This window comes from Chelonoidis abingdonii, chromosome 1 (assembly GCF_003597395.2).
Source record: "Chelonoidis abingdonii isolate Lonesome George chromosome 1, CheloAbing_2.0, whole genome shotgun sequence".
NCBI classification, from domain to species: domain Eukaryota; kingdom Metazoa; phylum Chordata; order Testudines; family Testudinidae; genus Chelonoidis; species Chelonoidis abingdonii.
Genome location: NC_133769.1, coordinates 81,774,345 through 81,842,110, shown reverse-complemented (window position 1 = coordinate 81,842,110; position 67,766 = coordinate 81,774,345). Strand labels below are relative to the sequence as shown.

At 41.5% G+C, this 67,766-nt stretch overlaps 1 protein-coding gene across 2 annotated transcripts; it reads left to right on the top strand.

The window, feature by feature from the left end:
- The first annotated feature begins 10,719 nt into the window (after positions 1 to 10,719).
- Positions 10,720 to 41,551, top strand: RASSF9 (Ras association domain family member 9). Of its 2 annotated transcripts, XM_032804647.2 has the most exons (3): positions 10,829 to 10,908; positions 11,421 to 11,613; positions 38,037 to 41,551. In XM_032804647.2, exon 3 carries the CDS (start codon positions 38,053 to 38,055, stop codon positions 39,310 to 39,312), a length of 1,260 nt encoding a protein of 419 aa, XP_032660538.1. In that variant the 5' UTR covers positions 10,829 to 10,908; positions 11,421 to 11,613; positions 38,037 to 38,052; the 3' UTR covers positions 39,313 to 41,551. The 2 variants fall into 2 exon arrangements, with proteins under 2 accessions (XP_032660536.1, XP_032660538.1); XM_032804645.2 differs by lacking the exon at positions 11,421 to 11,613 and having other exon boundaries at positions 10,720 to 10,908.
- Positions 41,552 to 67,766: the final 26,215 nt, after the last annotated feature.

Here is a 67,766-nt window from a genome sequence, read left to right as displayed (position 1 = left end):
CGCGCGCGCGCATTAAAAAGGAGTGATCACCTGGCAATGAGATGCACTGTACAAGATGCAAGAAAGATGCTCTGGGGAAGGGAGCTCTATTAAAAGGGCGAACATCTTACCCCAGTATCCCTTGAGATTACTCCATAATCATTTTACATACTTCCCCTCTGTAAATGTGTTGCTGAATTTTACTAATTGCTCGACAAACAATGCAAGGGGGTAAAATGTATATTGATTTATATGGAACCGATGTTTTGTGCCATCAGAGGTTATTTGGGTTTTGTTTAAGCATATTTTCCATAGACTTTGTTTTAAAATTTAGGACACACTGATAGCTAGACTTTAGGCTATTTCGTGTGTCCTAACTTATATAGTAAACATATATAATGCCTGAAAGTTTAAGTGTGCTATAGGGTAATGAAACATATTCCCATGATATAGGAATTATATTTGCACCAGTGTTGCACAAGATTGATAGGGATTTCCCCACAGTCCCACTCTCCAGGACATAATGAGAACAAATTCTAGGTGAGTAAAAACTGGGGTAAATACATTTAAAAAACCCCGACATACAGAAGGTACAAATGTGTGCAGTTCAAGTGATATGATATTGTGTGTAGCTCCTTTCTTTAAACTGGGGCTGAAGTGTTTCGTTTTGGCTGGTGTCTTTGCTTCCATTAGGGGGCGCAATGGAAGTATGAGAAAAATCACTCTCCCGCTATTGGTATTCAAGCTTTAAGATCCTTGCAGAAAACTCAGAGCTATATTGACTTAAGTTAATAGAGCCTCCTACTGTATGCAAACTGGATTGGTGAAGTATTTCTCATTTGTGTTTACATTCTTTCCCTATAATTTTTATCCTCAGCACCATCACTAGAAAAGTAAAGAATATTTGAAGCAGTGGAAGGGTGGATTGACGTGAAATGCTACAGAATCACATTAGCCTAGTTAGTTACAATGTGACTTTTCTCAAAGACAAATGTTCCATCTGTTGAAGGCAGAGAATGCATATATTACAGTGCAGCATATTTTGATCTGTGGGAATTTGTTTAAGGACTGGTACACGTAGTCTACATGCCAGCAACACACTCATTGAATGATTGCTGTTCAAAGGATGATTGCACAGCACTGAAGAGGAAATTGTTTCCTCTAAAAGCAAAGGCAATGACAGTGATCAATTATATCCTTCTCCCCACGTGCTACACACTTTTACATACTATTGAAATATATTCCATGTAGTTAAAAAATACACCGTATTTAAAACAACCTGCCACCCAAGGCAGCCTTAGGTCAGACTTCTTCTGTATGGATTCCCATTTTGCACCACTATAAAGTTTTTGTACTGTTGTCACACCTGGATAAATATGAAGAAACACACCTGGAGTTAGTTCTTGGATTATTTTTGGCTCTTTAACCCAAACTGTTGCATATTATTGAAAGCTTTTTCTTTCCTATAATTCTGGCTTACTAAGCAAGGATGGTTTTTTGAAATAAAGCTTTCCTATTTTCCTATTTTCTTCATTCATATTATGGTTACAGAGGATCACAACTACACACCGTATAAAGATCAATCCTTAAACTAATTTGACTCCCTGGGTGTGCTGTTTCTTTGCAGAAAGTTCTGTGAGTATGAATCATATCTAGTGTCTACTCTCTGACATGGGTTTCTCCAACAGTATAATTCCCATATTCTAACATAACTGAAATGTGCAGTGATGGTGTGGGAGGAGGGGCCCCGGGTGAGTCAGTGAGTGTCAGTTTTACTGGCACTGAAAGATGTGATCAAGTTTTTATCCTGGTTCTCTCTGGACTGTAAATCCCCAGGGAATAAGTTAGGGTTCTGTTATGCTACAACCTTTCTGAGTCCTACCTCTGTTTTTATCCCACTACTAGCAAATAATCAGGCATGAACACTAAAGTAGTTCAAAATTTCTTTTGCTTCCACATTCCCACTTCAGTACTCATCTGTACCTTCCAGACATATCATTTTCAAATGTAGTGGGGTCAGGAACCACAGATCCAGCATGCTGGAGTAGTTTTCTTTTGTTCTAAATGAGATTGAACAGTCTGTTCTTTTCCCATTGCTTCTTTGTTCCTTTCCTCCAGCTTCTTGCTATGTCTGCAGCTTTCCCCTACTGTTACATTAAAATGTGGTATAGTGAGCAGCATAGTAAGCACTTTAATAGCTGAATCTCAAAATCCGATATTTTCATTCCTAGGTCTTTCCTGTTTGGAAGTGTTTCTTTCATTTGCAGAAGAAACTGCCCTGGGAAGGCTTTCTAGGAGGTAACTGTTTCTTTTTCTGTAAGGTTCACTTCATTTGTGGAGGTCCCTTTAAAAAAAAAATCTCTGACCCACATGACCTAGGGAGAATACGTACAGCCTCTCAAACATGTCAGCCAGGGTGGGGATGTTGTCGTATCAGACAACATTCAGACTGTGGCCTGCACAGCACTCTCAGGCCCACACACCACCTTCTCTCACAGTAGCAAAAAGCAGCTGCAGGTAATCAAAGAGTGGTGTTTCCTATTAGATGTAGTCCAATAAAAGAACAAACAAACTAACCTCTATGCACCCTGTGTATCTGCTTTGTCTTTTGTATCCGTAAATACAGCTGCAATCAATTCTGTGGATGACACCAAAGATGATGGAGTTAGTAGCTACAGAGAAGAGAGCCAAACTGCTAAATGTCCTGGAGTGAGAGGAGCAGAAGCTACAGGTAAATGAGAGAAGAATAAGTATCAAATAATTGGTAAAGTCTTCCACTCAGGGAGCAGAAATAATTAGACAGGTGCAAAACAGGGGGAGAAATGCACCCAGCTGCATTCATCTCATTAAAGCAGGTTTATTTTCATATTATCTGTTTGACAGCAGCCTATGACCTTGTTTGGAACCAAGCTCTGCAGGTGCTACAAGGAAAGTGTGGAATCCTGAATTTCATCGAGGAGTTACCCCTGCCCCCGCAGAAGGGGGAGCAAGGCCTCCCCTCAAACTTGGGGGCATTGTAACTTCAATGGAATCACATCTGTGTAACCTTCTCTGGTTATGGTCCATGGGTCTGAACAGAAGATGATGGCTGTTCCCTTCCAAGCAGTCCCTTCCATGCCACAGCTCTGCTCAGTGTCCTGCCCGTCCCCCATTGTGGACCATGGCCTGCACTGAGAAAGCTCCACTGGGTCTGAAGGAAGAGAGAATGGTCCCACTGAGACAGCAGAGCCCCTTTCTGGATAGAAGGGGTGAGAGCTTCCTGTGGAGGTGTCCTGCACTCAGAGATCAAATGAACATTGTAAAATGTGAGTTCAGAGTGTCAGTAAAGGACAATTAAATGTTTTCAGGGTTATTTGGGGGATTAGGTTTTTTGGGGGGGGTAGTGAGGGAGGGGAAGGTTGGCATCTTTGATTCACTGCTTGGAAAAATTTACCTCTTTTCTTTAGCTTCCATCTCAGAGTTTCCTAGAGAAGTGCCCATTCAGGACTGCATTTCTTCCACCCTCATAATTATATATTTTCCAAAATAACATCAGTGAATTTACCTTTCAATTGCCTCCAGTATCCATGATATAGCCACTAAAAAAAACACTGTTTTTTTTAATTAAATGTAATTAGATGATATCAGTACAGAATATATGTATATATGTGTGTGTGGGTGAGGAGGAGTGGATAATATCTTTGCCGTATACCATCATATATACATACATTCCCCTCTCCTCCCCAACCCTGACAGGTCGTGCTTCGATACTGTTTGGTAAACTGAAACAGTTTCAGAGTGAAAAACTGTTACTTTAACAGAACTCTTAAATCCCTGTTGGATTGAACAGATGAGAATGATCATCTACACTTCTTGAGAAGGAGAAATTAAATCTGCCTGACTTCAGTCGCGTGAATTCCACTCTTTCCCATGGTGTTCAGATATGCATGTAGATATGCCTCAGTTTCCCCTCACATATGATTATCATAGTAACATGCGCTATCTCATATGGCATTGGTTAAATAATCACTTCAGGAGGAACTGGAGGGCAGATTGTGAAAGTTTTCAATACACTATACTTTGTCTCTTCTGCTACCTTCTTAAGTCTCTCAGATAATTGTGCTGTTATTTTCTTTGTATCTGAGAGACAATTTCACTTCAGCTAGTTATTTAAACATCAGAGAGCTGTGGAAAGATTTTTGAGCTAAAAATACTAAGGAATATTTCATATGTGCACAATAGAAATGCAGCATGTCTATTGCTGGAAAGAAATGTTCTCAGATCAGTAAGATTATGCTGAGACCTTCAGTTTGGACAGACCAATATGTTCTCAACCAGGGATGGCCATCATGTTTCAGGGGCCTCAACCATGCCCCTTTCTTTATGGCTATCTGTATGGAAAGTCCCAAAACTTATTGTAACTTATTGTTACTTTTTGTAACTAGGGGTCACAGTATAGATAAACTTGGGAATCACTGATTTGATTTAGTTAAACTTTTTCATTTACTTAATGTAATAGCTCTTCTTTCATGCCCATTCTTCTTTCTACTCCTTTGCCATAGCAGGCAGAAGTACTAGCACCCATGGATTCAGCACCTATGCATGAATGAATGTACAGCATTCAAGAAAATCCTTAGGGATTAAAAAGCAAACATTACAGTATAGACAATTTGGTAATAAGAAGACATCACAACAGTAAATATGAGAAAACAATCATTTGCAACATAGATAACTTAAGTAGAAACCCAGTGGATACAGAAATGAAAGCATCACTCTTGAAAATAGAATATTGCTTTGCATAATAATAATCATATTTTGTATTTACATAGAACTTTTCAATGAAAGAATTCAATGCTTTACATACATCAATTAATCAAGGCCATGTCTATTTGAGGAGCACTTTACCAGCATAGGAATACCAGTATACTATACTGACAATGCACTCCTCCTATGGACAGAGCTTATACCAGCAAACCTTTCACCTGGATAGTTTATTCCACCCCCATCCGCCTGAGTGAAACAAGTTACACTGGTAAAAGAAATTGATTGACCATGGTGGGTGCAGGATCAGACTGCAAGTGAATTGCCCAAAGTAATGTGGCAAGTCAGTGGCAGAGTACGGAATAGAGTGAAGGAGTGCTCCTGACTCCCACATTCCCATGTTGTAATCACTGCACAATATATCCTCAGTCCTGAAAACATTTGCACACAGTCTTCATTCTAAACAGAGGTGTAGTCCTGTGCATTTCAGTAGCAGTACTCAAGTGCTTAAAATGAAGAGTAGATATATGGGTTTGCAGAACTAGAGTAAACTTTAAAATAGGAAATGACAATATTCAAATAAATGACATTTATGAGTGTGATGATGTTGATGATGTTGTCCACATAAGCATTGGCTGAATTATTTATTATGAACACTTTATATGAAGAATTCTGGCCTTTCTTCCATTTGTGAACCATTTGCAAATTGATCTGGATTTCTCTGATTGTGTTATCCATATATGCAGTGTTGTAGCCATGTTGGTCCCAGGATAGGAGAACAACAAGGTGGGTGAGGAAATAGTTTTTATTGGACCAACTTCTGTTGGTGAGCGAGAAGAAGAAGAGCTCTGTGTAAGCGCGAAAGCTTGTCTTTCTCACCAACAGAAACTGGTCCAATAAAAGATTACATCACTCACGTTGTCTCTTTGTTATTTATAAGTATTCACTAAATAGCTTCTATGAACAAGTGTTCACACACTATTAACTTTCAGTATTTATGATAGGTGATTAGTCATCTAATTTATACAGCATTTTCTACTCCTGACTAAGATAAAAGTTTTCTTTGTTGTTGTTATATTTTAAATTCACCTCTGGTATGAATTTTCAGACAATATATTATTCTTGCCAAATCTGTGAAGGTGATGTGATTTGCAAACATTTTCCTAAATAAACTGGTGGCTGTCCACATGCTTTCTAATGATCTGATCAATAATTTCTGCTGCCACTATATTTTTTTTAGCTGAAAGAGAAAATAACGTTTTCAAATCTTTTCAACCAGTTCTATTCGAATGAATAATATGACCCAATGAATAACAGCAAACTGGTTTATATCCAGTCCCATATAGGTTCTCTTACCACACTAATCACTGTAATATTCTAGCTCCTTCCAATCCTGCACTAAGCAGCATGATTGACATTTGTCTTACTTACCTGTGAAAATATTTACATGGTTTTGTCCTATTAGATCAGCTATAGACCAGACGAAAGTTGCATAAGATTTTCGATGCATCTTGAGGAAATGGACAATTATGTCCACAAATTAGAAAAGCTTTATAAAGTGAACTGCTGAATTAAACAATTAGGGCTGAGTTGTAGCTGCTGATTGCATCAAGACACTTCTGTAGTAAGATGAGGCCTGAACTGAGAATGCATTAAAATTCAGTGTACTGAAGTGCACCTAAAAGTATCTCAGGCAAGAGATACTTCTGTTGTGTTATAATTGTAACTGTTCAATTTAAATTCCATATTACTCTACTGATTTCAGGGTTGTGCGTAGCCTTGATCAGTACAGACAGGATTTTTTTATAAACAGGAAACTAATGCATCATAAAATACATTAAATCCTTAGCCTCTTTATAGGCACAAAGCAAGACAATCCTACACTGAAACAGTTACCGTATCCTTCTCTCATTTCACTTTACATAAAATTAAAAGAGATTCTGCAACAGGAGTCTCCATATAATACCTGGACAGAAATAAATTCACATGCAGAGTGTATTCGTGCATCCTTTTCATGAAGCTAATAGGGGTGTTGCCTGAGCAAGGAGTGAAGGATCAGGGCCTTAATATACAAGTGAATGACTCTAAATAAGTTAGAAAATCTGACCTCTAATGCAGTGAAACAGATATTAGTGTTTTGACTCTACTGTTCTAAAAGTTTCGAGGTCAGTGGATAACAGCACAGCCAAGGGCATTTCTGTCTCACAATACCTGGCAAGTGGATTTCTTATATGGAACAGCTGGCCCTAAGAAGAGGATAAAGCAAATGATGTAGCACCACATACAAGTCAGACACAGAAATTAGAGATTGACAAGACTGAATAGGTCATATCTAGTTCATCTTCTTGTCAGTGAAGGATGGATCCCTGCAGCATATTTTCTAGTGATTTGTCTAATCTAGTTAGGCTCTGGTGACTTAGACACTTTTGAAAATATACCCTAAAACTAAGGGCAGATCTACATTTAAAACACTGCAGTGGTGCAGCTGTGCTGCAATAGTGCTTCAATGAAGACATCACTAAACCAACAGGGGAGCTTCTTCCATAGGTGTAATTTAATTCACCTCTGCTAGAGTTGGTAGCTATGTCAAAGGGAGAATCTCTTCAATTGGCATTGCGCTGTCTGCACTGGGAGTTAGGCTGATATAACTATGTTGCTCACGGGTGTGGATTTTTCACACTCTGAGCAACATAGTTATACTCATGTATGTTTGTAGACCAGGCCTAAGTCCATGAGAGGCTCCTAAGTGATTTGGGTGCTTTTGAATTTTTTTTTCTTTAATGTCCTAAGCCAGTGGCGGGCAACCTGGGGGCCGCATGTGGCCTGTCAGGGTAATCCACTGGTGGGCTGTGAGACAGTTTGTTTACATTGACCATCTGTAGACATGGCCACCTGCAGCTCCCAGTGGCCACAGTTCACCACTCCCAGCCAATGGAAGCTCTGGGAATCACTGGCCAGCACGTCCCCGGCCCACTGGGAGCAGGGCTACAGACTCCAGCCCCAGAATCACCCCTCCCCATGTTGCCCCGGCCCCTGCTGCCTCCTCCAGCCCCCAGCTGTACAGCGAGACTCCAGGCTCCAGCCCCTCACTCCCACCTTCTCCCATCACCTGACCACCACTGTCTCCTCCAGTCCCCTATGACCCTGGCTCTCCTGCCTCCTAACCCACCTCACCAACCAGGGTTTTATTTGTCCCCCAGCGTTCTGGGGATGAGTAACTCTGCTGTGAAAAGAAATATGTACAAATATCAGTTTTCACAGCAGTTAGCAGGTCTAAAAAAAAAATTAACAACAAAAGCAAAACATACAAAATACCTTATTTGTGTTTCTATTCTGTTTAGGTCCAGTAAAGAATAGAGACACCTGTACATTATTTTTATTACTGAGTCTGCAAAAAACCCTACATAAATAAATTACAATGATTTGGACATGTATATGTGCATATTGATTTGTTTTTTCTTAAAGTTAATTAATTTATTTTAAGAAAAACTGTCAGTATGGCCACCAGCAAGAGTTGGTGGCTGTAGTCTGAGGCCACCAAAAAATTCCTTGTGAGAACCCCAATAGGTATTATTTTTGTTGATATAAAGGTCTATTTAAAATATAGTGTGTGAAAAAACTATTTCTTTTTATCACTTTGAAATTTGTTTCCTTTCAGTTTCATTGTATGTTTCCTCTTGCATTTTAGAAACAGTCAGTTGAAACTCCCATCTCATTTGGTGCTTTGTTTACCTATCATGACCCCTCTTACTTGCTTCCTCTCTAAAGTAAACTATACAGATATTTTCAAACTCATTTCAGAAAGTGTGCAAAGGGTATGTTATTTCAAACTTGGATAGAAATGTACGGTTGTTATTGCAGGGGTCTTTCCTAAAATTCATGCCATTAAAATGAAAATGGAAACTTTAGAGGTTTGCACAATGAAGTGTGTGTATATAAAATTTACCCTGAAGATTTATTTTTAAATCTGCTTTGTGATTTATTTGCATAACAGCATTAAGTTTCCTGAGGCCCATCCATACGATTAAGTTTATCTGGCAATGCAGGTAAATAAAGGAACAAGTAGGCTGCTGCATCATACTGTACTTTAATAGTTACAATCAATTAATACTATGAGGTGACAACTGATTAATTTGGAAGCGTAAGAACAGCTGTAGATGTTGTCCAATTCCCATTTATCTTTATAATGAGGAGAAAAGTAAGTGAGCACTACGAGAATGCTTCACATTGTAATATGCAGCAGATAAAGCTATTTAATGTTACTTTTGCCAACACAGGAAAGAGGGAAGGAAAAAACCCTTTATTTAAATACCTATTTTACTCAGAAATTCTCAGCAGCAGAATAGCAAATTCTGTGCCAAGACTGTCTTACAAACATTGTAAACATGTCTTACAAACATATTGTTGGAAAATATTTGCAACCATTTAAAGGTGAGGAAATCCCCATCCACAGCATATAAACCCTGGCCCAAAAAGACTCCCATTGATTTCAGTGGGTTTTGGATCAGGCATATAATACCCAAAGCAGATCCTGCTTCATGAAACCTCCCTTGGCAGCAGCCTCAGGAATCTAAAGGATTTGTGTGTGTGTATTAATTTAACCCACCCAAACAAGCTGTGACTTCAGTTCCTCTCTTTGTAGTCACAGCTCAGGGAGTTTACAGAAGTGGGATTGAACTGAAAGTATGTGGGGCATTCCCAGGACTGCCAGTAATAAGTAACCCATGGAATGGGCTCTAGCATTGTTTATTGCATGCTGATGTGACTATCTCTGCTCAGGGAAAGGGGGTATTTTATTCCAATGTCAAAAACGACAAAGCCCCTTCTAGATTAACCCATCACTCTATCTGATTACTCCTCTTGTTTAATACAGACACCAGCAGAAGTGGGACAAGGCTAAATTCAGGATGCCTGATTAACCATTATACCTGTAGCATGGTATAGCTATTTGCAGTAGTATAAAGTGAGTGTAAAATGCAATGAACTCAGGATGGAAACATTTTACACCTACTCTGTAATAGTGCAAATAACCATGCAAGCTACAGGGCAAAGGTTCATTCTCCCCAGTACCTTGTTTATATTCCTTTCTGCTTTAATGGGTCTGCCTTTTGCACTGTAATCCCCAGCCAAAGCCCACTGAAGTTAATGGGACCCATGTTTTCCCTTTTAAAAGCTTTATTACTAATCCTCTTTATGCATTAGGGCCCAGGTCTTTGGAACAAACAACTTTAACACATGCTCACTTCTCCTTTAACAAAGCCAGCCAAAAAAACACACCATGTTGGAATGTGCTGTGAGGTGTTGAATTGTCCCTTCCTAACAGCTCCCTTGTATGGCCCGATTTTCAAAGGTGCTGAGGACCTAGAGTTCTCACTGGCTTCAGCTAGAATTGGGGGTTTTCAGCACTTTTGAAAATCAAGCCCTCCTGAGAAGTGTTATGAAGCCACAGGTGGCTACTGAGTGAAGTTTGCAGACCAAAGTCTCTAAAGGTTTATATGTACTCAGCAAAGTATTAAATGTTTATCAAAAGTACAGAGGGACCAAAGAGGCAGCTTTGACCTACTTTGTCATTTCATCTCCTGACTGTTCTTACACCCTGTAATGAGAAGCAGCTACAGGTTGATCTGTAAGGCAAGTTATTGTTATGCACTAGAACTGGTGGAACAACTGCTGTCTGCCCTTCATTAAGGCTTGTGTTTAGCTGCTCGACTTGACCTTAAGTGGCTGGAACTTGGCGGAGAAAGTCTGAATCCTTCTGTTGTGTGTTCTTGCCTAGCTCCCTCCTGGAGCCAAACCCCCTTTTTCCCTTTGTTGATCGGTGCCTTGGCGGCTGGCAAGGCTGAAAGTTTAGCAAGTTCTGCAAATAACTTCACATCACAATAGAAAGTGGTTTGTGTTTTTTTCCTCCTTTTTCCTGCTCATAAACGCCTCCTTGAAGATTGCAGCTGGGCAGGACTCCAAAGGTGCAGCAGCAACAACAAACCAGTAGTTCAGAGTTAGCAAATTGCACAACTTCCAGCTCATCGCTACGCTGGGTGACTACTAACAAGCTGCAGGAGGTGAGGGGAAAGAGGGGGAGGAAAGAACACCCCAGCCTTGGGTCTGGCCGCGTTGATGTGGTGGTTCGGCCGCTGGAGCGGCTATGGCTCCCTTTGGAAGGAATCTATTAAAGACCCGGCACAAAAGCAGGTAGTGTGTTCGCGGGGGGTCACTTGATGTGGTGTTTTGCAGTCAGGTAACTTCTCGAACGGGGTGTACGTTGTTGGGAAAAGTTGAATTCCCCCCCCCCCCCCGAAACTGACTTAGAAACTTACCTAGGGGCTCGTGAGTCAGTTTAACGTGTTGGAGTGATATCCGCGTGTGCAAGTGATGCGTCTCTTTACTCCTGTTTGTGCATATTCCTCCCCTTAAAATCCCGGGCAACACTTTTAGTAGGAAGGGCAAGCTCTAATTTAACAGATTCCCTAGCCTTGGGTGCCTTCCGTACTCCTAGCCCAGCCAGGCTGTTTAAAGTCTTGGACATCTCGTTTGTAACAGGCTGCAGATTAATAGGAGTGCAAAGGAATGATTGAAATCCGGATGTTAATGCTGCCATGCGTGGTGGTAACTAATTGCAGCCAGGGTTATAGCGCCCCTTATCAAGGCTGAAAAAAAAAGTATCCGGACCCTCTCTCACACCAGGGCGTTCTCCTTGCTGCTAGAACTTCAGAACCAGTGGGAGCTGAGCTGGTTAATTGAAAGCTGTGGTCGATTTTGAGACTCTATTCTGGGGATATCTGTCTCCCTCCGTCCTAAGCCCCCGCACCAACTTTTTCTGAAGTTTGCCTGGATGTAGCAACTGGGTCCTGAAAACTTCCAGGATTCCCTCCCGTTTCTTACCACATCCCTTTAATTGTAAGTTTGGGGTGCGGCGGGGGGGCGGGTAGCATGGTTAATCGAATGTGGTATGTGTACAATGGAGGCTTTTAGTATCCCTGTGCCGCGCTCTGAATTTGGGACTCTCTTGTTGCCGAGAAAACTGTGTTGCCGATAAGCTGTGATAGCCCCGGTTCGCTGCTGCGAGTTCTAATCGTACAGGTTGATTTTGGCGGCTCCCCTAAATCAGACTTGCTTCTACATGCCATCTGCATAGACTGGAAGGGGAACTAAACTTGCGCAGTATGAGATTATGTAATTATTTTGAAGCGCTAATATGGCACTGAAGTTTTAAGTGCAAGTTTTCATGGAGAGAACATGCTATTTCAGTCTCGAGTTTCTAATGACTCAACAAGTCTAGCTAATAGTGTGCATAACTCGGTCACTAAAACGTTGGCTGTAAAAGCCTCCGTTGTTATCTTTACTTCATGTTATCCTGCATTTGGAATTTCGTTCACAGTGATCCTGATCCCTTTCCTAGTGGACAGGATTGGGCATAAATTTGAGGGTATTTGTAGTTCCATAAACTTACTTCAGATAAAGTTAGGTTTTTTTTCTTTTTTGTTCGTTGTTTCCATGCACATTTATGCCAAAGATTTATACTGAGATTGTGCATACATTTTAGTGAATTATTAATTCAATAAATTAATGAAAGGAAATCACTCCATCAGTTAGGGCCTTAACGAACAATATTATGTTACTTTAGAATCACTGATAGCATCGGTTACTGCCCACAAAAGTGCATAGGAACAGGACTGTAATTAGTATTTTTCAGAAGGGAATTCCACCTTTAGACCTTCTGGAAAGGTTGAGATACTATTTAAGACCAAACTAAATGTATATAAAATTGCTGTATTTTCCTGATACTTTAAAAAAAAAGAATTGTATTATATTGACTCCAGTTAGCTGAATAAATACACACACCCAGAAATATGCTTCCCCTTCATTCAGATGTGAATCTCTTTCTGATTTTAAAATACACCCCTCACGGTAATTATGTCAGTCTCACAGAGATTGAGGTGAACTTCCATTCTTTGCAGAACGAAGGTCAATTTACAAAGCTTTTTTAGTGTGAATTGCAATGAAAAGCTGAGGGGAGTCTCCAAAAAGTTGAGACAAACTTCTTCTTCTTCTTCTTCTTCTTCCAGTTTCTCTCTGAAAATGGCATATCAATTCTGTCTGGCACAGAAGTGGTATTTTAATGGGAGATGCAGGGGCAGGGGAGAGGGGATGTAGAAGTCCTGTTCATGTATAATAAGGTTGGTGGGAAGAGGGAAAGTGATTCTTTTAAAAAAATTTCCTAACTGCATTTTCAACCAGTGGAACCTAAGTGTATATGTCTAAACTTATCTCTTCGAACAGATTTGTACTTGAGAATTCAAGGTTTACTGGCAGGGATGGTAAATGTTGTGGGTTTTTTTAACCCCAATATGATGCAACGACCTAGAAAGAGTTTCTCTTTTGCTACAGTTGCTGTCTTTGCCAGCTTATTTCAACCCTTGCACTGAATGGAAAGTGCTATTCAAGTTTGACATTGGGAGGCAGTCTCATCCAGTGGTTAGAGCAGCAGACGGCGTCAAGACTTTGGGTCATGATCCAGCTCTGCCCAGTTTGCCTATCTATTAAAAGGCTGTATTGTATTTTCCTTCCTCACAGCAATATTGTGAGGCTTAATGTTTGTACTGCTCTTGGAGAAACTCGGATCAAAGGTGTTATATGTGCAAATAATTAATAATAATGAGCATTTTTCCCTTGTTGTATGCAGTATGGTTGTAGTTGTGCCAGCCCCAAGGTATTAGAGAGACAAGGTGGGTGAGAGAATATATTTTATTGGACCAACTTTGGTTGGTGACAGAGTGGCTCGAAAGCTTCTCTTTCTCACCAATAGAAGTTGGTCCAACAAAACATATTATCTCACCCACTTTTCTCTGCCATTTTCCCATTTAGCTTTTTTTCATCTTCAAAGTATTTCATGATCATTAACTTAACTTTCACAATTGCTTATCTCTGGGGAATATATGGAGTATTATCCATATTTTCCAGATGGAATAAGTGAAGCAGAGATGTTAATGACTTAGCCAAGGCCAGGAGGGCAGTCAGGACAAACACCAGAATTAGAATGAATGAGTTATAGCGGTGTGCTCAGACACAGAACTACATCTCAGTGGTTATTATCGTTGTTACTTTTATTTCATGTTCCTCTTCAGATGTTAGTAGCTTCTTCAAAGAGTAGGATATACAATGCATATGGGCAGAGCGAGTATAGGCTACAATTTCCAAAAGCATCTACATGACTTGATAATCAATTGGGCTAAGATTCCTAATGAGACTAAGACTCCCTTTCCTAAGTGCGTATGGGCCATATTTTAAAAGATGTAGATAGGCACACACAATGGCATCTAGATGTTTGTCACCTTGAATTCATTGGGCACCTAAATGCCTTTAAAATCTGGCCATAAATGACTTTTGAAAATGAGTCTTAGGCTTGTAAGTCACATAAGTACTTTTGAAAATTGCTGGCTCTGTCACTACCACATTCATCATTCCAAAATTCCTTGCCCACCTCATGCCAAGAAAGATTCAGTCACATCTTCTCATTCATTGAGGTCGGTCCTCTTGATTTTTCAGAACAAACCTCAACTACCACATTGATCTAGCATTCTGTCTTATTTCACAAATTGTTTATTTTTAGATCAAGCATAGACGTGAAGGGAGATGGTGCTCAGGGGTCACTCTCCCTCATGCAGATCTCCTGCAAGTGCCAATCTATATTGCCAGGTGCAAATAGCCAGGGCAATATCTTTTGGAGCTGTCAGCATAACTCAGCCATGATGACCTTAAGTTTGCAACAACCATCTGTGTATTTTATTTGCATACACACAATGTTGCTTGCTGATTGGGCATTACTATTACAAATGTTATTTACGTTTATTGCTTTTGCTCTTGCTTCATGAACATTTCCACTTCTATTGCTCATTTCTTAGCCCTGCACCGATAGCCACTGAGTTCATGCAGGCAAAGCAAGCCCGCTGATCAGACTTAGCCTGTTCTCTTTGCTCTGAGTGATGATTGGCTGTTCGGCAGTGGGCTCTGATGTGGAAATGGAGGCAAGCCAAGCATGTGGACCCTATAGAGTGGCCCTTCCCAATTAATACCCAGCTAGCCCTGAGGACTCACTAGGGGGCAGGATACCCAGTTAGGTCAAAGACTTGGTTTAAGCAACACCCATTTTGCACTGACTCTAGATCCCCACCACCTCTCGCTCTACTGGCTTCCCACTGAACCTGTTCAGATCCTGATAGCAAATGCTTATATTTTCCCCAGGTCTACAAGTCAGTGTAATGCAGTACATATTAAGCCTTGGTGAAGGGACACTCAAAATGCTCAGCTTTTGCATTTGGATTGGCTAAGAACTTAGTTCCAGTGCTTATCTGAATTATTGTAACCTCATGTAAAGTGGGCTGGAAGTCTCATGAGAACATATACATGTCTGACACTTGCCTTCTTGGTTGGGGTTACCATCAGAGCAAACTATCTTGTGCCATTTTGGCACTTCTTATCCCAATCCCATCTGGAGTGTGCGCTCAGCGGGTTGGGGAAGACTTACTCAGAGCTTAAAATTGAATTCAGGTTCAGTTTTAGAAATGGGAAGATATTCAGGGTGGTGACATTGTATATTTTGCAAATTATTGTTGTCCATGCCTACGTGCAAGTACTTTGAGGCAGGGGCTGTCTTTTTGTTTTGTGTTTGTACAGCATCTAGCACAACGGGGTCCTGATCCACGGCACGGGCTTCTAGACATTTATGGTAATACAAGTTAATATTAATGATGTTGCTCCACCATCAGAAAAAGGATCCTCTTTTTGGCCCCAAGCTCATATATTATAATTTATTTTCTGGTCCATCTTGTCTGCTTTGTCGCAAGAACCTGTCTGGTTGCAAATATTTTGTAGTAATCCCTGTACGTGTCTGCTTGCTTCACTTTCATGAAGAGCTATACGTCTGGCAAGACACAAGCTTTATTTCTAAAGAGTTAATTATCTACTGTTCTAGGAGAGTAGACTGTAATTTCATTGCAGTGGAGTAAATGAAATGACTAATAGACTTGTGTGTAATACTACGCCATCTGGAGAAAGAACAATACTTAAGGAAAGTTGAAGTGAATATGAAACACCAATATAATGTTCAGTGGGGCTGAAAAAACACTGCAGATGAAGAGAAATGTTATTGATAAATGACTTCTTATTGCAGTGGTGAGAAATTAAGATTTCATGCGTATGAATGGGAAAAGGGGATCAACTGTGCTGTTGAACATGGAATGACTTTAGTACAGAGAAGTAGATTTTCAGTTGCGGGATGGATTTTAATTCTGTATCCTCCATAAAAGTCACATTAGTGACAGGGCTAAATCTCATAGGATGGTCTCAAAAGTGTCCTCAGACCCTTTTTCACTAGCTCAGACGTTCTTAGTTTTTCTTTGGATTTATATGTTGAATACTAATAAAATATACAAAACAGATGGAAATACTTTACAAGTATTATTTTTAAATAATCTGCAAACATTAAAATAATAAATGCTGTACCAACATGTATTAATTCTTACAACATCCTCGTATGGAACGTGGTGATTACTAATTGATATTGTCACTTCACTGATGAGGAAACTAGGCAAAAGGTTAAGTGATTTGCCCTAGACCACCCAGCAAGTTAGTATCAGCATTGGAGTGTAGCGCTTTCTGGTTCCCAGTCACATGTTCAAATGTCTGGACTGTTGTCACTACTGTTGTTAAGGTAGTTCCTAGGAATTAGTCAATGAATCAATGATCAGGGCCCCATAGTGCTAGGTACTGAATAGACACATAGTAAAGAAGATCATTCTTGCCATAGAAATTTTACAGTCTAGGGGCTTTTGTTGAAGTCAATCAGTATCAGAATGCAAAAGGCGGACAAAACAGACAAATCTTGGACTGAAGTACGTATAGTTTAAAGACGACGACAACAACAACATGTAAGTCTCAAGTGGGTAAGCAGTCGCAATACAGCGTTCTGTACTGCAGTACTGTACAGCATTCTCTTGAATCCCTGTCAACCCACCTTCTTCCTGACCTTGTTTGGCCCTGCTATTCCAGTCCTATGTCTGTGATGAGCAAAAACTATCACAGGTTGGGCAAAATACTTGTCACAAAAATGCTGCTGATGACATTTGCCTTTCGTCTTCTGGAAAGTTGAAGAATTCCTGCACTTGTAAAGCTTTGGGGAATTTTCACCCAATACTTTCTACTTTTGTGTGTGTGAGATGTAGAAGTTAAGGCCAAGAAATATTCAGAAATAACTAGTGACTTCAGCAGGTCAACTTTTTGGGCACCTAATCTGAGACTGTTTAGAGTGGACTGATTTTCAGAAAATGCTGCACAACTTTTGAAAACTAGGCCCCATTAGAGTGTCTCCAGTTGGGTGCCCACAATCAGCAGTCACTTTTGAATATCTTTGGCTTGACTTGCCTACAGGGCATTGCTACCTAGACAATGGGACATGGACTCAGGAGATTCAAGTTCTACTCCTGGTAATGTCACTGACTTGCTTTGTGACCTTCAGCAGCTGATAATCAAACTGAGCTTCACAGTCCCTCCCTGTAAATTGGGGGTAGTGCCATGTGTCTGCCTCAGAGAGACATAACTAAACCATGTGTCATCTACAGAAGTGCAAAGAGTAAAAGCCACCCAGGAGGAGAGAGGGAATGTAGAATCTCAGCTATCCTTGTACTGAGCCATGTGCTCAGTCCACTACACCATGCTGCCCATAGGACATCCAAAAACACACGTGAGAATTCACACCTGGCTGTTTTGATTTTTCATCTTCTTCACTGAGACATTTTCAGCCTTCTGAAGTTCCACAAAGCATTAAAACTGGGGGTGGGGGAAGGGCTGCAAAATCACTCAAAAAGAAATCATTAAAATTACCACATGGCTCGAATAGATTGGATGACGGCTGTATGAAGTAAATGTACAGAGGAAAGATGAGCTCAGGGCCAGCTGTGTTCAAATAAACATGTAAGGCCTTAATTTTCAATCACAAGTCTCTGCATTAATGACTTCCTGACATAATAAAACTAAAACCCTTACCCTGGGGACACAGAGACAGCACCCCAGCTGTTGGACTGAAAGGTGCTTTTTCCACTATGCTCTTTGATATCCTTTCAAATGCCCCTCATTTCTAGAGATTACTTTCATTTTATTTCTAGTTACTTATGCACTACATAAATTCAGGGTCAACTCATTTTATTGTTGAAGGTCAGAAGTCAAGAATCATTTAACTGAGATTATAGACAGCATTACTTACACTCAGGGGATGAACCCTACTGCATTTTAATGTAGCTGCATGAATACATTTTTTATGCCCCTCATTTGGAGTCTTTGGGTAATTCCCAGCTCAAGGTGACATACATGTGCTAGCTGTGACTGAGTTAGCATGCTAAAAATAGCAGTGCAGGTGGTGGAACGGGCTAGCTACCAGAGCTCCTTACAGAAAATCTCACTGTACTGTACTCGGGGGACTAGCCCAAGGTGCCATCTATGCCACCATAGCTACACTGCTGCTGTTAGCAGGCTAGTTCAATCAAAACTACATCTACCTGAGCCAGAAATTGCACCTCCAGCTGTAGTGTAAACATACCCTTTGTCACACATGTGGGCTTCGGATTGATGAGAGGCATTATCTTTGGAATTTACTTATCTTGGGTAGAAGGTGAGACTACCAACTTACGTTTGTACTTGTAACCTTAGGTAGGATTGATATCCATACCATCATGGTCTGTCATACTTGCAGTAGTCAGCTACATTATTAAGAATAGAATGTTAGAAGCAAGATGCATTTTTACAGAGATGGGAAATTGCCATGAGTGGGTAGTTATGTAATATACTAAATTTGCTTCAGATCCGTTTTGGGGTTCAGAGTCTGGAATGTGCTTTTGCTTGAGGTCCCTATTCTCTACACCTATATACCCTCACTCATTCATGTTTAAAATAATTGAGTTATGGATGTCCCAGTCATAGAAAAATGTAATTGCCTTCCTTGACAAGTATAATATTTGTTTTTTATTCTTTTTAAGAAAATAAAATTGACAAGGGTTGCATTAAATAAGGAAAAATGTAACATGCCTCTTTGGTTAGGCATAAAACCAAGGTTTGAAAAATGGAATAATCAAATAGCTCTGAGATAATGTGAAAACTTGGTCTATCAATATGTCTACTCTCTTTAAATATTTACAGGTTCAATGACCTCAGTAGAATTGTGCATATGAGTCAGGCTTACTTATGTGAGTCAAGTTTTGCAGAGTCTGCTCTTAGACCCTGAATCTATGCAGAAAGATCCTTTCATCCCTGTGGAACAAGTTGTAGGACTGAGGCCTTAATTTGCTTTTTGCCAGCCTCATCCAAGTCCATCATACAAGTATTTTGGTTTAGTGGTAGTTTCCACATACGTAAGCACTTTAAAGTTCAAAAGTATTCAAAACTATATGTGAGACACCGATTTGACAGTTAATTTCATGCCTCATTTACCAAAGGAAGTGATCAGATTCTGTTTACTGATTAGAGAGTGGCTTAGTAGTAATTTGTAAGTAAGGTCATGGCATATTGGTTTTTGGTTGTTCTTGTTTCTGTTGGCTTTATTATTGGTAGGCTGATGTGGTGAAATGTTGCTTTGAAGACATAGAATCCATTACTTGAACAATATGTGTCAACAGGCTTTCTGCACGCTGACAACTAAAGTACTTGCAGCATAAGATCCTCTCCTGCAGCTGTCAGGGCAGTTTCACTATTAGAATCTTGTCATATCAAACAGCCGAGTACAATGGTCAACTCCAGATTCCTAACAGAAATTTGAAACCTGCTGACTTTGGTGTAGTCTCCAGGCTCTATCTCCTTATACAGCAGAGGTATAATCTCCTTATTTGGCGGAGGTCATTTTATTTACTTGTGAGTTCACACATTAAAGTTACGAGGCGTGTTTCTTAAGTTATGATGAGGAACAGGCAAAGAGTAGTTTGTATGTTTTGACCTTGCTTTGAGCAGGGGTGGCTCTTGGCATTTTGCCCCCGCCCCCAAGCACAGCAAGCAGGCTGCCTTTGGCATGCCTGCGGGAGGTCCGCCGAAGCCGCGGGACCAGCTGACCCTCCGCAGGCAAGCCACTGAGGGCAACCTGCCTGCCACCCTCTCGGCAACCGGCAGAGCACTCCCCCACCCCCCCGGGCTTGCCACCCCAAGCGCACGCTTGGCGTGCTGATGCCTGGAGCTGCCCCTGGCTTTGGGACTGAATTAGAATTCTGGATCTTTATTTTTTTTCCCACAGTCAGACCATCACCTTACACAGTTGAATATTGAAGCAGCAAAATGCGTTTCAAAGGGGGAAACTTCGATAGTCCAGCCTCAGTGCTTACTGGTCACAGAAGAAGATTGGCAAAGGTTTTGTACTCACTGTCACAGTCCAGGGCAACTGAACATGTGTTTCCCCTCTACAATCCTGCCAAAGGCTCACACTTTCCAGTTCCTAGCTGTCACCTCTCTTGGACAGAGACACATGTCTCTCTCCCTCTGACTGATGTATTTCCGGGTTGCATAGTATTTAAGAACATAGAACAGCCATACTGAGTCAGACCAAAGGTCCATCCAGCCCGGTATCCTGTCTACCAACAGCAGCCAATGCCAGGTGCCTCAGAGGGAGTGAATCTAACAGGTAATGATCAAGTGATCTCTCTCCTGCCATCCATCTCCACCCTCTGACAAACAGAGGCTAGGGACACCATTCCTCACCCATACTGGCTAATAGCCATTTATGGACTTAACCTCCATGAATTTATCTAGTTCTATTTTAAACGCTGTTGTAGTCCTAGCTTTCACAACCTCCTCAGGCAAGGAGTTCCACAGTTGACTGTGCGCTGTGTGAAGAACTTCCTTTTATTTGTTTTAAACCTATCCATTAATTTCATTTGGTGGCCCCCTAGTTCTTAAATAAAATAAATTAATGGAGATATCCTATCTCCTAGAACTGAAAGGGACCTTGAAAGGTCATCAAGTCCAGCCCCCTGCCTTCACTAGCAGGGCCAAGTACTGATTTTGCCCCAGATCCCTAAGTGGCCCCCTCAAGGGCTGAATTCACAACCCTGGGTTTAGCAGGCCAATGCTCAAACCACTGAGCTATCCCTCCCCCAACAAGTCAATAACTTTTCCTTATTCGCTTTCTCCACACCACTCATGCTTTATATACCTCTATCATAACCCCCCTTAGTCTCCTCTTTTCCAAGCTGAAACATTCTAGCTTCTTTAATGTCTCCTCATATGGGACCTGTTCCAAACCCCTAATCATTTTAGTTGCCCTTTTCTGAACTTTTTCTAATGCCAGTATTTCCAGGTTCCCTGCTGCCTAGACTGTGAATTTCCAAGGAAGGCAGATTGCCTCAGTGGGCCTGCTTTACCTTCCTTCCTCAGAGGCCATAAACAGCACAATTGCCACAGTTAATTTCCCATATAGCTCTTTCTAAGCAAGCATACATTCTTAAAGTGAAAGCATACAGAAAGAACATATTAAAAGAATATGCAAGCTAATAAGCTTATCTCCACAATGGCTCTTGTTGGTGTCAGTCCTTCTAACCCTTCCTGAAGGATTGGGACCTTCCATGCTGGATCAGAATGAAGGCCCTCAGTCAGTTTAAATTCAGGCTTTTTATCCAAAAATCCTTTCTATGTTTACTGGTCTCCAGATTGAACATAAGTGTCTCCATGAGGAGGTACCTCTTTGGAGGTGTTACAACCTGAATGAATTTGCCTAATCATCTTCCACTCTTCTTAGTTCCTGGAGGGGCAGTGGATCCCGTCCCCAGGGAGTTACATACAATCCTTGGCCCAAAATGATGCACACTTAATACAATAAGTTCTCCCAAAGATATTGTAGGAAATTGTCATACCTGTCACACTTGCTATGTTGTCTGTCTTATGATTTTTATATCTCTATCTATTCAAAGAGAGATATAGTCTTCCTATTTATATTTGTTTCACCACTATTGATGAGATGGTATATTGGTGACATTCTTAAAACTTATTGGCTTACTGGTAAGCTTGCAGGAAACTGCCATTGGTGAAGGAAAATTAGCTTCTAGGACTGCTGTTCAGAATCCATTTATACCCAGTGTCTTCTCTGGCCTCCTTTATCCTGAGAGGAAAGAACTAACCAAAGGAAATTGTCTCAAGCTGCCCATGATCCGGTTAATATTGATGAGAATGCTAAAATGTGTTAGAGTGCAACCAATCTTAGTGTCAATTTTTCGTAGATGAGTATAGATGGTTGACTATACTGTTATAAGATGTCCAAGGATGAGGCAAACTCCCAGCTACTCTTAGGTAAATTTCAGGTTGTTACTCTTTCCAAGTTCCAGGAGATCCTAGCTGAGCTCAGCTACATTTGGATTTCACCCATTTAATTCCTGATTGGTGGAAGCCTGTGGTGAGGTCCCAAATCAACTCTTGATGGAGCTAGCTAATGCCTTACTTTGGGAGGGCAGGACACTCCTAACTTTTATATACATAGAGCCTCTATAACTTCTCATGATGTGGCCATACTGGCCAGTTCCTCCCACTGTCACTTTTAGGGGGAGTCTTGAACAAGAATTGATTTATTATACAACTTTTAGTCAGGCATTAGACAGTCTTGTGGCACTGAAACAGGCCATTTTCCTATGAAGCTTCTGAAGAACCATAAATGTTTATCCTCAAAATACTGAAGATATTCAGTGCTGCTTCCTTTCCCATCAATCCATCGTGGACTATTTCTTGGCTATTTGAGTGTTTAGACAACACTTCTCTTTGGATGACAGTTGGTTAATGCTCTGCAAGGTTGAAGAGATCATGTTGCTAGAGAAGTGTTTTGAGAGGCTTGTTGGCAGTTTGTGCATGCCCACTATGCAGGGAATATGGCTACATGAGGGACTATTTTGGAATTTCGTTGTAGTCTCAGAATAGAGGTTTAACTCCAAATAATGCAAAAATTATGCCTAATTTTATCAGAAGCTGATTTCACTACAGTAATTCATGTCTCTGGCTCATCTAGAGTAGACTACTGCCATGCCCTTGTAAATAGACTTTCTCTGAAATTGAGCTACTTAGAGAGCACAGCTACTTAAGGGGTTGATTTTAAGGACTTTATTCAAAGCCTGTAGAAGTCAATGTAAAATTCTCAGAGACTTCAATGGACTTTGAACCAGGGCTTACTATAGGAGAGAATAAATTTTGTTATAATACCTGCACTACTTACTAGTACCCCACTGTATACAATTCAGAGTCACACCTTTACTATAACATTTGATTCTGGTATGTGCTTCATTAAGCTGGCTGATCTTTACTTTCATTATTGCTCAATAGGTGCCTTATAAATGTGTTCAATATGAAAAATTAAACACCTGAATTTAGATACCAAAGAGAAGATGAAATGTTCAATGATCAGGTATTGGAACGTTTTATCTATGTTGCTAACTTGAATGCAATAGTTATGTGGTCTTGTATCTAAATCTTTTATTATGGATTCTGCTGTTATCCTTGGAGCTGATATTTATATAAAGGGCTACCATCAATATCTGGAGGCCAAAAATGTAACTTAATAATCACAGCCTAAATATTTTTTTAATCACCAAATTAATGGCAAGAAATTGGGGGCTACCTCTGGTACAGTGGTCTCTAAACTGTAGATGCCCCTCTCTAGGAGCAATATTCAGAGGGGTGTGATGAGGCCAAGGAGGGGGAGAGAGATCACCACCCAATCTTGATCTGCTCCCAGCCCCAGCCCTGCCCCCAGCTTTGGCCTGTGGCCCTGCCCTGGTTCCACTCCAGGCCCAAGCTGCAGCCCCGGTCTTGGCCCCTGGTTCGTGGCCCGGCTGCGGCCCTAGTCTGGCTTCTCAGCCCTGACCACGGCCCTGATCCTAACCATGGCTCCAGCTTCAGCCCTGACCATGGCCTCGCTCCCATCTCCCGACTGCAGCTCCCAGGGTGGGAAGGGAACAGACAGGGGCAAGGAGGGACACAAGGTAAAAAGTTTGGAGACTACTAATGATGCTGCTAAAGACACACCAGAACATTATTACTAGAGCTGGACTAATATCTTCATAATAATAGTTGTATGAAGATCATCTGCCAGCAATGCCCCTCTGCCATGTACATTGGCCAAACTGGACAGTCTCTATGCAAAAGAATAAATGGACACAAATCTGACATCAGGAATCATAACATTCAGAACCCAGTAGGAGAATGTTACTGAGTGATCAGAGAGGTTGAACCAGACTTAAAGGTGGCAATTTTGCAACAAAAAAGTTTCAAAAACAGACTCCAATGAGAAACTACTGAACTTGAATTAATATGCAAACTAGATACCATCAATTTAGGCTTGAATAGAGATTGGGAATGGCTGATCTATTATACACATTGAATCTATTTCCCCATGTTAAGTATCCTCACACCTTCTTGTCAGACTGTCTGAAATGGGCTCTTGATTATCACTACTAACGTTTTTTCTCTTAATTAATTAGCCTCTTAAAGTGGGTAGGGCAACTCCCACCTTTTCATGTTCTCTGTGTGTGTGTGTGTGTATATATCTTCTTACTTTATGTTCCACTGCATGCATCTGATGAAGTGAGCTGTAGCCCACGGAAGCTTATGCTCAAATAAATTTGTTAGCCTCTAAGGTGCCACAAGTACTCCTGTTCTTTTTGGGGATACAGACCAACACAGCTGCTACTCTGAAACCTATCTAAATAACAGTTATCAGTAAACCAAAACAGCCATGTTAATTTCAACTCTTCTCAGGACCACTGGGAAAATGGAAAATATCAACATTGTTCAGTGTTGGGAGTTTTTAAAAGGGTATTTCATATATTGATGTGTGTAATACAAACTGCCAACATGGGTACTTGTGTATGTGTCTTGGGCCAGATCCCTCAGCTACACGCATAAGCCATGTCTTCAGCAATGAAGCTCTGATTTACACTTGTATGTATGTGTGTTTGTGTATTCATTATAGATGGGACTGCTAACACTGTTTGTTACAGTTGCACAGTGCTTCCCAGTGCATTTCAGTTGTTTATAACTTTGTCAGGCTTTCATCATTTTGGATTGAAATTTTCCATGTTGAGGAGTACCTGCCCCAGGCTGAATTTTTTTTTTTTTTTTTTTTTTTTAAATGACAACCCAAAGTAGTTCAGCCATTTCTGAGAACAAGGCTAGGAAAAAATACATTGTTTTGCCCATGTTAAAATTTTCTGATGACCTTTTCTCTGTATAGCTCTAGCTCCTCCATGCTTTGGAGTAGGGACTTACAAACACCATCCTGGGCCGAATTTGTCAGGGATGGGTCTTTTGCCATCCTCTTGACAGTCTACCCAAATCTGGCCAAGTTATAAGACTTTTTTTGAAAAATTGTAGTTTACACATGCTCTGTAGAGACTTCATTGATTTTTAGCAACTAAAATCTCTGAAGATTGTCCTCATTGAGCATGCTCCGTGTCCTTACAGACAGGGGTGGCTCCAGGTACCAGCACACCAAGTGCATGCCTGGGGTGGCAAGCCGCGGGGGGCAGCCTGCCGGTTGCCATGAATGCAGCAGTCAGGGAGCCTTCGGCGGCATGCCTGCAGGAGGTCCGCCGGTGCCATGGCTTCGGTGGCAATTCAGCAGTGCGTACACCGAATCTGCATTACCAGTGGACCTCTTGCAGGCATGCTGCCGAAAGCAGCCTGACTGCCGGGCTTGGGGTGGCAAAATACATAGAGCCGCCCCTGCTTACACCTCCTAGTGCTGACAAGGTTGTGCATGTTCGATCCTCACAGAATGACAGCACATGCTGCATCCCATCACAGCTCCTACATGTGACTGGACTACGTGTGTGTCATCCTCACAAAGCAACTGAGTAGACTCCCTCCAGCCCATTATTACAGGAGCAAAGCAGACTTTCCCAGTGTACTTTCAGCTTCTTTGGGCCAGTGTGAGGTCGGGCACTGGAACGGAGACTCTGTCTCTCCTGCCTGCCAGGCAGTGCAGAGAAGGAAGCTGTTTGATTCGAATGTAAAAGGGATAAAAGCTGGGAAAGGAAGAGATTGGGATGAGGAGTTACTGAGACTGGGATTGAGAATGGATTAATCTGGGACTGTCTGGGCAAGAAGATTGAGGCTGGGAGCAAGGAGGATGAGGAGGGACACTGGGATTGTTTTTATGGAGAGTCTGGGAGTGGAAGCTGGGATAGTGGGGAAATAGAAGGAAAGGCTGGGAGTAGTTGGGCAAATAGACTGAGTCAGTGACTGAAAGTCAGGAACACTCAGAGGTCTGCATGGTGGATCTGAAAGGTTCCAACCTGTTGATGACTCGCATGTGTCAATTTCTGTTTTGTTTCCCCCCCTCCCCAGTTTGCAACCTTAATCACATTCTTTTAAGGTAGATTGTGTGGCATTTCCTGTTTTGTGTTTTTCTTTAAAAAGCAAAGTCAAGCAAACTGCGCAAACTTAATTCCCCTCAATGCATATGCAGTATAATTTAGGCTTTAATTATATGATCACATTATACTTTTTCCCCAGGACTCCTGCTTCATTCAGTACAGAAAATGAATCTCTGGAGGCCTTCTGCATTCCCCCTCAGTATCGTATAGCAAAGGCGGTTGTTGTCTGTAGGACTCTTGCTTCATTTATTGCAGAAGTTAGATGAGGCAGAAGATTGCAGGGAGAGGATGGTCTTATGGTTAAGGCAGTTGGGTAGTGCCATCTGGGACTGGATTCTATCTCTGCTTCTACCACCTATGATGCTGGGCAAGTCACTTAAACCGGAATTTTCAGAGGCATCACTAATAGTGTGTTTCTCATTTTCTGTGTCCTGACTTGTAGCCCTGGGGTCTGATTTGCAGAAATACTTAGCACTAGGGTGACCAGACAGCAAGTATGAAAAATCAGGACAGGGAGTGGGGAGGTAATAGGAATATATATAAGAAAGACCTAAAAGTCAGGACTGTCTTATAACATGGGGACATCTGGTCACCCTACTTAGCACTCACAGCTACAATTAACATCAAAGGTTGCTTCAAACACATTAAATGCTATATAATGTTAAGTACTCTGAAAAATCAAGTCCTAGATGTCTCAACTTTGGCTCCAGAAATTAGTGGTTGCTTTTTACCTTAACCTATCTGTGCCTCAGCTCCTGATCTGTAAAAGAGATAGAATACCACTCCTTCATCACTGGGGTGTGGTAAAGCTAAATCCATTAATGTGTGTGAAGCACTCAAATTCTATGGTGATGAGCACCACAGAAAAGCCCATAAGGAAATTAATGATTCTGTCTTTAAAGCAGGGTTTTAGTGTCTGGTATATAAGGTATAAGGCCATACATAGACAATAATTATTGAATAGTTTGCTGTGATGGGTTTGGTCACAGAGAGCCCCTTGGGACAGTCACCTGATGTGCTGGAATTACCTCTGAGCCTGTTTTCCACTGCCAGCTTGGGACTCCAGAACCCTGCCTTGTTGACTCAGATACACTAGTCTCCTGCAACACAAACCCAGGTCTGGTCCATGCTCCATAAGCTGGAGACTTTGCCCCCTCTGGTCCATGCCCCTCAAAGCTCAGCAGGTCACCTGTCTCCAGCACTCAGACACCCAGCTCCCGATGGGATCCAAACCCCAAATAAATCCATTTTACTCTGTATAAACAGGGGGGCCTCTAGGCACCAGCAAAGCAAGCATGTGCTTGGGGCAGCCCATTTGCAGGGGTGGCAGGGATCCAGCATGGGAGCTGAGAACCAACAGGGGGCCTTGGGAGCTGTAGTTCCTTGGTTAGCTCCCTGTCTATTGAGCCAGCCCTGGAGCAGGGAAAGAACTACATTTCCCAGCATTCCCTTGGCTGCTACCAAAAGGAAAGGGAGAGGGAGGGAGGGAAGTAGCTGAGACCTCATGCTGCAGCCTGCTGTGAATGGAAAGCTGCACTGTGAAGTGATACCATATTTTAACATTCAAAACATAGGACACTCCATGGGGAGGGAGGGTAGTCTCACCCTGCCACCGTCCACTCCCTCCAACTGCCCCCCCACAGAAACCCCAACCCATCTGACCCCCACAGCTCCCTGTCCCCTGATCAACCCCTGCCCTTAACTGCCCCCCAGGACCCCACCCCCTAAGTCTCTCTTCTCTTTCCCCAAGTACTCCCTCCTGAGCCCCCCCTCCAACTTCACCCCTAGGACCCCACTCCTTACCTATCCCCTGACAAGCCTCTGGGACTCCCATGCCTATCCAACCGCTGTCTGTTCCCTTACTGCCCCTTGGAACCCCTGACCCATCCAACCCCACTGTTCCCTGTCCCTTGACTGCCCCTCCGGAACCCCTTACCCCTTCTCCAACCCTCCAGCCCCCTTACCATGCCACTCAGATCAGCGTATCTGGGTCCGTGCAGCACCAGACACGCAGCTGCATACATGCTCACGGAGCCACAGCCCCCCTGCCCTCCCCCCGCACCTGCCTTCCAGATTTGAACACCTCAAAATTCAGGAGTGCTCAAGCTCAGTTTGGGCAGCTATGTAACCAGGAGTGACTCACCCCTGCGGTGCCTCCTGCTGGTCATTCCTGGGAATTAACTCAAAATCCAGCTCGGAGCACCCTCTACAGGCCAGTGATCCGCCTTCCAGCTTCTGCTACTGGCCCTGTGTCCCTCCCTGGACTCCGGTGTCCTTTTTACATTGGGTTCTGCCCCCTAGCAGTAACTCCTTTCTCCTTAGGGTTTCCCCTCCCTGGGAACCCCCCCACTCTATCCCCACTTTGGCTCAGGGTCTTGGCAACTGCCCAGTCATTAGCTAGCCCCATGCCCTGGGGCAGACTGCAGTATTAGCCTCTCATCATTGGCAAAGGCGTTTGGACCTGCTGCCTTGGCCTATCCCTGGGTTGCATCCTACAACCCCAGTACCTCCTGGGCTAATTCTAGACCACAGCCTGGGGCTTTCCAGGCAGGAGCTCCCCAGCTCCTCTGCCTTTACCCTAGGTACCTGCTCTGGTTGTCAGCAGCCAGCCCCTTGTCCCTCTACAGGCAGAGGAAGACTTCCTGGGCTCCTGGCTTCTCTGCCCTTTTATAAGGGCCTGTGGCTCAGTTTCGGGCGTGGCCCCAGCTGCTGCCACTTCCCCCAATCAGCCCAGCCTAAAAGGCTGCTTTCTCCAGCCCCGGCCCCTTCCCAGGGCTGTTTTTAACCCCTTCAGGGCCGGAGCAGGGATCCACCCTGCTACAAGCTGTTACTTCATTTCTCCCAAATCAAATATACTGATCCACTGTGACTTGCTGTAGAAAAAGTAGGATAAAATTGAACAAGAAATGCTTCCCAGTTGTTGTTAGGACTGGAATTGCTATTTTCAACAGCCATTGCCTTTTGCTTGTTTGTTTTGTTTAAAAGGAAGACAGTGATATTGCATTGGCATATTCCCCATAGAAAGAAAGAGTGGAACAAAAGAATAATAAAGGCACCTCAACTTTTCCTCATTCATGGAGGACAGTCTTATAATATGCACCTAGATATCCTCCAATCACACAAGCTGAAAATTGTTCCACTTTACCACAGTTCTGTAACCATATGGGAACTAATCCTGTCTGTTCTGTGCACATCCAAAATTTTTTCTGAATGACATGCCCTGGGAGCGAGTTACCAGTGATACAGGGCTGCGGTGGAAGGAGGGTGCAGGTGGGGGGTGGGGCAGAGCCTAGAGCTGGGGTGGCAGGGGGTGTGGGTGGGAGGAAAGCCTAGGGCTTGGGCAGCAGGGGAGTGCAGTGAGGAGCCCAGGGCTGGGGCAGTAGGGGGGCAGCCAAATTTTTTTTTTGCTTGGGGCAGCAAAAAGCCTGGAGCTGGCCCTGTGTATAAAGTTTATACAGGTTAAACTCATAAATTGTCCGTCCTCTATAACACTGACAGAGAGAGATGCACAGCTGTTTGCTCCCAAGGTACTAATCACTTACTCTATGTTAATAAACAAAACTGATTTTATTAAGTATAAAGAGTAGGATTTAAGTGGTTTCAAATAATAACAGACAGAACAAAGTAAGTTACCAATCAAAATAAAGCAAAAGCATGCAAGTCAAAGCCTAATGCATTTAAGAAACTGAATACAGGTAAATCTCACCCTCAGAGATGTTCCAATAAGCTTCTTTCACAGACTAGACTCCTTCTTAGTCTGTGCACAATCCTTTCCCCTGGTACGGTACTTGTTCCAGCACAGGTGGTTACTAGCGATTTCTCATGACTGGCAACCCCCTTTGTTCTGTTCCACACCCTTTTATAGCTTTGGCACAAGGTGGGAATCTTTTGTGTCTCTGGGTCCCCACCCCTCCTTCTAAATGGAAAAGCACAAGGTTTCAAATGGATTCCAGTGCCAGGTGACATGATCACATGTCATTGTAAGACCTCATTCTCCATTCTTTCAGAGCTGGTGTGCACATACCCAGGAAGGTTTGTGAGTAAACAGAGTCATTCACAACCAACTGTCCTAGTTAATGGGAGCTATCAAGATTCCAAGCCACCATTAATGTTCCACACTTTGCACAGTTACAATAGAACTTCAGAGTAATATTTCATATTTCTAGCTTCCGATACAAGAATGATACATTCATACAAATAGGATGACCACACTCAGTAGATTATAAGCTTTGTAATGATACCTTACAAGAGCCCTTTTGCATAAAGCATATTCCAGTGACATTATATTTACACTCATAAGCATATGTCCATAAACATATGGAGTACAACGACACAGTTGTTCATTAAATGAGCACTGTCTGTCAAATGCCCTGAATGAGGTAGAGTTTCTATGGGGATAAATACCATGTGCAGGGCCAGCTCTAGCTTTTTTGCCCCCCCAAGCAAAAAAAAAAAAAGGGGAAGGGGTGGCCGGACTGCTGAAGCAAAAAAAACTAAACAGAAAACAATGGCAGCCGCAGGTCAAGGCAGCTTGCAGGGGGTTGAAGGGCAGCGCCCGCCCGCTCCTTCCCCCCGGGGGCAGCCAGGGGCTGCAGCCCGCTTGCAGCCGGGTGAGAGGGACTCCCCCCTCCGGCCTTGGGATGCCTCTCCCGGGGGCTGCAGGAGGTGCTGGCTCAGCTGCTCCTTTAAAGTGGCTTGGCCAGGCCGGGCTCAGAGTGGCATAGGAGGCGGTGGCAAGGAGTGGCACGTCCCAGGGAGCCCAGCGACACAGTGAGTGGTGGAGATCGCTAGTTCCTACGCCCCCCGAACCGGGGTCCGTCCCTGGGCAGGGCAGGGCTGGGACTGGCGGAGCACATCCATGAGGGGAATAGCTCTAAGCACTGGTGCACTGTCTATATTGGCACATTACAGTGCTGAATCTTGCAGCGCTCAGGGGTGTTTTTTTCATACCCCATAGCGAGAAAGTTGCAGCGCTGTCAAGTGCCAGTGTAGACAAGCCCTAAGATAGCTAAGAAGATTTTCTAACCAAAATTAATGTCAAAGATTCAAAATTTATGACATAATTATTTTATTACCATGGCTCTTTATCTCAATACTCAGCCTCTCTGAAGTTACAAAGCAGTTAACCACAAATTGCTACAGACCCACTACTATTACACAGCTGGAGTAGACATGCTAGCATTACAATGGCTCCATTTTGGTAGGTGTGTGTGTGTGTGTGTGTGTGTGTATACTTGTGCATACTATTCAAGGTTTTTGATATAAATTGGTTCAGATTTCTTTTGTGTATCTAATACTCAGCGTGGGTATTAAGTATAAAGATATTTGTGAGCGTGCACTCCATCTTGGGTTTCTTTTTTCCCCTTCTGGCTCATCAAATACTAGTTGTAAGTAATGGAACCCATTTCATTCAGAAAGTTCCAAAGAGAAATAAAATAGATTTGAAAAGGAAAAAAGAACTTGATTGCAAATGAGGCCTTGATAAAAATTCCTTTTGGAGATCACATTTTCAATGCACTTTAATGAAAGCAAGAGAGACGGAGGAAATTATATGGTGTAATTTGAAAACTTGGTAGTTCACTGGCTGTTAATGAAATATATAGACAAGGTGAAACTCATAGAAGACTTGCTCTGCCGTTCGTACTCCACCAATGCTCCTAACTACTGCATGATTTAGCTATCTATTACATATTACAGAACTGGGTCAAAAGAACATTAAAAATGCAAAATCAATAATTTGAAGGTCAGGAAACACCAGCTTTATGGTTACTAATACAATAATAATCCAGTTGCCTTATGGTAGGGTCCCTATGGAAAAAATAGCATGTAACTAAAGACGTATAACACACATTCATTGGAGCAGACTTAGGACTACGAAGGCAACTGTTGGGAAAAGTTTCCTAACTTTTCAGTGTTTGATTTTGCAAACTAAATAATGTTCTGTTAATGTAGTGCATAGGTAATCAGTTGCTGGGGTCATGTGCTTGGAGTAGGGAGTGTTCACTGGGGGGGGAAGAGCCCAGCTCAGCTACTGCCCCATGAGTTATCTGCAGAGGGGGCCTTGTATCGGACTGAGTTCTAAACTCTTCTCCTTCCTCTATTTACAAGGAAGAGATCTGTGGAGAAATAATTTTCAGCCTCCTCCTGTAAACAAGCCATACCAGTACAAGACTTAAGTTTTGCATAGGTCTTGCGCTGGTCCTTTACATGGGTAAATTTCTGCAATGGTACTTTGGCAGCAGAAAAATTGGGACGCACAGTTTCATTTGCTGATGAGTGGAAACTGCCTGCCAAACATACCTGCTGCCATGCTGAAAAGGACGGTCTGTCAAGCTGTGTGTTGTGCACCAACACTGAACATTTTGAAAATGTCTGTCTTCCCGCACCTATCATACTGCTGCAAATTACTGTAACTAGATGCATCAGTGTCAGTTTCAACTAGGGAACTCCTGCCTCAGCTGCTACCAATACTGGTTCTCCAACAGCAGTCACGTTATCCACATCAAAGTATTATTTTTCCAGTGGATCAAGTTGCTGATGTTACTTCTGCTCCTTTTGGAAAGCACTTCTACAAACCATGATCTTGGCTTCCTCTTTGTTCTCAAAACCTCCACTCTGCCAGCCCACCATAGTATACCACTGATGCAGCTTATCTGCCTTGGCATTGTGCCTTCTCAGCAAAGTTACTCATGGTTACTCACAGAAAAGTTTCCTTCCAGACATTTTTAGACTGGTAGCCAGAAGCCCTTTAAATACGTAATGGAGAATGATGCTTTGTCTGACAGGATAGTTGTTGCTGTGTAGGTCTGAAGAAGAATACTTGTTTCGCTCACGAACAGAAGCTGGTGCAATAAAAGATATAATCTCACCCACCTAGTTGCTTTGTCTGACAGGCAGACAGATTTAAGGTGTGGATACAAGTTATAGAAAGTGTGTACCCTGAGGGTGGTAGAAAGCATACTGTAAATCATTTCACAGTCAAGTCAGATAAAGAGATGAAGAATTAGCAATGGAGATTTGTAAAGTAATAGCCACCACTGAAGCACTGATAACCATGCAATTGCTGTGTCATCATTAAACCCTCATTCTCACTCTTCAGAAGAGTCTTCCAAAAGTATTTATAGGGTGGAGATTTCGTCTTACCAGAGGCGGATTTACCATGAAGCAAACAGTGTGGTGGCACGGGCCCCCCAAAATACAGGAGAAATCTCATCTGACAATCTGCCCAAGTCCCAACTGGTGGCACAGCAGGGCTCAGGCAGGCTCTATGCAAACCGCTGAAGGTCAAATTAAAGCAGAATCAAATGCGAAAATGTTTGTTGATCTGCTTTGCCTGATGGTCTCTGATGTGGTCTCATAGCTCCATACATATTTTCTAGTGCAGGCCAACAAATGGAATTTCCATTCTACAAAAATAATTGAGATTTTGAAATTTGTTGTCATTCCAAATTGGAATATTTTCTCTTCTGCAAGGGCAATTGCATGGTAGCTGATGCTGGTCATAGGGCTGTCTGCAGTGGGTAGTTTCCCTGCATCAGGGGAATTTTCTGATGACCACCTATTGAGCTTCCTGAGTGGCACAAAGAAGCTGGAAAAATATAAAGCAGAACCTCTCCCTAAATGTTCAGTGGGAAGAAGCCCACTTCTGAAGCAAAGCATGATGTAATGAGAGACCATTCCTAATATTAAATACTCTTTTAATATTGAAAATGACTGACTCTCTGTAAGAATTATGTTATGCTGTAACTGACAAGAAGCCAGGTTCATATCAGTCTTGTTCAATATGAATTGGATGAATTACAATTAAAGATTTTTTTTTTTTTCCCCTGAAAGGCCAATATGATGTACTAAACTGTATCAGCAGACTCCACTGAAAATGAAAATAGCCACAAAGAGATTTCTATGTATATATAAATAAAATATTTGTATGGTACTATGTGAGATGTGACTCATGAATTCATCTTCAATTAAAACGTGAAAGCAGAAGAAATATAGTGACTCTAATGAAAAACAAATGATCCCAATGCACATTGTAACTAAACCCATCATTGAGCAATCTAGTTTTAATGCAAGAATTATATCCAAGCCTATGAATTGTGATTCTTTCTCTCCCCTTGTATTTAAAAGGTGGTACTATTACTGTTACTATTTTATTTATGTATTTGTATTTCAGTAGTATATAAGTGCCCGAGTCATGGACTAGGACCCCACTGTACTAGGCGCTGTATAAGCAGAACAAAAAGACCATCACAGTCCCAGAGAGCTTACAGTTAAATGTGGGTAGATGGGATGCTTGAAAAACAGAACGGAAATGATATATAACAAAGGAGACCTTATTTTACATTCTCAATGTTTTATTTTCTCTGACTGAATAGCTAGTCACAATTTTCTGCATTGCCTCTTAGGGTTCTATTGGGATTTTCTAAAGTCAGCAGTAACTTTCCATCAGTCTGCTTGTTGAACTTCCGGTGAAGCCAGTAAGAGTTCTGTGTAAAAACTGATGACAGGATATAGTTTTAAGTGTCTACTGGTACATTTTAAGGTTACTTGAAGTTTTGCTAACCTCATGGGTTTATACCTGCCAAGACTTGCTAGGTAGCCTTTAAAGTACAGTAGTTGGAGGGAGAGGGGAAGGAGAGGGAGGAGAAGAATGAGAGCATTTGCGTAGTTTATATTATCTGGCACATATGTCCAGTGTACTGGAGAGCACACAGATAGCATTTTACTGTAACAAAAAACTAAGAATGAAAAGAATACCTGTCCCAAAGAGTTTGTATAAAAGTCTAAGAAGAATGGGTAAAGAAGCAGGAACTATTATAACAAACTGGGGAATAACAGGTGGGGCAGTAGTATTGCAGAAAGTATTCCAGAAGTACTGGGAATTACAGTGGATCACAAACTGAATATAAGCCAACAATGTGACACAGTTGCAAAAAGGCTAATATTCTGCTGGGATGTATTCACAGGAGCATTGCACGTCTCTACTCAGCACAGAGGAGGCCTCAAGTAGAATACTAAGTCTAGTTTTGGGTGCTACACTTTAAAAAAAAAAAAAAAAAAAAAAAAAATGTGGGAGAGGGGACAGCTGAAGAGTCCAGAGGAGAACAAGCAAAAGGATAAAATGTTTAGAAAACCTGACCTCTGAGGAAAGGCTGAAAGAAGTGGGCATGTTTTGAGAAAAGAAGACTGAGGGGGAACCTGATAAGTCTCCAGGTATGTTATTGGATGTTACAAAGATGACTGATCAAATGTTCTCCATGTCCACTGGTGGTAGGACAAGGAGATGTAGGTTAGATATTAGGAAAAACGTTCTAGCTCTAAGGATAGTTAAGCTCTGGAATAGGCTTCCAAGGGAGATTGTGAATCACCATCATTGGATGTGTTTAAGAACAGATTAGACAAACATCTGTAAGACATGGTTTAGGTTTACTTGTCCTGCCTCAGAGCAGTTGGATGAACTACATCACCTTTTGAGGTCCCTTCCGTTTCCATGATTCTGTAAGTACAACTAAATGAGGAGGGTGATGATCTACTGTGCATTACTGATACCTGATGTGGTATAAAGAAACAGAGGGGCAGATCCTATAAATCAATTACCTCAGCCGAGATACCAGTATATTGTTTATTACACCTATACGTGTTTGCACTTAATTCATTTTTGTTTGTCTATCAGCTTTTTTCCACTTTGAAAATCATTTGATTTCTCTTTCACTTATATCTTTGTCAGCAGCTGGTGTAGTTATTTGAGTAACTATCAGGTACATTTGATAACGATTATATTAATTTGTATAATCTTTACTTGACACCTAACTCCTACAGTAACTCGATATTCCATTCTGGATTTTTCTTTGTGCATACTGTAGCTTAAAGCAAACATTGATTGTTGACCATTGTAGCTGAACTCTGTTGCAATAGTCTATTCCTGTTAGTTTCATTTAACTACCAATCTATCAACAAGTAAAAACATTTTTATGATATCCTGTGCTATGTAAACTTACTAAAAGGTGACAATATTGACTTTGTGGCCTGTGACACATTCAACAGTAATGTCAACTGATCTAATGTTTTCTCGTTGTGTTGTGTTTTGGGTTTTAGTACCTACCCATGCCTTAATGATTTCTTGATCTTTGCTATCTGGGATATTTAATGCCCGCTATATGCTTCAGTAATCTGTTGGAAACTCTGATTTGCTTAAATTAATTACAGTAAATCACTAATCTTTTAAATGGGACCTGTTGAAATAAGAACCTGTGATGTTACCACACAGACTTATTTAGCAAAGTATGAATTTTACACAGGAATGCTCCAGTAGAAGAGTAACACTGCATTTGAACAGCATTCTCTTGTATTGTATAACAGTAATAAGATATTTACTATGTTACATTAGTAGTCCGTTACTAACCTGAGTCTCTGGAGGCATCTTGCCTCCATACAGAGCTGAGTCAATCACAATTCAAGTTTTTGGATTACATTTAATCTCCCAAACAGGGTGGTAATTTAAGAAATGAAACCAGCAGAAATGTTTTAATAAGCAGGATGTAACACTAATGAATCCAGATTAGGTTCTAATCCTGCTATGGCACATGAGCCTAGAAAAATACTGTGACTCAGTCTGAAATGCTAACTATTGTAGAATCAAAAACTTCATATGTCAACCACATTTCCATTATCCCTGCATTTTTCAAGCTTTTTACATGGATGTGGATAAAGCTTGTTCATTTGAATCTACAAAGACTACAAGAGAAGATTCACAATAATGTATTGTGCTCACAGGATGTATCTAGAGCTAAACAGTGGGACAGATCCTTGGGTGTGGCCAGGCTATGTGGGGGCTCTTTTCTGACTTTCTGGTGCCACTGTCCGATATAAACTGAAGCAGTTGAATGGAATTAATCCTGGATATCTGCTCAGTGTGGTGTACTGGCCATTCCTCTTCACCACATTGCCTGCACTGGCAGCGGGGAGGAATGGGGCTGTAGATGCCTCTATGACAGCTCTGCATCAATAGGTGTAATCCTTTGGAGATGCCACATTTGGAAATTCTAGGTCACTCCCTCAAAAATCACAAAATGGGTGTAAAAATTATGAATGGGGTTTTTTGGGGGGGGGGGAGGAGTTGGGTTTTTTCCTTTTTAAATAAGCTTGGTTCTTTTTATTTGCTTTTTTGTTTTGGACCCTTTAACATTCACTCAGGTCACATTTTGATACTTTTCTCCATAACGACAAGAGCTAGATTTTTTTTTAATTTTGATTTATTTTTTTAATGAAAGCTGAGATTATCCCATAATCATTTGAATACAGGATCCGGGGCTTTAAGAAAAACACTGTATATCACCAAAACTTTCAATAAAATTCATGAGAGTTGGCCACACTACGATCATGTGGGGCAAAGGGACTGCAGATTTGTCTCAGTATCACAATATTTCTTATTATTTTATCTCCTGTAGGGGTTCACGTGATTCGTAGTGGTTTAGTGATTCATTCAAAAAAATCTGGATGTTTATCCCAAGCTTCTGGACCTGTATTATCTACAAATTATACTGCTATCTTGTGAGAAAAGACTTTCTTCTGAGATTCCTAGTATTCCTTGATTCAGCTGGGAGCATAATACAATTAGAATAGTACTTTATATGAATCTATACTTCTGGTCTTTAAGTGAATTGCATCCAGGCATTCAGAGAAAAGGGAGGGAAATGGTTTTAAAATTAATATATAAGATTCTGAAAAAGAGGTTTGGATTTGTAGTTGGGCTAAAATTCAGGTAGGTTGGTATTTTTTCCCCTTTGGTCCAGTGAGAGAGAGGCAGGCAGGCTGGTGTTCTCTCCATTTACATTGCCCACCATTTGGCAGTTTATATCAAGGATAAATGGATTGTCATTTCGATTCACACACTGCATGCCACTGACGTAACTCATATTTGATGTTTCCTTATTCTAGATCTCCAGACAAGAACATGGCTTCTGATGAAAGGGAGATAGTGGTTTGGATATGCCAGGAGGAGAAAATTGTGTGCGGACTGACAAAGCACACAACCTGTGCTGACGTGATCCATGCTCTACTAGAGGATCATCAAGCTACATTTGGAGAAAAAAGATTTCTTTTTGGACAGCCTAGAGATTATTGTATCATAGAAAAATGGAGAGGCTCTGAGCGGGTCCTTCCCCCGCTGACAAAAATGCTGAGACTTTGGAAGGCCTGGGGAGAAGAGCAGCCCAATTTGCACTTTGTTCTGGTGAAGTCAGATGCTTTCCTCTCATTTCCATTGTGGAGGACAGCTGAAGCAAAGATAGTACAAAACATAGGAAGACAATGGGAGCTCAGCCCAGCGAATTACATGAAGATGTTGCCAGTGGATAAGCAAAAGAGGATTGTTAGAAAGACTTTCAGGAAACTGGCCAAACTTAAACAGGACAATACTCTGCAAGAGCGAGACAATATGGAGACATTGATTCATCTGATTATTTCCCAAGATCATACTATTCATCAGCAAGTCAACAGAATGAAAGAATTGGATATGGAAATTGAAAAATGTGAATCCAAATTCCATCTAGTTCAGGTAGAAAATGATGGAGAAAGTTATGTGCAGGATTCTTATTTCATGTCTACTCCAAATGATGCTGAGCAACAAACACATGTGCCACATGGTCAACATCAGATGCATGAATACTTGAGCAAAAGTGATGGAATTTTACAGATGGAAGAAGGACTGAAACATCACAAATTACTCATTGAAAAGCTCTGTGCCGAAATTGAAGAAGAATTAAAAGGTGTATGCACTGAAAAAAATGGAGATGGTAAATGCATGGCAGAGGCCTTAAATGGCCAACTAGAATCCTCAAATTTAGAAAGTGTCAAACATGAGTTGGAAAAAAGTACAAAAGATGGCTTGAGAATCCACTCTCACTTGAGCTGCATTCAGAAAGAGCTTACCTACAGGGACTTGCTGCTGCAAAAGAAGGAAAAAGAATATGAACTCCTTGCAGAAGAATTTAATTCACTGCATATCAAAGACAAAATTGAATCCAGATGCCCAGCTAATGAGGAGCAAGCAAAAGGCAGCGAGGTTACCAGCAAGTGTGTTGCAGTGCCAGACTTTGTTCGTAAAGTGACTAGTTTAGACATAAATGATACGGACTCTGACACTGGAATCAGCTCAACTCATAGTCAGGACTCTGAAACAGCTTTAGGAGACATGATATTGTTGTCAACATAGCTGGAAGCCATTGTGCACATGATAAAGAGCAATATAAAAACAACTATCTTTGGGGGATATTTATCCTTTTAATACTCTTGCTATCATAGGGTATGTCTACACTGCAGCTGGAAGTGAACCTCCCAGCCTGGATCGACAGACTTGTACTAGCAGGGCTTGAGCTAACTCGCCAAAAACAGCAGTATCGATGTCGTGGCTAGGGCTGCAACCTACGCTCTGAAGCTGTCCCAATCCCCTAGGCTTGAGAGCCCGAACTACAGCCCAAACAACAACATCCACTGTTTTTAGTTTGTTAGCTTAAGCCTCACTAGTGCAAATCTGTCTACTCAGACTGGGAGGATATGGTATAAGATATGCCCATATCATCTCGGACCTGAAGGTGTTGATCACTCTGGCCCCAATCCAACAAAGCACTTTAGTACGTGTGTAACTATGAACACAAGGGACTACACGTGCTCAAACTGTCACACATACTCTAGCATGTAAGTAATCCCGTGTGTTTACAGTTACACACGTGCTAAAGTATTTTGCTGGATTGGGGTCAGAGTGCTCAGTGTTTTGTGAGACTGAGCTTCACTGGGACAAAAGTATTCTGGTGGGAGATGGCCTGAACCAAAATTCCAGATCTGAAACCCTCTGATATTTGGGTCCATCTCTACATGTGACTAATCTTTTAGGAATGTGGACATAAGGGATAGACCAGTTTAGACAGACAACTTGATTCTCTGCTCCGTTATACTGATTTTCTTCAACTGGAGTAACGGAGTGTAGGATAAGGCACACAATTAGTTAAAATGTAGTTTTCATGATACTGTAGAGCTGACAAAAAGCATATACTTTTTATGTTGAATATTTGAATTTCATTACCACAGATCACAAAGGATAAAATTTTCAAAAGCACTTAAGTGCCATTTTCATAAGTGAATTAAGCACATAGATTTATGTCTACACTGCAATTAAAACCCAATGGCTGGCCCATGTCAGCTAAGGGGCTGTTGAATTGTAATGTAGACATTCAGGTTTGGCCTCGGGCTGGAGCCCAAACATCTACACCACAATTAAACAGCCCCTTAGCCCAGGCGCCTTGAGCCCAAATCAGCTGACGTGGGCCAGCTGTGGGTGTTTAATTGCAGTGTAGGCATACTGAAACAGTCTCAGTCCCATTGACTTTCAGCAAGATTTAGGGTTGAAAGTTAATCTGGAATAGGGTAAGTAAGAATTTAAAGTGAGTTGTTCCTGATTTAACACCATGTTTGGAATTTCTTATTCCAGAATGAGAGCTTCCATACAGGGAGTTAATCAGGAATAAATTAGGAATAGCTGAATAACTCCCTGTGGTAGACAAGCCCTTAGGCTCCTAAAGACCAGATCTTCAGAGGTTTTTAGGACCTAACTACCATTGAAATTGGTAGGAGTTAGATGCCTAATACTTCTGAGGATCTGGCCCCTAAGTCACTTAAGAATGTCTGTCTGAAAATTTACCCTGAAATCTGACTAAATGTATTTAATGGGAATTATGTACTAGCTAAGCAACACAAAGTTCAGTCAGATCCTGGACTTAAGTCTTGAACAATGAATGAAAAGATGACATATAGATAGCATAAATCTAAAAATATGTCAGCTACATTCTTTTCCTATCCTATGTTTTGGCGTTCATTAGGGTCCTCCTACTACCCTCAAGTATCTGCCAGTCATCAGGTTTTCAAAATAACTAGAACACTGTGGATTTAAGATTGTAAATATGACTTTGGAGAGCAAACACCACAAATTGTTTGTTTTTAAAGACTTGTGAACTCTGGACTTTATGAAGAGAGTTTGTGTTTGCAGGTATCTGTCTTGGATGCCTTATATTTTATCACTCAACATTATATAGAATGATTGGGATGCTTCAAGTGTAACATGTGGAACTCAGCTACATGAGTTCTTGATGAAAACTCAGATCTATAGCAAACAAGATATCTTAACTTTGTAATAATTTATTAACACAACTCAGCATCTTTTGTACTCTGTGTCATGTACTGATATTAGATGTTGCATGCAGTTCTCAGTTCAGAGCTTTGAATGTTGAGAGCAGACTAATATATTTCATGAGTTCTTGTGCAGTTAGAGATTGTTTAATGTGTCAACAGTTTTTATAAATACAATTTCTAGCCTGTCTTTTCCTATTGAAATTCTTTCCTATGCAGAAGGCCCGCACTATGTCTTTGGATCACTTCATTCCCATATATGCCCTCCATCAAAATAGAGCTGGGTAGTTGACTTTTCAAGTAGGTGGCAATTCCAAAAATAATAATACGAAGAATTAGGTTTAGATTGAACTAAATCTGAAAACGTCTAGAATTTTCAGTGAATAGGAGGAGTCCATTTCACCTCTGCTCCAGAATGGAGATTGAAAACTGGGTTACCCGTATCCCAGGTGAATGCCCTCCTAGAAAATTAAAGTGAAGGAGAGGCACCTTCACTGCCTCTGTTTCCACCAACACCAGTGCTACTGCTGGTTGCTTTGTTGCTCAAACCATATGTGTCAAATCTGCGGATTGACCAAAACTGCATTTTCCATTGAACAATTAATCTGAAAACAATTATGCCTAGTTCTCTTTATGTGATCCACAGACCTTGTGCTGGCCCTCCACAAAGGGGTGAATTTCACCCACACTGCATGTTTGATTGTGCACCCATTCCTTGTAATGTGTAGATTCAAAGGATATTGCTTTCTAGTGAGAGGGGAAAAAAGCAAGAAAACCAAGGCAGGATACAATATTTGTTTTTTAAAAAAAATTCACAATGACTTGAAGCTCAGCCTCACTGTCTGCATCAAACCTGAATTCCTTAGATGGGCTTAAATAAGAAATGCAGTACATGCTCAGTGCTGTTTTAGCTCCCTCTTGTTGCTAAATCCCTGATTAATTCAAGCTTAGCACACCATCAAGGTATCTTGGGGGAAAAAAGCACTTTCCCAGTATTATCCTTTTGCCTTCTGTTAACTGAGTAGGGAAAGAACATAAGAACGGCCACATTGGGTCAGACAAATAGTCCATCTAGCTCAGTGTCCTGTCTTCCAGCAGTGGCTAATGCCAGATGCTTCAGAGGGAGTGATCAGAACAGGGCAATTATCAAGTGATCCGGCCCCAGTTGTCCAGTTCCAGTTTCTGGCACCAGAGGCCTATGGACACTCGGAGCATGGGGTTACCTCTATCTGTCTTGGCTAAGAACTATTGATGGACCTATCCTGCATGAACTTATCTAAATCTTTTTTTGAATCCAGTTATAGTTTTGGCCTTTACAACATCTCCTGGCCATGAGTTCCACAGGAAGTTATCTTTCTTTCTCCTAGATTAGCTAAGATGTTCGCCTTCCCTTGGGAACTGCAAAATATTAACCCCTTATGTTTATTTCCTGTCTCTCTTAAATCGTGCTTCTCTGGCACCCTTGCACTCTGATTTTATGACTCATGCAATTCCACTGGGTGAGCAATGCTTACTGATTAAGGGAAACACAAAGAATTGCTGCATGATGGTGCAATAGCTCAGACTGAGAGGAAAAAAAATCTCCGCACTAAAGAATAAAAGGGTATGAATTAGAGTAAAATATAGGGAAAGTCAGTACACTGGATTGAGGTGAAGAAAGGGAGAAGTGTTATTTTGATGACACATAGTTATCTGTTGAGGATGGGGAAGAATAGCCAGGTGAGTGGGCCTACACCACTGCTATTTTGAGTTGCGATAATTTGGATCCAGATATGAATCCAGGACAAGAACCTCAGCTGTTATAAAATGGTGTAGCTGAAGCCAGTGAAGAAACACCGATTCTCACCAGATGAGAATTTGATCGGCAAACTGGCAAGGGCTTCACTGAAGAATTCACTCTTGCATATATAAAATAACCAATATAGCCTCTGTTGTTTTCCCAGTGCATACTGGCTATAATTCCATGTTTCTGCATGATTAATGTGTAATTTTACAAATTTGATGGAACCAGATAAGTGAAAATGTAATTACCTATTTCAGGCTCTTGACGACTCTTTCATTTAGAAGACAAATAAAAGAACATAATTATCACTTGATTATGTAGAAGTGTACAGTAGTTGCTATTCATTTACATGGTCAATAATTACAGTATAATTTCAGAATTATTGTATGATTGTCTGTATTCTGCAATACCCAAGACATTTTATCACTTCAAAACTAAGGGCCAAATTTGATCCTCCAACCTCGAGTGCATGAAGTGGAGGGACAGGGAAAATGTCTTCTGTCTGAAATATGTGCATGTATTTATGGGCCCAAATGCAGTGCATTCAAGTCTAGCAAATAGGTTGAAGTTCAGAGTTGAACCTTCATTCTAAGGCTTTAGGCTGACAACACAGATAAGCTACCACTTTTCCCAAAGGCATCATTACTGGTTTGGTTTGGTTTTGTTTTTTTTACATTTCCACTCTTGAATGAAGCAGACAACTGGAGCATTCACGGTGGCATTGTTGATGATGGAAATTCAAATAGTATATTGTATGGCAAAAAGCATATGTGACGGGTTCGGTCACAGAGATCCTCTTGGGACTGTCACCTGATCTGCTGAAATTACCTCTGAACCCATTTTCCCTGCCAGCCTGGGACTCCAGAACCCTGTCTTGTTGAGCCAGACATGCTAGCCTGCTGCAACACAGACCTGGAGTCTGGGCCACACCCTCAAAGCTGCAGACTTAACGGAAAACAGCTCAGCAGATTACCTATTTCCAGCACCCAGACACCCAGCTCCCAATGGGATCCAAACCCTAAATAATCTGTTTTACTCTGTAGAAAGCTTATACAGGGTAAACGCATAAATTTTTCACCATCTATAACACTGATAGAGAGAGATGCACAGCTATTTGCTCCCCCAGGTATTAATCACATTCTAGGTTTATTAATAAGTGATTTTATTAAGTATAAAAAGTAGGATTTAAGTGGTTTCAAGTAATAACAGACAGAACAAAGTAATTCACCAGGCAAAATAAAGCAAAAACACGCAAGTCTAAGCCTAATACATTAAGAAACTGATTACAGCTAATATCTCACCCTCCAAGATGTTCCAATAAGCTGCTTTCACAGACTAGACTGCTTCCTAGTCTGGGCCCAATCCTTTCCCCTGGTACAGTCCTTGTTAGTTCCAGCAGACATCTCAGGTGGTAAGTAGCAGTTTTCTCATGGGTGGCAGCCACTTTTGTCCTACTCCATCCCCTTTTATAACTTTGGCACAATGCAGGAATCTTTTGTCTGTGCTTGTCCCCACCCTCACCTCATCAATGGAAAAGTACAAGGATTAAGATGGATTCCAGTATCATGTGACATGGTTCCATGTCCTGTGAGACCCTAGCATCCATTCTTCCTGGGCTGGCCTACACATACACAGGAAGGTTTGCAAGTAAACAGAGCTATTTACAGTTTATTGGTTCTGAATCACCCTTAATGGCTTCCACTTATAAACCGGTATTATTGACGTAAACATATATCTTATTCTCCTAACTCCAGACATATAAATAATACATGCAAACAAATAGGATGAACACACTGATTGGATTATAAGCGTTGTAATGATACCTTAAAAGAGACCTTTTGCATAAAGCATATTCCTGTTACATCATATTTACGTTCATAAGCATATTTTCATAAAGCATATGGAGTGCAATGCCACAGCATAGTTATTCTTTACTCAGTAATAGTTCATTAACTTTACTCAGCATAAATTACCTATCTCCAATGTATGTCATGTCCATACTGGATCATCATCTTAACAAAGAAAGTAGAGGGCTGGAAAATAGAACCCCCCACCCCCTCAAAATCATGTTTTTGAAAATAATTTCATCCCGAACCAGGACATTTATGTCAAAAACATGACATATTTTGCAGGAAGGGTCTTCAAGATCAATGTCAGTTGTAGGCAAACCAAAAGAGATTTTTTTTTTTTTTTGGCTTCCTAGTTGCCTGCAGGGCAGGTCTTGTCAAATTCACAAGTGATATTGACAAGAGCCTGCAGCCTGGCTGCTCTGACTCCCAGCCTCCCCACCTAAGCTCCAGGCCAAAGAAGCATAGACAGGCAATTCTTTACACTCTTCTTCTTCCTTCCAACTCTGCCAACTTGCTGCCTCTGCATTCTTAGAACTTGTGGGGAGGTCAGGAACAGCACACTCAGAAAGCTTTTGTCAATTTCATTGACAAAGCAAAATTGGCAAGAGTCTTTAACGCAGGCAGCCAGGGACCTTGCTGGGAAGTGAGAGTGAGGGTCTTTGTTTTGTCAAAACTGAGATCTTCTCACTGAAAATTTCAGTTTTGTGAAAAGGGCATTGTTTGTCAAAAAACTGTTTGAATTAAAAAAAATTTGACCAGCTCCAGTGGAGAGGAAGAACTATTATTCTAACTAATGCCCTGATTTAGCAAGTAGTCCCAATGATGTCAGTGATTTCACCTACTGATTTAGGAAACGTCCTATTTTGCTTAGCAGCTGTGTTAGGATGAAGGCATTCTTTGAGTAAACAGATAATTTGGAGGAATGAGAGAATGCCTCTGAATATTAGAACTCTCCTGAAAACAAAGAGCAAGAATTCTCTTTTTTCCTCCCAAATCCCCATCCAATGTACTTAATAAAAATACGCTTATCAAATTAAAGCCTTTTCATTTTTTCATTCATTAAATAAAGCAAATGTTTACATATTTTCTTTTTCTAATAAATGATGTTTACATGTGAAAAGTATTTCGACTGATGTTGCTTAGAAACTGAACATACTGTTAAGAGCAGAATTCTAATTGGAATCCCAAAGCTTTTCTTTTAAAGTTACATTAGGCCAGCAGTTCTCAAACTACGGGGAGGGCCTCCCAAGGGAGGCACGAGCAGTGTGCTTTTTTTTTCTTTTTCCCTAAGAGCTCTGGCAGTCAGATCATGGTGGCTGGGGCTTGTGCAGAAGGGTTGTGCATACCTGGGAAGTGGGGGAATGGGATAAAAGGGACAGCCGGAACCTCATTGCCCCAAGGCTGACAGCTGGAGTCCTGCTGCCCAGGATCTCCTTCCCCCAACCTCAATCACTCACTGGGAGGCGGCAGCAGGGCTCCAGATGTCAGCCTCAGGGTGGCAGCAGCAGTGCAGAAGTAAAGGTGGCAATGGGGTGCTAAATCTACTGTGACTTTTCACATTGCCACCCGTACTTCTGCGCTGCTGTTGGCAAAATGCTGGCTTCAGAGCTGGTTGCCTGGCCAGCAGCTGCTCTCTCTACTCCACCTTCAGAGCTGGGTGGTGGTATATGTACTTTGGAGGGGGAGCATAAATGACTACAGACATAAAAATGGAGGGGGGGGGGCACAATCAAATTTGAGAACCATGGCATTAGGACGTCCCTTTCTTGCTGATTTGTGGTTGGATTACCCTAAGTAACAATAGCTATGATTTCTTCAAGTTACAGCACTTGCATAATGATTCTATGTATGTTTCCTTTTTCTTCACCTGTGTTGTTTATCCTTCTGGGTATCTTAGTGGTGGATTTAAGAGCCAACTAGATTATTTGGCATTTTTAGTAGATACCAAAATAACAGATTACCCAATAGAGTCCTCAAGGCTCAATCTGAAAATATAGAACTAATTGGATTAAATTATCAGGCTCTTTATTGTACAACCAAATTTTCCTGTAGACTCAATGGAGAAAAAAAACAAAAACAAGAACTTTCCCCTATAATACATATTTAAAAGTTTTAAGACCCTTTTTTTTCAATTTAAATTATTGCTTTCATAAGAGTGGGATTCTGGCCTATGCAATGTGAACATACTCCGGGGCATTTGTAAGTTTTCCAGTGCTAACAAATTCAAAATTATACACTACAATAGGCTAAATCTTGACATCCTTACTCAAGCAAAATTTACCTTGACTTCAGCTAGTTTTGCCAGAGTAAGCTACAGCCATATCAACAGATCAACATGTTACTAACACTTGGCTTTCACATAGGACATGACTTTTCAGAGATGCTAAGCCCCCACATGCTGACTGTCTTCAACTTGAATTGTTGGGTGCACAATATCTCTGAAAAATCAGCCTCATGTGATGCAGTCCTGCCCTATTGAAGTCAGTGGGAGATTGGCTATTAACTTCAATGGGAGCTAGATCAGGTCCATAATGCTATACAGACTTTAAGGTCTGATTCAGGAAACTATTCCAATTAAGGAAATAAAAAGCACATGCTTGAGTTTAAGCAGATGCTTAAGTATTTTGATGAGTTGGGTTATGTACTTAAATCTTTCATACATATTTACTAAACAGATGTGGTGTAAGTTAATATTTTACAGAAGGGAAAGCTAATGTATCAGAATAAAAATAGGCTCTAGAAAACCTAACTAGAATTCAGATTTTTATACCTTTAGATTTAGTTGGATTTTTTTATATTAACAGAAGCACTTAAAACTGAGTCCAAGACCATTTTCCAAAGGTTTATGCAGTTGACAAGCTACACAAAATGAAAAATGTGTGTGCTAGATGTGTTGAATCCTATGTATGGGTATGAAAATCTAGTCATTGTGCATGTAAATGCAAGCTTCTGCTTGTATAACCTATACGTATACATTTGGCCTGACTCACCTGTTCCTTGGGCATTTGAAAATGTGGCTTATAATGTTTATCCCCTTCACTGACTTTCATTTCTGGAGAATTATTCTTTAACAATACCATAGTAAAAATAATAATAATTATCTTGATGTTCACTTGCTTATCTCCAGTAAAATAATTAAATCTTCTAGGACAAAATAGCCTTGCATCACTACCTAGGTAGAAGTCCAGAGCCATTTTAACTCTGATTGTTTTCATTCAGAAGGATCAGATAAAAAGACATCTTGGATCAGAATTTCAATTTTTTTTTCTAGCTGCAAAATTTTGTGAAAACAAAATTGAAATGCCACACAATGCAGAATATTAGAAGGTGTACATCTAAGCCTACACAATGTCTGCAGCTCAGTTCTAGACCATAGGCGTCAGAAGACCGCTACCTGCCTGAAGAAATGGCTGGCCCTTCCTCCCTATACAATAGGACTTCAGAGTTACAAACACTAGAGTTATGAACTGACCAATCAACCATACATCTCATTTTAGAACTGTAAGTACACAATGAAGCAGCAGCAGGGGGGGGAAAAGGAAAATATAGTACAGCATGGCTAAACTAAAACTATTAAAAAAAATAAAGGGAAAGCAGCATTTTTCTTCTGCACAGGGGCTGCTCTAGACATTTCGCCGCCCCAAGCACGGCGGCATGCTACGGGGGGCGCTCTGCTGGTCGCCGGTCCCGTGGCTTCGGTGGACCTCCCGCAGGCGTGCCTGCAGAGGGTCCACTGGTCCCGCAGCTTCAGGACAGGGAAGGCATACAGGAAGCCACGGGACCAGCAGACCCTCCGCAGACATGCCTGCGGGAGGTCCACCGGAGCCGCCTGCCGCCCTCCAGGTGAGCGGCAGAGCACCCCCCGTGGCATGCCGCCCCAAGCAGATGCTTGGCGTGCTGGGGCCTGGAGCTGCCCCTGCTTCTGCATAGCAAAGCTTCAAAGTCAATGTTCAGCTGTAAACTTTTGAAAGAATAATAATGTTTTGTTCAGAGTTATGAACATTTCAGACTTACAAACAACATCCACTCCTGAGGTGTTCATAACTCTGAGGTTCTACTGTATTCTGAGCTCCAGACAGACATCTTTTTAGTCAGTTTTTTCTCATGAAGCCAGCATTATCTTGTCATTGAAGCACAGGAGAAGAATGGGCTCTTCTGAGCTGGTATTAGGTTGTGGTGACAGACCATTTCTTCTGAATAGAACCTGCAATGTTCAGTCCTTTCAACTGGTTTGAATAAGTCTAGATTATGTGAACATGAATTTTATCTGACTGTTCACCCACCTCTAATTTAATCCCAATTCTCCTTTCTTTACTTCAGATATCTATCAGTTATGTGTCTGGGGCTCCATGCAACTTCCATTGATTTCAATATCTTCCCAGCCCTGAAAGGACTAACACCTGACCACACTTAAACCTCTTTCAGTCCCTTCCTTCAAAGAATAGTTTATTAATTCAAACAACAAAAATTAGCAAAGTTACACAAGTCAAAGCTTTTCCACTGACCAACACAGACCACAGAGGACTAACTCTATGTGTCTGTCTCTTTCTTCTACAGGGCCATTTACGGGATCCAATCTTCAGCTGAACTCAGAATACTTTATAAGGACTACCTGACCCATCCCAGCTGAGTCTCAAACAGGGCTAGCTGGCCACAGACCTCCTGGCCCTTTAGAGTATGTCTACACAGTTCCTGGAAGTGAGCCTTCCAGCCCCGGCTGACAGACTTAGGCTAGCAGAGCTCACACCAAGGCTCTAAAAATAATCTTTAAGGTGCCACGGGACTCCTCGTTCTTTTTGTGGATTCAGACTAACACGGCTATCCCCTGATACTTAAAATAGTTGTGTGGATAGTTCTTTGAAGTTGCTGCTTGGGTTAAAACTCAGGCTCTGCAGCCCACCCCCCTCCCTAGATGTCATTGCAGGAAAGGAAGAGAGAGAGTAGGAGCCTAACTGTGGGGTGAGTAAAAGAATAGAATGAATTAAAAGAAGGAAGGATAAAGGAAAAGCAAAAACCAAACAAAATCATCACATTTATACTCATAAAAATGGTTAGAAAAGGAAAGCAAAACAAAGGAATACACACACATGAAATGGAGAATTCTTGAAAATTTGACCCATTTCTGGGCACAAGTGAATTCAGGTTTTTGGGTCACATCCATCAGCACTGTATTTCCAGATTTGTTTTGAATCAAATTGGGAATCATGTACAACTATTTAACAGTGAAGTTAATCTTCTATTGGATCAGGTTGGCAAGGGAAAGTGATAATATCATCTTCACTTGGAGTCCTTCAATTGGCACTGGTTGTCTGTATGATCCAATTCAACCACAAGCTAGTGTGCTTGACAGCATTACACAGTAGGGAAGAATGATGTGCTCCACTGTAGAAATTAGTGAAATTCTATGGCTATGTTATACAGGTCAGACCAAATGATATTAAGTTGCATTCTGGCCAACTGGAATGATTCTGAGGATGATCAGGACTAGTGTATACCAATGAAGGATTCTACACTCATGCTGTAGATTGCATGAAGCAGATGACGGGGAATGGCACAGCACTTGTGCCAGAAGCCCTCCTGCCTTCAAGAGCAAGCACAAGAGTTATTGCAGCCTTAGGCCACAGTAACTCTGAATGAGCTTCTGAAGGACGTTTGGGAGAAAGATGGATCAGACTAAAATTGTCTGAATGGGAAAACACCTTAAAGTTTGCTGTGGGAGGGCATTTCCTTACCCCTACTTCAGTCATCATGTAGGTCAACCATTCCCACCTTTGCTGGGATGACAGATTTGTTTCAGATTTCTCATTCAAGAGTGGTTTCATTCAGGTGGAAGAGCAAAGCTCTGATATACTAAGTGCTGTAAAAATAAATACTTCCCCTGCCCTAAAGAGCTTACCCTCTTAATTCGCAAAGGAAATATTATCATCCCTATTTTACAAGTGGGAAGAAAGCTAATGTTGGGCCTTTTTTTAAAAAGGGTAAACAGGATGACCCAGGTAATTATAGGCCTGTCAGCCTGATACCAATCCTGGGTAAGATAATGGAGCAGTTGATACAGGACTTGATTAATAAAGAATTAAAGGAGGGTAATGTAATTAATGAAAATAAACATGGGTCTATGGAAAATAAATCCTGCCAAACTGCTTGATAGTCTTTTTTTATGAGATTACAAGTGGGATTGATAAAGGTAAGTGTTGATGTAATATACTTGGACTGCAGTAAGGTGTTTGACTTGGTACCACATGATATTTTGATTAAATAATTAGAACAATATAATGGCACACATTAAATGGATAACTGGATAATGGATAGGTGTCAGAATATAACTGTAAACAGCGAATCTTCATCAACTGAGTGTATTCCAAGGTGGGAGGTGTCCCTCTGCACTTAGCCCTATGCTATTTAGTATTTTTATCAATGATCTGGAAGAAAACAAAATCATCACTGATTAAGTTTACAGATGACCCAAAATTTGGGGGACTGATAAAATAATGAAGAGGCCAAGTCACCAATTCAGCGCTATCTGGATCATTGGTGCAAGCAAACAATGTGCATTTTAATATGGCACAAATTTAAATGTGTAGCTCTGGGAAAAAAGAATGTGGGCCATACTTACAGGATGGTGGACTCTAGCCTGGGAAACTATGTCTCTGAGAAATATTTGGGGGTCAGGGTAGATAATCAGCTGAATGTGAGCTCCCCCTCTGAGGGTGTGGCCAAAAGAACTAGTGAGATCCTGGGAGGCATAAACAGGGGAATCTCAAGTAGGAGTAGAAGGATTATTTTACCTCTTTATTTGGCACTGATGAGACCTTTGCCAGAATACTGTCGCCAGTGCCCACAACTCAAGAACGATGTTGATAAATTAGTGATGGTTCAGAAAAGATCCTTGAGAATGATCAAAAGATTATAAAACATGCTTTATAGTGGTAGACTCAAAGAGCTCAATCTATTTAGCTTAATAAAGAGAAGGTTATGGAGTGACTTGATCAGTCTGTAAGTATCTTTGTGAGGAACAAATGTTTAATAATGAGCTCATCAGTCAAGCAGAGAAAGATATAATGATTCAAAGTGGCTGGAAATTGAAGCTAGACAAGCTCAGATTGAAAATAGGGCATACATTTTTAACAGTGAGAATACAATAATTAACAATTGGAATAATTTAGCAAGGTTCGTGGAGGATTCTTCATTAATGACAATTTTTTAAAATCAAGATTGGATGTTTTTTTCTAAAAAATATCCTCTAGGAAGTATTTTGCAGATGTTCTATGGCCTTTGTTATACAGGAGATCAGACTAGATGATCAAAATTGTCCCTTCTTACCCTGAAATCTATGAATAAACAGAGGCATTTGGACATCTCTATCAGAATCAGATAATCTACAGTGTATGCTACCATCTTAGCTACAAGGGCATCCTTATTCTCTAGACCAGCCTTCTTTTCTCTGGGATGGATTCTGCCACCATACTCAGTCTGAGTCATACCCTATTCCTTGAATAGAAACAATGTATGTACTCATTGAATAAGATATCAATGGACAAATTGACACAGCCCTTACTCAGTCACAGAGACCAAGAAGAGACCATTTATTCCTCTACTCATTCCTTCTAAGATTGCAACACCAGTCACAGGGCTGAAACAACCAGGGCTTATATGCTTCATACTTTTCCCAAGTGGGTGGGATAGCGGTAGAGAGGAACAAGAAGAGGGAAAATCCTGTGCTCAGCTGCTTACCCCAACGACCTGGCTTGGATAAGTGAAGTAAGTTCCTACTTCCTTGCTCACCAGAGCAAAGGGGGAACAGGGGAGGAATTGTGGCTCTCTGAGATGTAATTCATTCTCTGGGGTACTCTTGGGGTTGGGCAGCTACATGGCACCTCTTACTTAGTGCTAACTGTAAAGTTAAAATCCAGCTCCAAAGGTATAACCTGAGCCCCATTGAAGTCAATGCCAAAACTCTCAATGAGTTCAGTGGGCCCAAGATTTCACTCAAAGCGAGTAAGGGTGGCAGAACCTGGCTTTCGGTCCTTAATATCTAATTTCCTATTATCTTTGGTCTAGTTTACTCTGACTATGTATATGAATTAATGAACCTTTTTATTTTAAATATTCTTTCTGGATCACAAGGCACATAGCTAAAGGTCACAGTCTGTTTAGGCCATATGATCTTTCTGCCCATGTAACCAGCACTCAGCTCTCTTTTATGGTTAATACCATAAGAGTGCAGCAACAATGAGGACTTCTAAAAGCCATTTCCTAAGAATGTCTTCATCTTATATCCTTAAACATACACACAAATCCCACAATGATGTTAGGAGGAAGCTGCGTGTTATATAGTTTAGTGGAGGGTCAGAAAAGTTGTTTATATGATACCAGTGCAAGAAGTCCATTAAATGTACTTAGAACAAATGTCAAAAGCATCAGAAAACAATGCTGTGGGGCTTGATATTGACACGTACTCTTTTAAATTGCAAGCTATTGATTTGCTGTCTGGTGCACACATCAGGGAAGAAGTCATTTCATCCTTTTTAGTTAATGTTCCACAAGGCAACACATAAGGGGGTCTGAAATGCCCCTCACCCCATAAAGCTGCAGGCAATAAAAGTTCACTTCTTCCCCTTTCCCATACCATTTTTTTTCTCTTTTGATTTAAACTTATGTGCATCTGGCTGCCTCTCTGCGTCAAAAGCTTGTGTGTTGGTGTAAAAATTGGCCTTAAAAAATTACTTTAATTGCAAACTTATCTCTAAAGAATCAGTGAAAGTTCCTACAATGTTACAATAATCTATCATAACAAAAGTTGATAGAAAATCAGTTGGTTTTAATAATGAATATTATATGCCGGTGCAAAGAAACCAGAGACTAAACTAGTTCAGGCAACAAGGGCCTGCTGATTTGGTTTAAGGACAATGTTGCAAACGTGCTTGGTAAAATAGAAGATGTAAAACCAAAAATTAATGACTCAAAATTGGTGTGTCAAACAAGCCTAATATGTGGACAAAAATAATGAGGGGGATAAACTATGCTACTCATTTTTTTCCCCTTTTTAAAAGAAATTTTCAAAATCTTGGTAGCTCTTGCCTCAACCCATCTCATCTCAATTTCCCTGACTCCAAAGACAGAGGGAGAAGCCCAGACCAAAGAATGTTGTTCCTGAGCAGCAATCTTGGTTACCGAACTCTGTTTTTCCTCTATGTGTCCTGAAAGTCATCAAGTCATCCATGCCTCAGCCCATCAGTGGGGATAGCTAATACACCAAACCACAGAGATACATAAGATCCAGTTCTATGTCCCTTCCCTTTTATGTTACTATCTATCTCTGCCCTATCCTACCCTATCTCTCACTCTCAGTTTTTCATTGAATCCTGGAATCAACTGCACCAGATAATGTCTCTGATTGAAACGCGAACCAGGAACCAGGCAACAGGTGTTGTGGTCGACCTGCCAACCAAAGCATTCATTTGTAACTGACCAGCCATCCAGGATTTCAAAAACATCAACAAAAGCCTTTGCTTCCATCTTCCCCAGCCATTTCTATCCTCTCTTCTCCGCCTCTTTGTCTGTCTGTCTGCATCTATCTGGCTGTAAAAAAAAAGAGAAGTGAATAGCCTTCACACATCAAGACTGAGAGTAAAATTAACTCTTTCCTTTTTATCCAAAAAAAAATTGTTAGTGAAAATAAGAGACTCTAATATTTTGCCTTTAAAAGAAAAGAAAATTTCATAGGTTTTAATTGTTTGTTTTGCATCATTACTCAATTTCAGTTTCATTATAAATACTTGGGTTTGGTCTCTTGTTCCTTCTTGTGTTTCATGAATAAACTTTCACCTATAGAATGAGTGAACAAATGCTTTTAAGTGTTTGTCAAAAAACTGAATAAACCCACACCTCTATTTTTTAAAAAGCTTTGAAATACTGTTTCAGTGTTGAAAAGTGAAAGCGTTAATAACACCTTTAAGTTGTTTAGCCCTTGAAATCAATTCAACAGTGGTTGGAAAGAATCTAAACAAGATGAAGCTCTAAAATAATCCCCCACAAAAAGGGCTAAGGTGCAGAGCAGGACACTTTATACAACGGATCTCAGGTGTGATGGTTACAGCTGGTCAAAAAATTGTGAAGGGGGAGCAGGGCAGAGGATTGGGGGAATGTGATGTGTTTTCACTGAAATGTGAATGTTGAAAAAAATAATCAAAGCTTTACTGATGGTGCAGATCAGGCCTTGTTGAGAGACTCTGGAAGGGTCCCAGCTCCTGTTAATGTTTTTAATAAATCTATCTATGCCCTTAGATGATGCCTTTGTTGTTTATATATTTATTTATTACTAGTATTACTGTAGAGCCTAGGAGCTAGGTGCTGTACACACACAGAATGAAAAGACAGTTCCTCCCCGCAAGGGTCTTGCAAGCTAAGTATAAGACAAAGACAATAGATGTATGCAGACAGACTGGAAACAATGAGATGATATTGGTCAGCATGATAGTCAGTGGTCTCAGCACAACAGCTGCCTGACCAGTGTCATAGAATCATAGAATATCAGGGTTGGAAAGGACCTCAGGAGGTCATCTAGTCCAACCCCCTGCTCAAAGCAGGACCAATTCCCAACTAAATCATCCCAGCCCAGGGCTTTGTCACCTGACCTTAAAAACCTCTAAGGAAGGAGATTCACCACCTCCCTAGGTAACCCATTCCAGTGCTCACTACCCCCTAGTGAAAAATTTTCTAATATCCAACCTAAACCTCCCCACTGCAACTTGAGACCATTATCCTTATTCTGTCATCAGGTATCACTGAGAACAGTCTAGACTCATCCTCTTTGGAACCCCTTTAAGTAGTTAAAGCAGCTTTTAAATCCCCTCCTTCTCCCTTCTGCAGACTAAACAATCCAGTTTCCTCAGCCTCTCTCATAAAGTCATGTGTGCTCCAGCCTCCTAATAATTTTGTTGCCCTCCAATGGACTCTTTCCAATTTTTCACATCCTTCTTGTAGTGTGGGGCCAAAGCTGGACACAGTACTCCAGATGAGGCCTCAACCAACATGTCGAATAGAGGGGAATGATCACATCCCTCGATCTGCTGGCAATGCCCCTACTTATCAGCCCAAAATGCCATTAGCCTTCTTGGCAACTGTTATAAACAGAGGGTTAAGGGTTAATGTCTCTTTACCTGTAAGGTTAATTAGCTCAGTAACCTGGAACACTGACCAGAGGACCAATCAGGATCAAGATACTTTCAAATCTCAGTAGAGGGACGCCTGTGTTTATTTTTTGGTTTTTGCTTTGTTCTCTCTGGGGGCTAAGAGAGGCCAGACATGCATCCAGGTTCCTCCAATCTTTGAAACAATCTCTTCTGTTCAATTTAGTAAGTACTAGTTAGAAAGGTGGTTTAGTCTTCTGATTGTTTTCTTATGGCAAATGTGTATTTTGCTGGAAGGATTGTATTTCTGTCTGCTGAACTTGTATTGTGCTGGGGGGGGGATTCTCTAGTCTCTATAAGCTGAAAGACCCTGTAACATTTTTTCATCTTGATATTACGAGAATAATTTTTTACTTTCTTTCTTTTTAAAAGCTTTTCTTTTTAAGAAACTGATTGATTTTTTCCCTTGTCTAAGACTCAATGGATTGGGTCTAACTCACCAAGGAGTGTGGGGGTGGAAAAGAGGAGGGGAAAGTGAATTCCCTCTTTTTTTTAGATTCATGGAGCTTGAATCTGTATAGTCCTCCCAGGATACCAAGGAGGGAAGCCTGGGAGAGGCAACGGTGGGGGAAAGGATTTACTTTCTTGGGTTAAGATCCAAGGGGGTTGGGTCTTGGGTCCCAGGTAAGGATTTGGGGAGTCATAAAGTGTCCCAAAAACACTATATTTTTCGGTGGTGGCAGCTCTATCATTTCTAAGCTAGTAATTAAGCTTAGAGGGTTCATGCAGGTACCCATCTTTTGGACGCTAAGGTTCAGAGTGGGAATACTACCTTGACAGCAACAAGGGCACACTGTTGACTCATATCCAGCTTCTCATCCACTGTAACCCCTTGGTCCTTTTCTGCAGAACTGCTTCCTAGCCATTCGGTTCCTAGTCTGTAACAGTGAATGGGATTCTTCCATCCTAAGTGCAGGACTCTGCACTGTTCTTGTTGAACCTCATCAGGTTTCTTTGGCCCAGTCCTCTAATTGTCTAGGTCTTCTGTATCCATCCCTACCCTCCAGCATATCTACCACTCTCCAATATGTAGGAGTGCGGGGAGTGCAGTCCACGCCATCCTCCAGATCATATATGAATATATTGAACAAAACTGGCCCCAGGACCGACCCTTGGGCACCCACTTGAAACCGGCTACCAACTAGACATGAAGCCATTGATCACTACCTGTTGAGCCTGATGACCTAGCCAGCTTTCTATCCACCTTATAGTCCAATCATCCAGCCATACTTCTTTAACTTTAAAGTCAAGGAATAACACATCCACTGCTTTCAATTCATAGACCCAGTTATCTCCTCATAGAGGGCAATTAGGTTAATCAGGCATGATGGGTGAATCCATGCTGACTGTTCCTGATCACTTCTCTCCTTAAGTGCTTCAGAATTGATTTCTGAGGACCTCATGATTTATGGGATGAGGTGGAGGCTGACTGGCCTGTAGTTCCCCGGTTCCTCCTCTCCCTTTTTAAGATGGGCACTACAAGTAGCCTTTTTCCAGTCTTCCAGGACCTCCCCGGTTCACCAGGATGAGATAATGGCCAATGGCTCTGCAACAGCCAACTTAGCACCTCAAGGATGCAGCACATCTGGCCCCATGGACTTGTGCTCGTCCAGTGTTTCTAAATAGTCCCAACCACTTCTTTCTCCAGAGGGGTCACAATCTCCCCATACTGTGCTGCCCAGTGCAGCAGTCCTGGGAGCTGATCTTGTTTGTGAAGACAGAGGCAACTTATTGAGTACATTAGCTTTTTCCACATCCTTGTCACTAGGTTGCCTCCCTCATTCAGTAAGGGGCCACACTTTCCTTGACTTCTCTTGTTGCTAACATACCTCAATAAACCTTTGTTACTCTTAACATCTCTTGCTAGCTGCAACCCAAGTGTGATTTGACCTTCCTGATTTCACTCCTGCATGCCTGAGCAATACTTTATATTCCTCCCTGGTCATTTGTCCAAGCTTCCACTTCTTGTAAGCTTCTTTTTTGCGTTTAAGATCACAAGGATTTCACTGTTAAGTCAAGCTGATCGCCTGAATTTAAGTACACATCGGGATGGTTTTTCTGCAACCTCAATAAGGATTCTTAAAATACATCCAGTTCTCCTGGACTCCTTTCCCTCTCATGTTATTTTCCCAGGGGATCCTGCCCATCAGCTCCCTGAGGGATGCAAAGTCTGCTTTTCTGAAGTCCAGGGTCTGTATTTGCTGCTCTCCTTTCTTCTTTGTGTCAGGATCCTGAACTCGACCATCTCATGGTCACTGCCTCCCAGTTCCCATTCACTTGCTTCCCCTACTTAACTCTTCTCTATTTGTGAGCACAGGTCAAGAAGAGCTCTGCCCGTAGTTTTTCCTCCAGCACTTGGACCAGGAAATTGTCTCCTACACTTTTCCAAAAACTTCCTGGATTGTCTGTGCACCGCTGTGTTGCTCTCCCAGCAGATATCAGGGTGATTAAAGTCTCCCGTTAGAACCAGGGCCTGTGATCTAGTAACTTCTGCTAGTTGCCAGAAGAAAACCTCGTCAACCTCATCCCCCTGGTCTGGTGGTCTAGAGCAGACTCCCACCACAACATCACCTTTGTTGCTTACACTTCTAAACTTAATCCAGAGACTCTCAGGTTTCTCTGCAGTTTCATACTGGAGCTCTAAGCAGTCATACTCTTCTCTTACATACAGTGCAACTCCCCCACCTTTTCTGTGCTGCCAGTCCTTCCTGAACAGTTTATATCCATCCATGACAGTACTCCAGTCATGTGAGTTATCCCACCAAGTTTGTTATTCCAAATTTTTTTTTCCACAAGCATCATGGCAAAGAAGATTTTTAAAGAAGGATTTGAAGGTGGATAATGAGGTAGCTTTGTATATGTTTATGGGGATTTTCCTTGCTGTCCCACCTACTTGGGAGGAAGTACAAAAGGTGCTTTTTGAAAAATCTAACAGGTGGGCAATGAAAGCTGGCATCATGGACTGATCGAAGGTGAGCAGCAATTGTTTGATGCTGTAGAAATATTGGTTAGATAAGCCTCAGTGCCGTTGTTTGTACTTAACTAAAATCAATTCAAAAATTCACTTATCCGCCTGCCTCAGTCTACTCCATTGCTACTTCAGCAATCTAGACTTAAATTTGGAGTCTATCAGAAACAAAACAAAAACAAAACAAACCATTCCCCATCCCAATATCATTTCCTTCAATTGAAGTAACAGGCATAGCACCCATTCACCCATCCTTAAATTATAAGAATTACTGTGGGACAACAGTGTCTACATACACTATCTCTTATACATGACTTGTGATAGGCCTGTGGATCAAATCCTAATGTCTACACTGTAACTGGGAGTAAGCCTCACAGACTAGAATCATAGAATATCATAACAAAGACAACAGATGTATGCAGACAGACTGGAAACAATGAGATGATATTGGTCAGCATGATAGTCAGTGGTCTCAGCACAACAGCTGCCTGACCAGTGTCATAGAATCATAGAATATCAGGGTTGGAAGGGACCTCAGGAGGTCATCTAGTCCAACCCCCTGCTCAAAGCAGGACCAATCCCCAGCTAAATCATCCCAGCCAGGGCTTTGTCAAGCCTGATCTTAAAAACCTCTAAGGAAGGAGATTCCACCACCTCCCTAGGTAACCCATTCTATCCTCCTAGTGAAAAAGTTTATCCTAATATCCAACCTAGATCTCCCCCACTGTAACTTGAGGCCATTACTCCTTGTTCTGTCATCAGGTACCACTGAGAACAGTCTAAATCCATCTTCTTTAGAACCCCCTTTAGGTAGTTGGAAGCAGCTATCAAATCCCCCCTTACTCTTCTCATCTCTCAGACTCATGCTAGTGAGGCTTGCACTCATCAATAGTGCACTAAAAATATCGGTTTGAATGTTGTGGCACCAATGGAGCCACCTGAGTTTAAACCTACATTAACCCCTGCATCCAAGTTTGGCTGGCAAGCTTGTGCCTCTGCTGGTGCAGCAACATCCACACAGATATTTTTAGTGGGCTAATGTGAGTCCCACTAGCACAAGTCTGACTACCCAAGCTGGGAGAGTCACTCCCAGTTGTCATGTGGACATCCTAAATCACTCACGTGCAGTGGTGCTGGAATAGTTTTTAGAGTTGGGATGTTGAGCTGCGTCCCCCTTTCCCCATCTGCAATCCTCACTGGTCCCTAGAGCTGGGGCCGGGAGCAAGGTTGTGGCTTTGGGAAGGGGGAATGTGGACAGAGGTAAGGCAGGTGCCACAGATCGGGGCAGGTGCAGAGCCCCTGACTGGGACCAGAAGCTGAATCCCCAAGTGTGGGGCCGGTGTCTGGGACCCCACACAAAACCTAGGAGTGCCTCACACCCTTAGTTCCCATGTCTATGCTCACATTCCACTACAAGAAGAATTAAATGCAAGCAGAGTTCAATATAAGGGATTTCCACTGCCGTTACATTCAGCCAGAAGTGACAAAAACAAGGTGAAAGATCTCATTTAGGGTATGACCACACTAAATAGAAATGCTCCAGTGCATTCTTTGCTTCACTCTCAGCAAAAGATTTCATCTAATCAAATTTAGATGGGCCCGCATGACACATCATCTGATTGTCACACTCTATCTGTTGTGGTGGGAACTGGGTAATTGGCTACATAGCTGAGATGGTAGCCTACTGGTGCAAATGTCATGTTTTGACAGCAGCCTGTGGAAAGTAATACTTTCAAATGTCCTGTTATTAAATAAAGTTACTTGGAAAAAGTCCTTTTTCCCTGCAGAAGTGTGTTGATCTCAAAACACAAACACCACTCCTGAACAAGAAATTGCTTTTGCATTTGAAGGCATAAGAACATCTTCAATTTTAGGCTCAATTAACTTCTGGAGCTGCTTAGAGGAACGGCTCTGCCATGTTGATTTTCATGCCTTTCCTCCCTAGTAAACTAAATATGTCTTATTTAACTTGACAAATTATACAGTGCTGTTGAGAAGAAACAGGTAATTATCATGCTAGAACTTGGATTTCTATTGTCCTAATCACTCTAAACCTAGATGTACCTATATACTGTATCACATCATGCAACCTATGGAAGCCATGAAACATAAAAATCAACCAGTTTATTCCCCTTCAGGTGGTAATGCAAAGGAGACACTGAGATGGCATTCAAACAGGAGCAGTTCATGCAGAATTTCAAACTGGAGCCAATCACTGATAATGTCATAGATGAATTGTTTGAGGGGTTGGGGCAGGAGAAAAGTGAGATCTGAGTTCTTAGGTTTCATGTACCTGGTACAAGACTTGCATACTTCCCTCTCAAACAGGCAGGGCTGAATCTCGAACAGAGATCCTCCTCCCTCCCAAAATGTCTTCAGTAAATGCTGCAGTGAGGAAACAAAAGTTGAGACTACAAAAAGCAGTGAGGTGCAATTCTTGGATTGTAAACTCATCAAGGCAGTGTACTACGTGTATGTATAGTACCCAGCACAAAGATGTGCTGATCAGGATCATAGCCTAGGGCACTATTCCGATACAAATAATTAATAAAAGCAATGCATGCTTGGGTGACATCATAAAGCCAGGCTGCTGGGTGGGCCTTTGCCTTGGTGTCTAATGCCACAAATGGGAAATACTGGGATTTTTTTTTCTTTCAAATCATTAGCTACACGTGTTATAGAAATGAATTGCAATTTTTCATATTTCAAAATTTTCATTTTGAATTAAGTCTAAAACCATTCAGTGACTTGGACTTCTTGTGACTATAGATAAGGTATTCTGTAGTTGATTAAATTACTGGTGCCCACAGGAATTAGAAGGCATAACAGATTTTATAAGTATATCAAGGGGAGAAAGCACCAGCAAGAAAAGAGATCCATTAATAAAAGAAGAAATTAAATGATTTAAAACTAAGATACCACATATACTTTTTAAAAATATGTATTTCACAAGAACACTAAGGAACGGCTGTTTGGGCAATCATGAAGGTAAGCAAGATCTAGTTAAAAATAACTATCAATGGATATTAAGAATATCAGAACATGAACAAATCAGCCAGTCTGAGTGATACACATCCTAGGAAATTGTTTTTAAAAAGTTAGTTTTGAGGACTAACCCTTGACTGCTGTTGAGTGTTTACTCGGAAGTATTTAAAGTCCATCTTATTCCCACAGATTTCCAGTCAATATTTGATACTCATTAAAGGCATATTTATCTGATCTTTTAAAAACTACTGCACACATGCCTAATCATAGCATCAAGATAGAAGCAGTCTGAGCCAGGCAGCCATTGTTATTCTTTCTTAGCAAACACCAGTTGAGCTACACAAGAGACAGACTCATGATATTTTCATAGTTTAATATTAGCAGAAATCTTGATTTGTCTAGTAAATGGATGTCTTAAGATTCAGGAATTGCAGGCAGATTATCTACAATGTCAACAAACTTCAGATCATGATAAAATGTTGCTAGGAAGCTAGTTTTAATGTCAAACAGTTAAAGTAAAGGATATCAGCTTTATCAAACCAATTATCTAATTCCTAGAACAGTATATCTACAATACTACCTCAGCTACGCTTTAACCTCTTATACGCTGGAAACCCTTCTTTACTGCTTACATGGATGTATTCCAGTGGGGATACCTGAAGGCCTAGTTGGAGGAGCAGGGTTGTAACTGTGGTAACGAATGTTCCCTCCATGCTGCCCTGCTAACATGGAGAAGTTGTTGGGGATGTAGTTGGTTTCACTTTCTTGATAGCTGATGGAGCCCTCAGCTTTGTGAAATGCTGGCTTACAGTATGTAAGGCAATAGCTTGTACTGTTAATGAGTCTGTCTGAATGTAATAAAAATTGAACATGAAATGAAAAAGCAATCAGTTTGTGATGGGATGTGTACGCTACTCAGGCTCTGAAAGAGTTATGGTGGGCCTGAGAGGCTAATTATGCTACCTGGTTCTACCTGGAGGGTGGGCCAAGTTTAACTAAAGATGAGTCGCAGGTAGGAAAGGAACTGGGTGGCTAGTTTAGACAGGAAGTTTGGAGCAGAAAGAGGCTATAGGTCTGAGAAGACTGGTGAGAGTACTGGCAAAGGAGGATAGCATTAAAAAGGCATTACTTTGCTTTTTAAAAAATACAGGACTTGATGAGAAGATAAAGATTTTTGCTTGTGTGAAAACTGCAGTAAGTGGCCAACATAGCCTATACATAGAGAGTGAAGAACTCTTCAGTCATTCTCAGGGATTAGTGAGTAGGGAGACCAAGAGGATCAAGGAAAAAGCCTAGGGGAAGAATAAGCTCTGGAATCCTTGCCTGAGTAGAGAAGTCTGACAAGAAACCAGGAGAGATATAGAGCAGCTGCTAGGGTGGAGTAGGTTCTGGTGCTGTGTCCTGAAAAAAAGGCAGGGACTAGACATTCTGGGAGAGAACTCTGGGAGGCATTTGAACAGGGAATAGAGCAGGGGAAACTAGAGAGGGACAAAATACCATGCCTAAGGAGAGTGGAAGTGAGTTTATGTTTAATTTTGTTGGGGGATTCCAGGGGTGAGGTCTGAGAGTCCCAGTCCTGAGAGAGGGGTGAACCTAGAAGCGTTGCAGGGGGAAAAGCTTGACATGCTGGGTAGAAGTAAGTCCAGTGAGGCAGCAACAAGGAGTCTTGTGGAGTAGATCTTGGATGCTAGTTATAGAGTCCTTGGTCTGGAAGCTGGGGTAGTGGGAGGACCTGGATTCCCCTACCAGTCACACATGAGATGGCATGAAGCCAGAGAAGGGGTAAAGGATGATGGAGGACCCTGAGAAAAGGGTGTGAGGAATACAGGGCCCAAAGTTGTGGCCAAAGACCTCTTTGTAAGGACAGTTTAATTGTTTATTTGTTGGACTTTCTGTTACCGTGGCAAGCATGGACTTAAAGACTTGTCCCCTTCAGAAATAGTTTCAAGGACTGTGAGGAGAACTTGGGGAACCCTCTGTGATATGCTGTGTTAAACATTTCTGCAAGGGAACATCTTGGTTTTGGTCTAGGAAAAGTCTGGGTTGATATGGAGGAACGCTTTTGGGTGGGGGACCCAGAGTAAGGCTGTGTTGTGGAAGGCTTGCCTAGGAGTAGGAAAGAACATAAGAGGGAAGCAGTGTCACAGTGTGGTACTGGCCCTTTAAGAGGGAAGAGGTAGTGCAACTGTGATTTGTCAGCTGATCCCAAGTGGGCTTAAAAGTGGGCACCTGGGCCCTCGAATAGAGACATCTGAGGAGTCAAAGCTGCTTGCATCGATCAGAAAAAGGGCAGGGGAGTGATCCCTGACTGGGTGAAGGTCGGGGAGTTGCCAACTGAACTGATTTCTAAGCCAGAGAGATGCAGTAAAGAGCCAGAAGAGACTGAAGGCAGGGGCACAACAGAGGGGTTTATATGCTGACCTCTGCATGCTGGAAAGCTGAACTTGGGGGAAGAGTGAAAGGGCCAGGGGGAGGGAAGGATGGTCCCTTAGTGAGGATGAACTCCAGCACAGAAGAATGTGTGGGTTCCTGCTGGAAAGAGAAGTGCAATGGGATACTCATGTGAGTAAAGCAAACATAATTTGTCCCTTTCAATACATCAGCTCAGGGAACTGGATATTTGGAGCCATTTTAAAAGTGGAAATCATTTTAAAGCAATGGAAAAAAAAATCTTAAGCATAGAAATGTAATTAAAATATGATGCAAAAGTTTCTATTTTAGATGTGCAACTAAATTCCAATAATTTATTTAAAATGACCTAAAAGTACACATAGTAAAAAACATTTATTTTCAGTAGAAAGGGAAAAATGTCATATTTTATGTATTCAAGTTATGGACTCTGTCCGTACAAGTCTGTGCATATGAATGGTTAGCTAAATTTTCCGTACTTATGTTAGTCATACAATGGGCTGTTGACTCCATTGGGGTTATGAAACAGAATCTAGCAAAACAGGGGATTAACTTTAAGTACATGAAAATTCCCACAGAAAGGGTAGCATGTGAGCAGTCCCATGGACTATGAAATGATAAGTGACGTCGGCATGTATGACTTCATTGCATCTGGGAGCAAGCCTCCAAGCCTGGATACACAGATTTAAAATAGCTGGGTAGATGTTGTATGTCAGGCTCGCAAGCCACTCCCAAACCCCAAACCTTAAAGCCCAAGCTCTAGCCCAAGATGCAACATTTACACAGCCATTCTTAGCGTGCTGGTACAAGCCATGCTAATACAAATCTATGGACCTGGGCTAGGAGGCTCACTCCAAGATGCAGTGTTGATATACCCAATCGGACCACTCACATGCTTAGTGTTAAATGCATGCTAAAGTGCTTTGCTTTGGTACAAGAGTTTGCCTGCATATGGTCTTCAGAATCAGGCTCCATATGTATTTAATACATTATACACAAAAAACTACATTAAAAGAACAGTATTAAGGTCAAGCACTTGAAAGTTAGACAATACCAGCATTAAGGTTACCTGTGCAACTTTAATGTGACATCCTTGTACAAATGCCGTCTGCAATTACATAATCACATATTCTTTTATTCCGGAGGACTTTCCTCACTCAGTGCATAGAATGATGGTGCTTGCTTAATGAGCACAATTCCATATTTTATTTTGTCCTCACTGTATAGCTTTAGGTCTATTCAAACCCTGCTTTGAAGACAGAATTATAAAGTTCTTCATGGGTTTTTCTATGGTGCTCATCTCTATACTCTGAGTGCTTCAAAAACATTAATTTATTTTGATGACACCCCTGTGATTGAAGGGCTGAGTGGGTATTATTCTGGGCCAGAGATTAAAGGTCAAAAGTCTCCACTAATGTTGAGTACCCAAACTGAGACAATGCAGTGCTCATTCTTCAAAGTATTTAGTATTAGATAGCACTGTATCTATTCAAGCACAGCCCTGAGTGACTTCAGTTGCATCTGAGTGTTCAGCACTTACGCAGATCAGTCTGCAGCCTATCAAATCAGGCACTTAGAAAATGAAGCTAACACACAGTGACTACCTGTGACTAAATTGGTTTAAGTGACTTGCCCAGCATCACAGGAATTCTTTGGCAGAGACAGAAAGAGAATCTAGTTCCACAGGGCAGCAATCGACTGCCTTAACAATGAGCCTTTTTTAATTCCTGAAATTCCCACCTCATTCACTACACACCTTCCATCTTCAGCAACAAATGAAGCAGAGGGCATTTACTACTTAACCTTGATTCATTGCAAGAGCAAGTCCATCCAGTGAACTTAATGACAAAGAGATCCTGTGCAAAAAAAGGCATGTGATCACGTAATTAAAAATTGTATCATAATACATATGCACAAGAGGGAATGGATTAAGATTGCATGGGGAACCTGAATTCTGGTCTTTCCTAACTTTTGAGTAATTGATGTGGAAATCTTAATAATTTTTCAGTGTATTTTTTCAAGGTGTAACTTCCTAGGTTTTGAAAAAAGCAAACTGAAAAAAACGAAAATGCTATCATGCAGCCTCATATTGACACCAACATGGTACATCACTAGGGTTGAAACCTTTAGCTCCACCACCAGATCTCTGCCACCTGGGATAATGGAGTAACTGATAGCAATTCTCATTCTTTACAAGGACCAGCATTAGAGGGGGATGAAACATTTTGCCAGTTGGTTTATCGGATACTTGCTGACAGCAGAGGAATGGTGAGACTCAGGAATTTTGGGTTTCATTATAGGTTCTGGAGGAGAATATGTTCTAGTCAGCACAGACTCTTCTGTCTGTTCCTTTCCACACATGACCCTTCTTTCCCATTTCCTCCACTGTCCCTGTCCTGACCCTTCCCTACCCCTGGCTCCACATCCTAATTCATTTCTCCTTGTGTGTCCTCTCCGAGTTTCCACTCCTCTGGATTCTCGTCCCTGTTCCATTCCCCTTGCCCAGACAATTCTAGTCTCCCACTCTGGAGTCCCTGTCCCAATTTTCCCTTCAGAATTTTCTCTCATCAATCCCAGTCCTAGTGTCCTTGCTCCGTCAGTCCCAGTTCCTTTCTAGGGTCCCCACTGGCTCCCAGTCTCAATCTCCCTCCCTTGGCTCCTTATCCAATCTCAGTGTCCTGCTTGTCCCAATCTCTTCGCCCAGCCAGTCCCAGTTCTCCCTTGAAACTCTGCTTCTCATCAGATCCGGTTCCCTGCCCCAATCTAGCCCAATCCAGCTTCCAGTTGCAGTGTTTCTCTCCATCTGCCTTCACCATTCACCAGCCCTAGTCTCTCCTACCCACCATCCCACCAAATTTCAACTCTTTGCTCCAAAGAATGGGGGCGCTAAAGCTATCTTAAAAAAAAAAAGTTGCCAGAAGTATTTTTTAATGGGTAAAACAATGTGTCAGGGAACCTTCATAAGTGTTGCTTCCAACAGCTTTGCCTATAATAAATCCTGATCCTGCTCCCTTTGAAATCAATTGTAAAAATTCACAATGGGGCCCCATGAAGTTACCATCTTTTAATACGTAAGAATGGAATATTGAATTCAAAGGAACTAAAGCATGTACATTTAAAGTGCTTTCCAGACCCATGGACCTGATTAAAAATCAGTACAGAGCTGAAATTGCTATAAAACTGGAATGTGGGCACTTGCTACTGAGTTCCATCTCAGGAGCACAGAGAATGAAATCCATGAATATTTTCTTTGAAAATTGCCACATACAATTGGCATCCATTGCATGACTGCTACAGGCA

Excerpts from the sequence above, each read along its gene's own strand:
- RASSF9 (XM_032804645.2), top strand. The coding sequence starts at position 10,862 with ATGGCTCCCTTTGGAAGGAATCTATTAAAGACCCGGCACAAAAGCAG. Across the intron at positions 10,909-38,036 it reads AAGACCCGGCACAAAAGCAG|ATCTCCAGACAAGAACATGG; the intron begins GTAGTGTGTTCG and ends TCCTTATTCTAG.